General features: G+C 40.1%; 5 protein-coding genes across 5 annotated transcripts in view; 3 read left to right on the top strand and 2 right to left on the bottom strand.

Annotated features, from left to right (window-relative positions):
- Positions 1-5,147, top strand: part of LOC124133950 (cytochrome P450 2U1-like) — an 8,617-nt gene extending 3,470 nt beyond the window's left edge. Inside the window, exons 2-4 of the mRNA XM_046498554.2 lie at positions 1-264; positions 607-1,047; positions 1,418-5,147. The exon at positions 1-264 is cut by the window's left edge and continues 261 nt beyond it. Of these exons, the coding sequence (XP_046354510.2) occupies positions 1-264; positions 607-1,047; positions 1,418-1,596 (884 nt within the window). The 3' untranslated portion in view covers positions 1,597-5,147. The remainder of the gene's footprint in view (positions 265-606; positions 1,048-1,417) is intronic.
- Positions 5,148-12,092: 6,945 nt separating this feature from the next.
- Positions 12,093-16,246, bottom strand: LOC125381135 (cytochrome P450 2D1-like). The gene is made up of 4 exons (XM_048397368.1): positions 16,207-16,246; positions 14,530-14,823; positions 13,778-14,107; positions 12,093-13,291 (listed from the first exon to the last, which is right to left on the bottom strand). The coding sequence occupies exons 1-4, from the start codon at positions 16,244-16,246 to the stop codon at positions 13,113-13,115; spliced, it is 843 nt and encodes a 280-aa protein (XP_048253325.1). The 3' UTR covers positions 12,093-13,112.
- A 344-nt stretch (positions 16,247-16,590) lies between these two features.
- Positions 16,591-17,292, top strand: LOC125381134 (cytochrome P450 2U1-like). Its single transcript, XM_048397367.1, has 2 exons — positions 16,591-16,867; positions 17,180-17,292. The coding sequence occupies exons 1-2, from the start codon at positions 16,591-16,593 to the stop codon at positions 17,290-17,292; spliced, it is 390 nt and encodes a 129-aa protein (XP_048253324.1).
- A 1,944-nt stretch (positions 17,293-19,236) lies between these two features.
- Positions 19,237-38,651, top strand: LOC125381176 (cytochrome P450 2D14-like). The gene is made up of 4 exons (XM_048397692.1): positions 19,237-19,842; positions 35,409-35,933; positions 36,305-36,745; positions 37,109-38,651. Exons 1-4 carry the CDS (start codon positions 19,560-19,562, stop codon positions 37,285-37,287), a joined length of 1,428 nt encoding a protein of 475 aa, XP_048253649.1. The 5' UTR covers positions 19,237-19,559; the 3' UTR covers positions 37,288-38,651.
- A 5,815-nt stretch (positions 38,652-44,466) lies between these two features.
- On the bottom strand, positions 44,467-48,721 carry LOC124133949 (cytochrome P450 2U1-like). The gene is made up of 4 exons (XM_046498553.2): positions 48,142-48,721; positions 46,874-47,398; positions 46,145-46,585; positions 44,467-45,661 (listed from the first exon to the last, which is right to left on the bottom strand). The coding sequence occupies exons 1-4, from the start codon at positions 48,476-48,478 to the stop codon at positions 45,483-45,485; spliced, it is 1,482 nt and encodes a 493-aa protein (XP_046354509.1). The 5' UTR covers positions 48,479-48,721; the 3' UTR covers positions 44,467-45,482.
- Between the last annotated feature and the right edge of the window lie 4,608 nt (positions 48,722-53,329).

The raw sequence follows: 53,329 nt of genomic DNA, 5'->3' as shown, positions 1-53,329 counted from the left end.
TAAAAGCTATAGACAAAAATTTCGCCAACATAGGTGCGGCTGGTGTGTTGAATGTACTGCCTTTTTTGCGCTTTTTGCCAGGAGATCTATTCAAATTTAAGAAGATGATGCGGAATATCGATACTATCAAATCACAGCTTGTGGACCCGATGATAAAGGAGCACTTGCAGAAACACGACGATGATAATGTTGATGACTTTATCCACGCCTACATCAAGGAAATGCGACTTCGTAAAGAAACGCAAGAGAACACGACCTTAGACCGTAAGCATAAACTGAACCAGTGAGTGAGTATGGTTTAACGCCGCTTTTAGCTATATTCCAGCAATATCACGGCGGGGGAAACCAAAATAAACTGCACGAAACTATATCAATTGATCATAATGTTTTCTGGTACATGTATTTGACAACTAACAAGCGATTTTGTAATTCTCTTTTGACTTTGTGGTCCTGGAACCAGTTCAGTAATATAACTACGTGTCAGCTTAGACCATTTCATCAGCCCCAAGAGCATATCAAACTAGACCCCTAACAGCGGACCCTGCCACAACAAAAGCACTAACTAACTAAACAACCCCTATTTAATCGGTTCATGTTCTTTTTCAGTGGAGAACCTGACCATGGTGATTACAGACCTCTTCCTGGCCGGCACAGAAACCACAACCACTACAATTCGATGGACACTGGCCTACTTTCTCCATAACCCGGATGTACAGGAAAAGTGTTTTCAAGAGATCCAGGAAAACATCGGCCAGAGCAGACGACCCTCCATGCAGGACAAGACCAAGCTGCCGTACGTGGAGGCCACCATCATGGAAGTGCTGAGACGTGCTGATATCGGGCCTCTCTCACTCCCCCACACCGTTCCCCACGATGTCCAGTTCAGAGGGTACACGTTCCCAAAGGGTGTCCTGGTCATATTGATGCTTGATTCGGTCCTACAAGACCCGGATGTGTGGGGTGACCCAGACAACTTTCGACCTGACCGTTTCCTTGACGACACTGGCAAGATCGTAAAGAAAGAAGAGTTCATTCCCTTCTCTCTGGGTCAGTTTACTCGCCAGGACATTCCCATTTCTGTATAAATTGATGAAACTTTACCTTTTTTTCTTTACAGATTTTCAATCAGATAGATCTAAACTTTCGAGCCATAGACAATACACCAAAACATAAGAACTTAGATTGTATATGTCATTGTTACAAACGCTACATTTGGAATTATATCTTCTTGTCTTTTTGGTCTGATATATAGCTTCATATAGATTCTGTATAAAACAGCAGGTGTTTCTCAATTCAATAACGCAATATTAACATATAGATATAGACATATGTCCAAGGTATACTGACACGAGGAGGTATGGTGTTTCCTGAACAAGGACATGTTGGAGTAGAAACTCAAGGGTTTGAAATATTTCAGGTCGACGAGTCTGCCTGGGTGAGTCGATGGCCCGGATGGAGTTGTTCCTCTTCCTGACCACCATGATCCAGAGGTTCAAGTTCGTCCCTGTGGATGGCCAGATGCCCTCCTTGGATGGAATCATGGGCTTAAGTCATTCTCCAAGGTCATTCCTCATTAAAGCCATTCCCAGAGTTTAATCATTTTAAATGAATGATGGAGTAGCTGTTTGGACTGCATTTAGCTACAATTCAGAATACTTTGCTTCCGGTGAAGCTCCAAACTATTAGCTTGATGATATAAAAAATGAAAATTATAACATCTGTATTTTAGTTAATCAGATAATAATTTCTTTAGTGACTAATGCAAGACAACGTCAAGTCCTTTGTGTTGGCCTGTTGTGTTCATAACTTGCGATGCATTGCGAGTAATAATCTAATGGCTGTAGAGGCTAGAGTACCTTATGTTTGTCAGAAGAGACAACCAGTCTGGTGATGGGGTGCTCAAGACCTGAGACTTGGCTGATTGTAGCTCATATATCCCGATGCGATTGGTCGTTGCTCATGCTTTCACACACTTGCCTTGATAGCACCTGCAGAAACGATGACAAAGCATTCAGAAACATTGAAATTTCTTGTCGTTGTTTCTTCGTATGATAAATAGCATGTAGTTTTGTCTGCGAATGTGATGTAAATGTCAGCTGTCTGCTCTTTTGGTGTGCAGATGACAAGTAACATGTAGGCTTCTATCATTTTTCGTCAGTAGGTATTCGGTATCGAACAGTATCACAGTTTATCTCGTACAATCATAGGTGAATTGATTCCATTGGCATTATATTAGACCAAATGGGTAGGTAACTGTACTTATAACGCCTGAGTTGTGAACCAGTGCCCACGCGTGGACTGGTGCACACATGTTTGACAAGACATCTTGAAAGTCATCATGAAGTTTTATTTGAGGTTCAAATAATATAAATTACTATCTCGCTAATGTAGCATGGGTACTTCCAAATTATTTGGTTTCCGTTGTTACTGATTTAGTAAAATCCTCAGTCGTGTCTTTACATGATAGAAAGGTCGATGCCCATTTGTCAGATACCCTAGTTATTAGACTAGGGGAGTAGAGATGGCTTGTCAAAATCCGTATAGATGTAATTAATGAGCATTGTTAAAACAACCTAAAGTTGTAAGTTCTCACTTCAGCTTCTTGCAAGAGTTTTCTAAATGCTTTTACTAAATTGTGCATATGTTGTCTGAATTTGTCACAAACATATCCTAATTGCAGAAAGTTAAATAAGTTAGATAAATTCGAAAGCAGTAAAGTGTAGATTATCTAGACATGACCAATCTGCATATACCATGTTAAGATTTTGTAAAAGAAAACCGGCAGTGTTGAATTATGTTTGTACATTTCTGTTGTTGACATTAGTGAACTTATTTAATGTAACCAACGGCAGATAGCAGGGGATATCTTAGTTTTACACTCATGGAGTTTGTTTTAGTTACAACAAAAAAATTCCACTCCATCATCTGTCTTTATTAATTCATGTGTAGGCTTTACACTTTTTTCATCAAACTTCATAGATGGATAGTAAGATTAAAATAGTTTCGGCTAATTGTAGAAGGCTTGCAGAAAAAAAGTAAAAGACTTGAAATTATGAAAATTTGGCGCAAAAAGAAGTATTCTGTAATATGTCTCCAAGATATTCACATTTCTGATGAAGATAAAGACATATTTAGAAACGAATGGGGACTGAATTGCATTATAGCTCCCTTTACAACCAACTCTAGTGGAGTAGCTATTTTATTTAATAACAACACTGAAATTAAAATTCATAAAAGTTATATTGACAATAAGGGGAATTATATTATATCAGATCTAACTATTGATGGGATTAAAATGACATTGACAAACCTTTATGGCCCAAATAAAGATGATCCTTCGTTTTATATAAAAATATTTGAATGAATTGAAGAATTGGGAAACGAATCAATGATTTTATGTGGTGATTGGAACCTGGTATTAAATCCATCTGTAGATCTAGAAAACTATAAACATATCAATAACCCTAGTGCAAGAAAGATTATTACAGAGAACATAGATCAAATTGATTTAGTAGATATCTGGCGAGAACAAAACCCTGACAGCAGAAAATTTACATGGTGGAAAAGAAACCCAAAACAACAGGCTAGATTAGGCTATTTTCTTATTTCACAGGATTTGCATATCCTCTCACGTGATACGGCTATTATGACAGGGTATAGATCTGACCACTCCCCAATAACATTTTCATTTTCGAACGCTTTAAGTAACGAGAGGGGGAGGGGATATTGGAAATTTAACACCTCACTATTGCGAAAAGAAGAGTATAGTAAGATAGTCAAGGAGACTCTAAAAGAAACATTACATGAGTATGCTGATAGCAAATATACTGAAGAGGAAATTGATTCTCATATTGAAAATTCAACATTGCAACTAAAAATTTCTAATGTCTTTTTCTGGAAACTTTCTTAATGAAGCTAAGTGGTAAAACTATCTCTTTCTCTTCCTTTTTAAAGAAAGATAAGAACAAGACACTAAAAGACTTGGAAGAAAATATTAGGGTTCTGGAAGATAAAATAAGAAATGATTTCCAAAATGTAGAATATTTTCCGATTTATCAACAATGAAAAAACACTTAGAAAAATACCATGAAGAGGGGGTAAAAGGATCCATAATTAGCAAAAGAATAACCTGGTATGAAGAAGGAGAGAAACCTACAAGTTATTTCTGCCACCTTGAAAATAGACATTATACCACTAAACTAATCAATAGCATTAAAACAGAAATTGGTGAAATTATTACAGATGGTAAAACAATCTTAGATGAATTAAAGGATTTTTATTCTAAACTATATAAACAGACCTACACAAATAATAATGTTAATAATAACCTGTTAGAAGAAATCAACACACCAAAAATTAATGCAAAAGAATATCATGACCTAGAAAAAGATCTCTCAAAAGAGGAAATTAATTATCTTTGAAAAATAATAAAAGTCCAGGAATAGACTGTTACCCTATTGAGTTCTTCAAATTTTTCTGGAATCATTTAGGAGAATGGATGTTTAGATTCATACAGGAAACCTTTGATGACAACGCATTATCATGTACAATGAACAGGGGAGTTATCACCTGTCTTCCAAAACAAAACAAGGACAGAAAATTTGTAAGAAACTGGCGCCCAATCTCATTACTAAATGCTTTATATAAAATAATCAGCTCATGTATTGCTAATAGAATTAAAAAAAAACTTAAATACAATCATACACCATAACCAAACAGGATTTATTCCAGGTAGAGGTATAACTGAAAACACTAGGAAGCTCTATGATATTATCTTTGAAACTAAAAGACTTAACAAACCTGGCCTACTCCTATAAATAGATTTTGAAAAGGCTTTTGATACAAATTCTAAACCTTTTATAATACAAGTAATGACAAAATGTGGTTTTGGCCCGAATATCATTAAATGGGTAGGTATTTTGACTTCTAATACCACTGCATCTGTTATTCAATATGGACATCTATCATCATTTTTTAGGCTTGAGAGGGGATGTAGACAAGGAGATCCAATTTCATCCTATTTATTTATTATCGCTGTAGAAATTCTAGGTATTATGATAAGAACAAATCCAGATATAAAAGGTATAACACTTAACGATAAGGAAAGTAAACTAGGTCAGTATGCGGACGATGCTCAATTACTTCTAGATGGATCTGAAAAAAGCCTCAATACTTCAATGGATGCCCTCAACAAATTCTATCAAATGTCAGGACTTAAAATATATGTAGAAAAAACAAAAGCAATTTCGATAGGATCATTGTCTGAAAGTAATCTAGTTTTAGTACAAGACTTTAAACTTGATTGGCATAAGGGAGATTTTGAAATTTTAGGGATAACTTTAAATGCATCATTGAACGACCTTTGGGTAATCAATACTAGAATAAGACTAGAACATATTAATAGACTACTAGCTAATTGGCGTAGAAGAACCTTAACTCTTATTGGAAAAATTACGGTTATCAAAACTCTTGCTCTATCAACTCTGGTACAATCTTCTCTGCTCTACCCAATCCACCTAAAGCTTTTATTACCGACCTAAACACATTAATTTTTAGGTTCCTTTGGAATAACAAAAACGACAACATTAAGAGATCAACTATTAGTAGAAATTATGAAGATGGAGGTCTAAGGATGATAGATATTGAATGTTTTATTAATGCTCTCAAACTAACTTCATTACAAAAGTATATAAAAAAGCATGAAGATTCTACAACAATCTTTCCTCTAAAACATCTTTTCAAACTTGGTTCTAATGCTGTAGAATGTTTATCTGAACATGACAACCCTTATTGGAGAGATGTATTGTCTGCTTGGAAGATATTTACTAAAAAATGAGTTTGTATGAATATGATTTAGACCACATTTTGAATCAACCACTCTGGCTGAATCTTTTATTTAAATCATCTTATATTATAACAAACTGGTTTAATCAAGGTGTCCAGAGTGTTAGAGACCTTTGCGACAACAATGGTTTTCTTAGTTTTGAAAATTTCAAACAAAAATATAAGATCCAGGGAACTTTTCTAGACTTTCAAAAATTACTGAACAATATTCCAAAAGAATTGGAGATTTCAAATCAGAGACAAAACCCTAGATGTTAATGTAGTTCAGCTGAACAATATATGTAAACACTTTTTTAATAACGGACTTTTTATGATGAACTAATTAGGAATGATACTGTACCGAAATCATTAGAACAGTGGAATACGGCTTTTCCTCAAGGTTTGGATTGGAAAGATATACTTCTATGTTATAGAAAATGCACTCGCGATGGTAAACTTGTAGACTTTCAATATCGATTTATAAACAGAATAATTTACACTAAGAAAGAATTATTCAAGATGTTTGTACTTTCTGTAAAACTGCTTCTGAAGATATGTCTCATGTATATTTCGATTGCCAATCTGTTCAACAATTTTGGCTTAAAGTTGAAAACTTCCTAAATAACAACCTGCAAACAAATTTTATCCTTTCGAAACTTAATACCTTTTTTGGTATTTCCACTCAAAACCATGTAGCCATTCATATTATTATACTAGCAAAAAGATTCATCTACATTTCAAACATAAAACAACAAGATTTATCTTTCGAGCAATTTCTTTCACTACTAAAAGACACAATTTGTTTGGAAAGATATATCGCTAAAAAAAATAATCAATTTGACCAATATGCTCAGAAATGGCAAAACTTACATCTCATAATCTAAAGAAGCAGTTGAAACATACTACCTGTTAATTAGTAATCATCTATTTCTTGAAAACAAATATTTATAATCTCCCTCTCAGTTTGAGAAGACGACATATCCTACACAATCTGCCCGTCCTCACCTATGAAAACTATAACTTGTGCTAATACTGTCATATATATATATGTTAATACCTACACTTGTAACAATATACATGAGATGGAATAAAAAATAAATGATTTAAAAAAATAATTGCAGAAAGTTGATTATCCTACATCGTAGAGAGGTACACATCAGGTGTTCTTTCAAGATCACTTCCACGAACAAGTTTATAAGCGCATATGTTGACTGGAGATGCGTCACTAAGACACGTACAAGAAGTGCTGAAGTAATTTGCTACTGGATGCACCTTCACTTCGATCGCAATCATTCATGACGATGAGTCACTCGTTCCTAGTCTAATGTGGAACCACAATAAGACATTCGGTCCAAGAACAAAAAAATAGCCTTCAATGATTCAACAGTCGTTTGATTGCTAGTCTGCATACCAACGCCCAAACATCTTCCTGTTTATCGAAATACTGAAGAGAATCAAGAATGAAGACAAGATTAAACTTGTTCAGTTTGACTCTGTGCTACTCCTCCACCCGAGAGATCGACAACGTCCTTGGCAGACTGAAGACAAGTTGCTCATGATATCATTCACTGAATTGTCTGGTCCAGACTTTTTTACAGACCGCCGCCAAATAGCTGGACTATTGCTGAGTGCGGCGTTAAACAACAAACAAACAAAGCTTAACGTGTAATTAGTCTTATCACACCTTTGCCCCTGCCTATAATGTACGGACGATGGCGTCTGTTGTTCATATCAATTGTTGGTTCTCACTTGACGTGTTCTCTACTGTGGGGCAATTATTTAATCAACTATTGGGTTGTTAATGAAGTTTGATCATTGACGTGTAGAATGGCTCACTGCAATTGAACAGATCAGAGGTGCAATTCAATACCCATGGATGTTAAGTAAATATAGCTACAGACAGTGTGTCAGGTTCCTGTATACTTAATTATTTTTCTCTGGAGAGATTTGTGTTTTATACAAGCGCTTTGAAACATTTCAACATCAAAATATAATACATGAAGCCCTGCGTGTCAAGGTAAATGTATCTAGATTTGATTTCAAAACCTTATTACACGTAACATGTATACATTCAAATGACAATAGCATATCACTCGTTCACCACGTGCATCAAGATTTGTACCCACTACATCACGAACTGCACATGAAAACCCCTGTTTCATTTCGACACAGGTGTATTTTGTTTATGTCAAAGAAAGATCCTTCCTTTTTTGTTTCTTTACGACGTAAACGCCGTTACAATCCCATGCATTATGTTACTGCCTATTTGCTACTCCGTGAGTGAGTGAGTCAGTATGGTTTTACGCCGCTTTTAGCACTATTCCAGCAATATCAGGACGGAGGACACCAGAAATGGGATTCACACATTGTACCCATGTCGGGATTTAAACCCGGATCTTCGGCGTGACGAGCGAAAGCTTTAACCACAACGCTACCCGACTGCCCCTACTACTCCATGAAATGAACTCACCAATGTTTATTTTTAATTCAATGCCTGTTGGCATTCATAATGTATTACAGGGTCGGACAACTACCAACACAGGGACAATTCACTGTATCCGTCAATATTTTGGGATGGGATTGAGGGGGAATAGAAATGATTTTCTGACTGCTTCTAATAACCAGTGGAGGATATTGGAAATGGCGGACATGATAGAGAAAGCATCATCATATTCGTGACAAATCTAAAAGGGTAACATTTAACACGTCCATTACCTTGTCATCATGTTAACGTTATTCTTAACTTTTTTGATAGGCATTTAGAAGTTGGAGTACTATGTAAGGATAAGAATTTATGGATGAACAACTTCTTTATTACAATTAAGAGCGACGTTTCGGTGTAGGTTCTAACACCGTTATCAAGCAAGTGATTAACAGAGTTACTTACTTACTTAGAGGGGGCTTTAGGGGTTGCTTATATAGAATTTGGGAATTTTGAGATTTCGAATAGATGCCGATGGGGTTGGGTGAAGTCAGTAATATAAACAACGGGATTATGGCTGATTGGGGTGTTTGATGAGTTGATGGTACACCGGGGGTATGAAATAGACTTGGTCACGGTTGATTGAGGGCTGAAGTCTTTTGATGTTGATGGCTTCTTGTAGTTTCCTGATCTTGAAATCTTTGAGGTTGGTGGCGAGGGTTGTGACTCTCTCCCACTGAATGCGCTCTATCCGACCACATCCGTGACAACCCAAGCCACAGCATTCAGTGGGAGAGAGTTCATAGGATTAAGTATTCACAACCAAAATCCTCTAATAATAAACCGTTACCGTTGATATCCCCAACCACCAATACTGAGTGTGGTCATCTCCGCACTTGGCTAACTTGGTTACGAACAACAAACCACATACTAGCAGTTGAAAGTGGAAGATGGAATTATGTATACAGAATTGACAGACTGTGCTCACTTTGTAACGCTGCAATTGGGGATGGATTTCACTTTGTATTATGTTGTAATGAATTACAGGATCTCTGGAAATCTTAATTACCTAACTATTTTTGTCAATATCCATCTATAGACAAATTTAACTGTCATATGAATTATCAATATCCTCCATTACCTAGAATGTTTGATAAATATATCTAAAGTGGATTGTCCGTACACAAATAAGTGCAAGATTGTTTTATTATAATGAATCTGTGTATGTTTTCTAATGATTTTGATTGTTATCTGAATGTGTTCCAGTAAAAATGTACATATTCGTTTCCACATGTATATAAGTATACCGTGCACCGATGCATGTATTCAGTATTATATTTATATGTTATTTATATAGGATTACTGGGTCATTTTGGAGAAATAGACATTGTTCTGTTCTGTTCTGTCACTGGGCAATCGTATGCCACAGAGCCTGAAGAGACTCTGTCTACATGTTCATGCCCGGTGATGGTTAAGATCACAAATTCTGCAGTCAGTCAACATGGCAGTTAAGATTTATTTCTAATATTTGCTTAAAAGAAATAGTAAATGTTAGAGTCTCCCACAAAACGTCCTCTTATCAATTCTTAAAAAAATGGGCTGTTGCAAAATGTCCCAAAACTTTTGAGGTGTCATGTGGGGAAACGTACATATTGGGAAATGTCCTACTTTTAGGGGGATGTATCTTGTGGGGAAACATATATGTGGGAAATGTCCTTCTTTGAGCGGGGAAGTGCCTTTTGCAAAAACGTATGTGTGGGGAAATGACCTACTTTGAGTGGGGAAGTGTCTTGTAGGGAAACGTATATGTTGGGAAATGTCCTACTTTTATATTGCTTATATTTAGATTGTTACAATATTCAGCAGAGTTTCGACACAAGATTCAGTCAAGTGTTTAGCTTGTGCTAAGGCCTTGTGTAGTTAATATAGTGAAAATACCTCATTATAATCTTTGCTATTGTCAGATTTACAATTTACTTTTTTCCTCTCCTATCATTTTAAATACTACTGAAACTTTGGATTATTATTAGATGAAGAAGACTGTTTAGCTAAAGTTTCACCCAACTTATTTGCTATATCACATTTTTCATACATACCTTTGACAGAGGGGTGAGTGAATTCATTTTGGAAACAGCACTATGTTTCAGTTTGTCAGAGAAGAACTGAATTTGGATCAGAAACATCCATAAAAATGTCTTGTTTCGATTAGTCAGAGCAGTTGGTCTAAAATAATGACTTCGAAACATTCCGTCTTACTGGAGGTGGATCATTGGTAATTTCTGTCTGAAAATGGTCACTTCCACAAAGGTCATCATAGGCTTCAAATTCATTATATATGTTTGACCTAAAGCAGAATATTTTCCAGTTGCAGGATGTAAATATATGCTCGAGCAATGGTTCAAAATGTATAAATTATTATTAGAAATAAAATCTTCACGAATTCTTCCAAACTTGATAGAATCGGTACTTCCCCATAGTAGCATATCTCAATTAAGATGATCTATGATGATACATGGCTTAGAGAGATAGTCAAATAAAACCTGAAGATCGGTCTGCTGAAGAATTGAAGATGGAGGAGCAAAGGGTGATTTATAAAGTAAGGTGGACGGAAACAGCCTGAAGATTGCGTTAAGACGAACAGGGCTGTGGATGTTGCCTCACCAAAAAGGAAGAGTTTCCAGTGGTTTTATCACTTGTGGGAGAATACTAATGATAAGAATTGTAATGGCGCATTTCAAATGTATGATTTTGTTTAAGATAAGTTTCTTATAAACTCGATGATGACGGGATATCTTATGTGTACGTTAGGGGGATGGTCTCCAATTTCTGTGCTCTTAAAATAGAGTCACCTGCATCACCAGAGGCTCAAAAGATTTATGAACCTCAGAAAATGTTTGATGTTTGCCTACGATTAAGACGTTTTCGCTGTTTCTTTGACATTACAACGTGTACGTCAATAGCTGATCAACCTCAGTTGAGACTGCCCATTTCGGTCACCCATCACGACCAGCAGTGGAGTGCTGTAGAACGCCATGCATGAGACTATTGCAATAATGTAATCTTGAAGCGATAGATGGATAGACTAAGCATTTGACAGAGTCTTTGTCCACATATCTTCTGATTTGTCTGATATTCAGTTCCCTGATAGTAGGCATCTTTGCAGATGTTATTCAAATGGTTTCTCAAACTGTATGGTGAATAAATGGTCAAACCTAGACTTCGTGCTTGACAGCTTGATTGAACAATACTTTCCCCAACCTGTATATTAGGAAGAGGAATCTGAGGCTACGTAGTCTTGAACTGGTGATCAAAATATCACTTTGTCTTCATTTAATTTGAGGAGGTTTGTTGTCAACAAACTATATAGAGCTGTATGTCATCAGTATACAAATTAAAACTGAGACTATGAGATCTGGCAATGCTTCCAACTCGTAGGATGTATATAGTGGAACGTATTGGGCGAAGATCAGGTTCCTGTGGCACTCCAAATTTCAGTTTAGTTTCACTTTCTTCTTTCCGATTTATTACTTCTATAGCCCTGGTCCAGTGAACGGACGACGGCCAAACAAGTCATGGCCATAGCTCACTAGACTATCCGTGCCACGACAGATGCTCACTTGGGAATACATGCGGTGAATAGGACCAATTTGCGGAATGATTGCGTGTGTCATGACCAAGATATATCGGTCCCATCCCATTTGTCAGATATCTTAAAATCAGAAATGCCACGGTTGAGTTCTCCCACTATCCAATGCTTCTTTCCCAAGTTGTAAAACGGATTAGTGCTGATCATATCCCATTTTGCAGACTCCTAATGAGGATATAACACTTGTAATAAAGAAATGAAAATACTTTTATTGTCTTTTACAAAATGTTATAGTCACATGAATAATTCAAGAAGGTGTAACATATTACTACATAAAGGTACATTATATGCATGCATCACCTTACGTTGCATGCATACACTATGGAACCGATTACTAGAGTCAACCCATTTCCTCAAGTCTGCTCACAGCATCCAAATACTGCATTGGTGTATTGACACCCTTCGTCAACTGTTCTCCACTTTCCATGACTGAGGATTATACTATATTATACAACGGAAACCTATAATAGATTAGAAGTACCCATGTCACATTATCGAGATAGTAGTTTGAATTATTTGAAACTCATATTATTCTTGAACCTTGAATTTCCAAGATAGTTTAATTAAAATGTGAGCAACAGGACATGTGAGGGCACTGATGCATGATTCAAGCGTTAGAAGTACAGTTAGATTCCCATTTGGTCTTAAATAATTTCAGTGAAATAAATTCACCTACGATTGTACCAGCTCAAATATGATACTGTTCAATACCAAACAAACTACTGACGAAACATGCTGGAAAAGTACATGTTATTTGTCGTCTGTGCAACACCAAAAGAGCGATTCGCTGAAATGTTCATCACGTTCGCATACAAGACTACATGATATTATACGATTAAGCAATTAGAGGAAAAGCAACATAAATATTTTCATTTTGTTCCGAATGCTTTGTCACCATATTTCCGAGTGCTAACCAGGCAGCTAGTGAGTGGACGCATGAGCAACGACCAAACGCTTCAGGATAGACCTCTAATCCAATAATCCTGTAATAGCCAAGTTATAGCCCCTGACCACCCGAACACCAAATAGTATGTGATTTTCTTTTTTAAATCATCAAGATTCTATACTTTTGGTGTATCTAGACTCAGATCAAGTTTCAAACCGCAAAGCTAATAGTTTTCTTTCGTCAACTGAAATGAACTAAAATGAAATACCATGCTGAAGTGTTGTTAAAAGGGGTCTAAACACCTACTCACTCACTCAGTCAGTCACATTCTCTGATTAAACCCTGGGAATAGCTTTCATGAGAAATGGTCTTGGAGAATGAGTTACACCCATGATTCCATCCAAGGAGGGCATCTGGTCATCCACAGGGACGAACTTGAACCTCTGGATCATGGTGGTCAGGAAGAGGAACAACTCCATGCGGGCCATCGACTCACCCAGACAAGCTCTTCGACCTGAAATATTTCAAAGCCTTGAGTTTCAATCCTTATATGTCATTGTTCAGGAAATATCAGATTCCCTCATGTCAGTATCTTTCACAAATAACTAGATCTATTTTGGGATGTTTCTTAATTCGTTAATATTGGTTCATTATCATGACAAACACATGCTGTTTTATATACAAACTATACGAAGCTCCATATCAGACTTGACATAAAATACAAGATGATATAGTTCAAATGTTGTAATCCTGAAACATTTTTTTGCATTAGAATCCAAATTCAAATATTTCACGGATTTACGAATCATCGATATGTCAATTCTATTTGTATTTACATTTTATAGGGTTTCCGGACTTCTCGACTAGTGGGATTGGTTGAAACTATATATTTCAAATATGTCTATTTGTTTGACCTTTTGTAAAGAAATCAAGGTAAAGTTTAACTCGATTATACAGTAATGACATTTCGGGCTGTGTTTTTCCCAGCTATTAAACTTACCAAGAGAGAAGGGAATGAATTCTTCTTTCTTTACAATCTTGCCAGTGTCGTCAAGGAAACGGTCAGGCCTAAAGTTTTCTGGGTCACCCCCCACATCCGGGTCTTGTAGGACCGAATCAAGCATCAATATGACAAGGACACCTTTAGGGAACGTGTACCCTCTGAACTGGACATCGTGGGGAACGGTGTGTGGGAGAGCGGTAGGTGCGATATCCGATCGTCTCAAAACTTCCATAATGGTGGCCTCGACATAGGGCAGATTGGTCTTGTCCTTCATGGAGGGTCGTCTGCTCTGGCCGATGTTTTCTTGGATCTCTTGAAAATATTTTTCTTGAATATCCGGGTTGTGGAGAAAGTAGGCCAGTGTCCATCGAATTGTAGTTGCTGTGGTTTCCCCCGCCGTGATATTGCTGGAATATTGCTAAAAGCGGCGTAAAAACATACTCAGTCAGTCATTCAGTAAACAGTCAAATACCGGAAAACATGTACAACCAATATAGCTACGTTTAGTTTATGCTTACAGTCTAAGGTCGTGGCCTCTTGCTTTTCTTTGCGAAGTCGCATTTCCTTGATGTAGGCGTGGATGAAGTCGTCCGCGTTATCATCGTCGTGGTTCTCCAAGTGTTCCTTTAGCATAGGGTGTATAAGTTGTGATAGGAGGATGTCTACATTCTGCAAGGTCTTCTTAAATTTGAATAGATCCCCTGGCAGAAAGCGTACAATAGGCAGTACATTCAACACACCAGCCGCACCTACGTTGGCAACATTTTTGTCTATAGCTTTTAAATATGTAACAAAAAGCGGGTCTGTATATTCAAATCGCTTGCCGAGCATAGTGGAGCAGACGACATTGGATACTGCGTTCTGCACCAGACGGGTGCAGTCAAACCCTTGTCCCCGTTCTGTCTCGAAGGCCTCGAGAAACTGTGAGATTTCTTCATGTATTTTGTCCTCCATGATGTTCCTGCCAGCTCCAAACTCTCTGAGAGTGTTGAGGGCGAAGCGTCTTTGTTCGCGCCAGAGCTCACCAGAGGTACTTCCCACTCCTATAAGTCATCACACTTATATCAACCAACAACGCAAACCATAAAAATTAGCATTCTCAGGAACGGATTAATAAAATATATTAATCTTTTCTCAACCCTTTACCAATCTATTTGAACACAGTCTATTTCTATGTGTTGAAGACATTCCTTAATATCAGTGTTTAATTGTTCTGATTTTAACGGATTGGGATGTAATATGGGTGGCCACAGATGAGGATGTTATGCGGGAAAAAAAGGTCGGAATATGGTATGCGAAATACTAGGTGGAGATGTGATATAGGGCATCACAGGTTGGTATGTTAAGTAGGGCAACGCACTTTGAGATGGTAGGTGCGGCGACACAGGTGGGGTGTTAAGTAGGGAACAGATGCAGAAATCATGTGGGACAAGCCGGGAGGAGATGTGATGTAGAAAAACATGGGGATATGAGGTGGGGCAACACAAGTGGAGGTTCCAAGTGTCCTGGAGGGAAACACGTGGGGATGATGGGTGTGGAAACTCAGGTGAAGGTGTCACGTGGGGAAACAGGTAAAAGTGTCACGTGGGGCAGCATGTGGAGGTGTCATGTAGGGAAACACATGTGACGACCGTGTGTATGGGAACACAGGTGGAGATGTCATGTTGGGCAACACAGGTGGGAATGTGATATCCGGCAACACAGCTGGAGGTGTCATTTGGGGCAACACAGGTGGATATGTATGCGAGGTGAGGTGGAATGGGTATAACGTCGCGTCCAAGATTATTCAACATATATAGCGATGTGTAAAAGTGCTAGCTCACTGAGATACCATGACGCAGTTTAACATGAATACCCCACTCAGACACAGTATACTGACCCCTTGCTGACCCCGTGTCTAGTCGTTTACAATGTGCACCTAAAAGTAATAGAAACTGGGTCAAGCCGTTTACAATATACACCTGACAGTACGTCTCGTTTTTGTGACTCCCAAACAAAGTTATCAGAGGGTATAGGGACAAACATATGTTAACTGGTGGAGAAGGATAGATATCTGCCAACAAATAGGGAATTTTAAGAACGAGTAAACCAATTATGACAATTGTTTTAAAAATAGGAGATACATGTTCTTTCTATTCAATTGCCCATAAGTCCCATAGCATTTCAGAAAACTATTACAAAATGGACCAAAATGGCCGAGAATGATAACGATGTATCGAGTGATTATCATTTGGCGGAAATGACAGGTTTGCTGTGATGAGTGAACTTGTTTGGGCTGTTATGTTACATGCCGAGCGTGCATCCGCTGTATCTGAATCAAAAGCAAACATTTCAGAGGTCGCGGTACTGTGTTAAACTTTATGGTTGCGTTGTTAGTTGTTAGACATTCGTCTTTGTTAACTTCTTCTTACAGGCGTGGTTGGTACCTCTGGTGACTCTCAGAGAGTTTGGAGCTGGCAGGAACATCATGGAGGACAAAATACATGAAGAAATCTCGCAGTTTCTCTAGGAGTAAAAAATGACGTATTTTATCACCCCTCGAGCATTTCAAACTCTACCCCTATCAGCGGATCCTGCTACAACAGAAGGGAGCAACACTGTCTAACTAACCAACTCCTATTTCAATCGGTTCATGTTCTGTTTCAGTGGAAAGCCAGGCAAGGGTTATTGCAGACCTCTTTGGGGCCGGGACAGAAACCACAGCAACTACAATTCGATTGACACTGGCCTTCTTACTCCACAACCCGGATGTCCAGGAAAAGTGTTTTCAAGAGATACAGGGCAGAGCAGACGACCCTCCATGATCCTCCATGAAAGACAAGACCAACCTGCCCTACGTGGAGGCCACCATTATGGAAGTGTTGAGACGAGCAGATATCGCCCCTATCGCTCTCCCACACACCTATACCCACGATGTCCAGTTCAGAGGGCACACATTTCCAAAAGGTGTCCTGGTCATATTGATGCTTGATTCGGTCCTACAAGACCCGGATATGTGGGGTGACCCAGGCAACTTTCGACCTGACCGTTTCCTTGACGACACTGGCAAAATCGTAAAGAAAGAAGAGTTCATTCCCTTCTCTCTTGGTGAGTTTAATCGCTGGGAAGGGTATACGTTCCCCAAAAGGTGCCCTCGTCATATTGATGCTTTTCTACAAGACACAGATGTGTTGCATGTCCCAGACAAAGGTTCGGCCTGACCGTTTCCTTGACGACACTGGCAATATTATAAAAAAAGAAGAGTTCATTCCCTTCTCTCTGGGTAAGTTTAATTGCTGGGAAAAACACGGCCCGAAATGTCATTACTGTATAATCGAATTAAACCTTACCTTGGTGTCTTTAAAAAAGGTCAAACAAGGACAAAAAAGGGTTAAAACTCAAGGTTTTGACATATTTCAGGTCGAAGAGCTTGTTTGGGTGAATCGATGGCTCGGATGGAGTTGTTTCTCTTCCTGATCACCATGATCCAGAGGTTTAAGTTCATCCCCGTGGATGGCCAGAAGCCCTCCTAGGATGGAATCATCAGCTTAAGTCATTCTCCAAGGCTATTTCTCATGAAAGCCATTACCAGGATTTAATCAGTGTGGTGAGTGAGTGAGTAGGTGATTAGAACGCTTTTAGCAACATTTCAGCACATTATTACCTTAATACATTGTACATATGTGGGGAAATCCATTACATTTTTTACGGATGTTGATTCATATGCATTATTTGACTCTCATCAGCGGAATGGTTTGGGTCAGATTGTTCCGAATGGACAAGCAGTTTTACTTCTGTTTAGTAGTATGGATGAATTGTTTAGTTACATCTTTACAGTATATCAATGATCATCACATGAACTCACACCAGTCATTGTTACCAGTAAACCGCATTCCTCAACAGTTACTGACACTAGACAAAAAGCAGTACATAGAAAAAGACCAAGTAACTCATTTAATCATGATCATAACTACTATTTTTTTGAAAGAAATACGAAAATGGAAACTGACCAAAAAACGTAAATCAAGAGAAGAGGAATCTCCGTTATTGATTAGTTCTGATATTGAAATGTTGAGACAAAAGGACCTCATCTGGTATGACCTTTATGCCATATGGAGCCCTTAGTATTTTCATTTACATTATTATAACCTAATGCCTCATTTTGTCAAGCGTAAAAAGAATGTGATCTAATATTATAGTATGTGCATCTGCCAATATTTTTGGCAGTTTTGATACTATTTCCACATGTTTACATTTGTGCCAGAAATTGCTTCCATTTCCTTCGATCTACTTTTTTTTATAAAGACCAAGGTTAGAATAGGTCTTCAGAAACCCATGCTTGCTTGGCGACGAACAAGATTGGATAGTCAGGCTCGCTGATTTGGTTGATGCATTGCATCATATTCCTATTGCGTAGTTCGATGCTCTTGATGTCAATCACTTGATTGTCTGGTCCAGACTCGAATATTTACAGTCCACCGTCAAATAGCTGGAATAATGCTAAGTGCGAGTTAAACAAGAAAACTGTTTTTAAATAGGCCTACCCTATGCAAATGTATCAGGTGTATTGCACAATACTCAAAATAAATTAAAAAATTCACTCACAACAGCGTGTATTATTTGTGGTAAATATAATTATGCTCCTTCATGCCTTTCGGGGGCACGAGTGGCCTAGTCGTCTAAGGAGCCTCGATTCGCTGTGCAAAGTTGCGTCCCTTGGGCATGCCAGGAACATATGATTCTAGGTTTGTCAGCACCATACCTGTGCTCGTGGGTTTCAACGAAGTGGTAAACGTGTGAGACCTGCATCACTTCGGGCTTTCCTCCCACATTAAGCTGACACGCCGCGATATAACTGGAAAACTGTTAAAAGCACTCACTCACTCATGCCTTTCAGTAACATCATAATTTTGCGTTTGTGAGGCATCACGCAACCAGTTGACAATTCTTTTAGCTATGCCACTTTGCGCTTAAACGGAAACTGGTCGCAAAAATGGCCGCGAGAGCGGCACGAGTCGCTATTCGGCTTGTCCCGGAATAACACGAGTTGGTCACGAATGCTCACTGTTCAATTGATCTATTTGTCAAATTCAACTATAACCCGGTCCCTTGTTACACGCATTGCACACGCGTGTTCAACGGGTGCTCAAACCGTATGCAACCCGCTGAGCCCCCGTGTCATATGCGTCTTGCACGCGTTCTCCTGTGTAAGGGGAATGCACTTCAACATACGTCGTAAACAAATAAATATACAAATATAACTGAACCAACAACGTATCGGGATTTTGGCACTTTAATTTCCAATCAGTTACGCGTAACTCCCATAGACTTTGCAGGAAACTATCACAAAGTGACAAGGGCGGCCAGGCATGACACCGGTTCTTTAGATGATTATCATTTGGCGGAAATAAGAGGTTTGCTCTGATAAGTGAGCTTGTTTAGGCTGTTGCGTGTTCGTCAGATATATCTGAATCACAAGCAACTAGTTCAGGGCCTAACAGACACGTTAAGCAACAAGTTGAACAAACGTATTTGCACGGAAATCTTAAGGAAACGGGGCCAAGTCTAACTGCTGTATCATGTTTGCTCAGGCAGAATTGGGTCACTTCTTTTAGGCTGACGCTGTTAAAGTGTGAGATTGCATAAGGTAATACATATAAAGTGTATCTCAAAAACACATCGTGACATATTCAGTTTGGAATACCTACGATACGAGAACTGGACAGCTGGAAAGAATGGTGGATATATTCGCCTTCAGTCCAACAACTGTGTTATTGTGTGTAGCTGTGCTAGCTGTGTTATGGCTGCTAACGCGGCGTCCCTCCGGCCTCCCTCCGGCCTCCCTCCGGGCCCGCCTCTCCTGCCGTTTGTGGGGAATGTCCTCTCCATGGGATCCGATCCCCGGATCACCTTTAAGGAACTCAGGCAACAATACGGTGACATCTTCAGCGTGTACATGTTTAACAAACCACTCATCGTCCTCAACGGATACAGCGCTCTGAGAGACGCAATTGTCAAGAACGCCGACGACTTTTCTGACAGACCACACTCATTCCTGAATGACTTCATTGTAAAAGGGAAAGGTGGGTGTCATTATTTCTTACAGCACAGGATGCTCCATGATGTGAAAGCCTCGCTACAGAAGTGAAACCTGCGGATAACAAATGTGTTTTTTTTAAATATAACGTTTTATATCCACCTCTGTTGTCCCAGTTAACATTGTCACCTGTCTTGCCCCACATAACATCTTTACTTGTGTTGCCCCACATGTAATACCTACATGGGCAGTCCTGTATGCCATCGCAGCTGTTTCCCCAAGTAACATATCCACCTGTGTTGTCCCAAATGGCACCTTCACCTGTTTTTTCCAACGTGACACAACCACCTGTGTTGCACCACCTGCCTGGCCCAACATCACATCAACACCTGCCTGGCCCAACATCACATCACACCTGCCTGGCCCCGCATCACATTACCACCTGCCTGGTCCCACATCATATTACCACCTGCCTGGCCCCACATCACATTACCACCTGCCTGGCCCTACATCACATCACACCTGCCTGGCCCCGCATCACATCACACCTGCCTGGCCCCGCATCACATCACACCTGCCTGGGCCCACATCACATCACACCTGCCTGGGCCCACATCAAATCACCACCTGCCTGGCCCCGCATCACATCACCACCTGCCTGGCCCTACATCACATCACACCTGCCTGGGCCCACATCACATCACACCTGCCTGGGCCCACATCACATCACCACCTGCCTGGCCCCACATCACATCACCACCTGCCTGGCCCCGCATCACATCACCACCTGCCTGGCCCTACATCACATCACACCTGCCTGGCCCCACATCACATCACACCTGCCTGGCCCTACATCACATCACACCTGCCTGGCCCCACATCACATCACCACCTGCCTGGCCCTACATCACATCACACCTGCCTGGGCCCACATCACATCACACCTGCCTGGGCCCACATCACATCACCACCTGCCTGGCCCCACATCACATCACCACCTGCGTGGCCCCGCATCACATCACCACCTACCTGGTCCCACATCACATCACCACCTGCCTGGCCCCACATCACATCACCACCTGCCTGGCCCAACATCACATCACCACCTGCCTGGCCCCACATCACATCACTACCTGACTGGCCCCACATCACATCACCACCTGCCTGGCCCCACATCACATCACCACCTGCCTGGCCCCACATATCATCCCCAACTGTGTTTCCCGATGAATCCCTTACCGTGTCAAGGCGCACAGGTGGCCTAGTCGTCTAAAGCGCCGCGATTCGCTGTGCAAAGTTGCGTTCCTTGCGCACACCAGGAACCTATGATTGTGGGTTCGAATCCCGGTTGGCCCCGATTATGTTTCTAGGTTTGTTAGCACCATACCCGTGCTCGTGGGTTTCACCGAAGTGGTAAACGTCTGAGACCTGCATAACTTCGGGCTTTCCTCCCACATTAAGCTGACACGCCGTGATATGACTGGAATACTGTTAAAATCGGCGTTAAACCCAACTCACTCACTTACCGTGTTACCTCACATGACATTCCCACCTGTATTGCCCAACGTGGCACCTGTGTTGTGACACAATATTTCCAAATGTGTTGCCCCACAACACAACTCCACCCGGCTTGCCCCACATATCACCTGCACCTGTGTTTCCACCCTTCACATCTTCACCTGTGTTTCTACCAACCTGGATTTCCCTACATCATATTCTGACCTAAATATCCCAACAGAATACCACGAACATATCAGGGTTCCACATATGTCCAAATGTGTTGCCCCACGTGGCACCTCCACCTGTGCTGTCCTACAATATTCCCACCTGTGTTGCCCCACTTGACAGCTTTGCCTGTGTTGTCCTACAATATTCCCACCTGTGTTGCCCCACGTGGCACCTCCACCTGTGCTGTCCTACAATATTCCCACCTGTGTTGCCCCACTTGACAGCTTTGCCTGTGTTGTCCTACAATATTCCCACCTGTGTTGCCCCACGTGGCACCTCCACCTGTGCTGTCCTACAATATTCCCACCTGTGTTGCCCCACTTGACAGCTTTGCCTGTGCTGTCCTACAATATTCCCACCTGTGTTGCCCCACGTGGCACCTCCACCTGTGCTGTCCTACAATATTCCCACCTGTGTTGCCCCACTTGACAGCTTTGCCTGTGCTGTCCTACAATATTCCCACCTGTGTTGCCCCACGTGGCACCTCCACCTGTGCTGTCCTACAATATTCCCACCTGTGTTGCCCCACTTGACAGCTTTGCCTGTGCTGTCCTACATTTCATTGGTCTGGCCCCGCGTGTTAGATTACAGGCCCGCGTTTGACGCTGCACTCGAAGCGCTTAGCGGAAGTACTGAAATCAATCGTTCTGCGCATGCGGATTACTTAATGCCTTGACCAAATTTTCCGTTCTGTGCATGCGCGATTTCGCGTATTGTTTCCTAGATTTAATGTCACCACTATTTGACAATGGTTCATAAACACAGTCACGTGAAGGTTCGGAATCGTAACGAGTAACTCCATTTAATTTGAAGAGTATCCCCAGTGATATGGGAGATTCCAAGATTAAACTATTCTATGGCTATCTAGGCTGCCACCCAAACCGATCTAAACGGGACCCGATAGCTTATTGTATGCTATATAGTCATATGGAAGTGGACAAGAACTATACATTGTATTGCGGCCGATTGTTCTTGCATTTACTTATAAGTCAGGAAAATGGACTTAAAAGGGGAGTTGTTGAATGTAATTATTTTAATTTATTATTAAATGTTGCCTATACACTAATCTGGACGAACTTCTCATTGTTCTGTTTATGTCATCTTATATACTATTAGTATGTTACCGTTCTAAAGTCAACCTCTCACATAACATTATATTGTTCATAATATCAAAGTTTAATCAACAATATCAAGAGCAGCGATTTAAACCACTGAAACACCCAAACACAAGGCTGTTATCAAGCGCTAACGCATAGTACGGCTAACGCTGACTCACCGGTGGAACAAAGACAATATCGCTAATACAGATATAACGCCCTCCCCGCACGCACGCACACACACGCACGCACGCACGCACGCACGCACACACACACACACACACACACACACACACACACACACACAAACAACTGACCTAAATAACCTGGACAGGAAATACTGCTGATAGCCTCTGGTCAACTCAGCCGCGCCACCGCAGAATGTTCGTCCAACTCTGCAGGGGGCATTCTCAGTGGCTTCAAACGCGCTGAAATGTTTTCGCCTTGCATCCAAGATGCCGGACAAGTGAAATCGTATGAAATTTGGCTATTATAGGTCCTATCTCTTTTTTGATTACCCAATAAAGTCAATTCATAGTTACACGGTTGTGAAGAAGCTTACAACTTTATAAGACTTATTCATCTCATTCCAAAAAAGCTACTCGCGCTCACATAAAGTTGTAGTTATTATGTCACTGTTTTATTTCTGTAAAAATATATTACATGTTCAACAATAACAATTAAGATGAACATTCAATTTCCGATATGAGTAAATGAATAAGTGTGTTTTACGCCACAATCAGTCAAAGACCAACGTTGTCCGGTCTGATGACACACAATCTACCAGGTAGCACATTGTGTACACCCTATCCCCATTGAAGTCTCCACTGTGGGTATTCCTGGGGACGAAAAGGCCCCATGTACCTAGGAATTTCATCAATACATTCATGCGCGGCATTCTCTGCCTAAAGAGTGAGTGAGTGAGTGAGTATGGTTTTACGCCGCTTTTAGCAATATTCCAGCAATATCACGGCGGGGGACACCAGAAATGGGCTTCACACATTGTACCCATGTCGGGAATCGAACCCGGGTCTTCGGCGTGACGAGCGAACGCTTTAACCACTAGGCTACCCGACCGCCCCCTCTGCCTAAAGAAGATCATATAGTTAACATGCTAATCCAACTCGAACTACCATCCCGCTCAAGATGAATGTTTTATGTAACATCCAACAGGCCTACATTTACGCACGCACGGACGCACGCACGCACGCACGCGCACATACATATTTGGATTTACCAATCCCTGAATTGAGAAGACGTGCGTTACGAAGCTCCTTCAAGTCATCATCAATATCCGTATATGTCTGTGATATCATTACCCATCCAAAGCTGAATATACATTTATTGTGTTTTCTTGACAACAAATGTTATAATTGGAATAACACTTTCTGAGTAAAGTACAGATTCTCGTACTTTCTTGGGTTGAGTCCCGTCCGGGATTTGAACCCACACTGTGAGTGAGGCACCAAATCGCCAGAACACAAAGTTGGCGATCTAACCCACCATCTCGGTCGTTGTTTATCGTACAATAAACAACTCCCACTCGTCGTTTGTTTCTTAATTACATGACCATATACACTAACATTATATCTTTTCATGTTTATCGGTCAACAAAAGCGACATAAGCATTTCCATTATCATGAGAAACCCTTGCCAAAAGTAGCGCCAACTGCACCATTGCGACAACATCAGGAGCATGTTTCATGATTCATCATAATAAATGATGACATTGGATGCTCGCAAAAACGCGAGCTCATTCCGATCCACTAGTGGCACCCGCCACAAACACATCCAAAGGCAAGCCAATTGTTCACCCGAAAAGGCAGAGAATTGCATCTGTCATCATTTTTGTCATTGATACGTCAAACCTGGAAATGCCGTCTACACGTCCAACACAAAGCCCAAGCCAGGACCCAAATCCTTCAAACGCGGCCAAAGTTCTGTTAATTACATACATTTCCCCCTAACCTTAAATAAGAGATACTAGTTCTGAAGTAAATCGTATTTACCCGTTTGAATCGTCTTATGTTATTTATTGCCGATAAACAGAATATGCACACTTTCTGAAAGTACTGTGTGATAAGTCACGCACCAAACCTATACTCTCGATATACATGCTGCTCTTACTTAAAAAAGAATATTGGGTTAACAAGATACGTATATTAAAGTACCATGCTTTCCTGATGTGCTCTCATTCTAATTTGAAATAATGGCATAAATAGTTACCACTCATCTTTCAATATTTTTCAAGGTTGGGTTAATCACGAAGATATTTGAATATGTACAACATCTATACTTACTTATCTTTATACTTAAAGGCATCAGGTTTGTCTGTCATAAGACCCCGAAACAAATATGTCCAACACAGCCCAATATTTGGCTCTTGGCTCCTTGTTCTTATATTTTATAAGTATTGTTTAAACAACTGTTTTTTTCTGTAAAATATGTTCATTTCAGAATATGTTATTCTAGCATTAGGTCTGTGGTACGTTTACTGCATCAGCATTACATTAAAACGATATTACATTATATAAATCCATACAGAGGAAATGCTTAACATTTATCTTTTAAGGAAGAGTGCAGGACGACTTGCTTTATACATATAAATGTGGACATATATGTATGGACATTTGGATGATACAGATATATACCTCCTTAAAGATAGTGTTCGTAGATGACTGTAGAAAATGGAATAATTATGTGAGTAATCGGGTTAATACCACGTTCAGCAATATTTAGCCATATTGCGATATTGGTTTCCAACATACAAGACGGACCATGAAATTATGACTTGAATTTGGACCTGGCTTTCTGGTGTGATGTAACACCCCAGAATCTCCGGTAGAAAAAGGGCTCAAAGCACGTATGCATCATATGATGTATGCATCTGGACATATATTTGCGTAGTATTACTACCTTAATTCATCAGTATATATGTATTTTGCATAAAAGGATATTATAGGATGGACGCTGACATGCGCATATAACCTATTCACCAGTGCTGTAATATTTCATTTCTTCTGACACATATCGACACGAGAAATTATATTTAAATTTAAAAGGAGCCCAAGTGGGATAGAAATTTGAGTCTGAACCTGTTGAACAAGGCTTGTTTCATTTTGGGCTATAGCATTGCCGCAAGGCCTGGGCGGAAGGGGACACCTGTTTGCACCCATCAGATACCAATCACAACTTCTCTCTCCAAACGAAAACAAAATACGAAAAATGTCGGAAGTGTATCCTTCTAATTTTCTATTTAGATACATGTTTTAACTTTAAAGTAATTATATATATCTCATGTATTATTGGTATCTGTGATGCTGGTACCGTTTTGTTGCCATTGTGTAGCTTTTGTGGAGTTATTATGAATATCAAATACATGCCTTGAAATATGGACTTGTGAAAGAACTCATCATTGAATCATTTGCATTTAAATTAATGCATATACCATTTACTTGGCGTGTATGGACATATTATCCATCTACTTATACACACTTATTATGGACATATACAGAATTTCATTGTACCTTATTATTTAAAAATAATACCCCTGAAGATCCGGGTTAGAATAGGCATTCAACAACCCATGCTTGTACGAAGGCGACTTGGCTCGCTGACTTTGTTGATGCATGTCATCGTATCCCAAATGCGTAGATCGGTGCTCTTGATGATAATGACTAAATTGTTTGGTCCAGACTGGATTATTTACGAACCACCGTCATATAGCTGGTATATTGCTGAGTGCGGCGTTAAACAACAAACAATCAAACAAAATCTATATAATTATTAAACACCTTCCAACAATGAGAAATTAAACTTATATTTTCTAAATATTCTGTTATATTTATAACATAATTTGATTCATAATTTAATTATTGCGTTGCTTTCTTCCCTGTCATTCAATGTGCATGTTCACACCCCTAAACTTTTAATATTTCATTTTTCATAAATGGCTACGTTAGTGCGTTGCCAAGATCTCTCGTTAGCTATTCATAAGAATAGATTAAAATAATTTGTTTTACTATCATATTTCCGTTTATCTAATTCATAATACGAAATTGATAATTCGTTTATAATAGTATAGATCATATTCGTGTATATCACTATCTGATGCTAAGGTTTTATTTCAGAAAATATAATTAATTCAAAATGTAGAAAGATACACAATTTGCCATTATTTGACTTTTAAACTGTACAAAGTATGATATAATGATCAGAATGCCTGTAACGGGTAGTATTTAAGAAAGAAATATTTGTCGAGAAGTCCCATTTTTCAGATATGCCCTTCAGTAGTATTATTGCATATCTCCAGAGAGAGGTTTACATTGTAGTTCTCATTATTTGTGGATAATTCAAAAAGCAACATAGAAAATATATATGCTACCATGACGAAAGAATACAGAGTATACATAACTCGCAATTCTATATATTCAGCAAACAGCCCCAAACCGAAACTCCACAACATATCCGATTACACTGATTAAGGCTGTCCCAGTTCTCCATGCGATACTGACGCCCGTTCGTCTCCCAGACCATACAGAATAAATTTAAAAGGAATCCAGCTCAAGTCTAGAACGATTTGGCAAGCCTAGATTGCCTTAATTCTATCCATGAAAGTAAGCATTAATAAAAAAATATTGTTCTTGTCTGCTTCAGATTATATTTTGTAGATACTTATTTTAACTAGGAAAATTGTACTGACACCGGCGCTGTCCCTATTGAAGCTATCCATAAGAATTTCGAATTGCCGTCCATTGTTCGATGTCAACACATCGATGACAAATGAGGATATCATAGAGTAATCGTTGATGCCGTGCTACACTATAATAAAAATTATAATCAAGTTGACTGGTGTGTACATTACTACAGTGAACATGTACATGATCATGTCCTAATAATCAAATGCCGTTATGTCAAATACTAATTTATTATTGTGTGATGAATTTAACTGGATCAGTGGTAACATGTGATATTAATATTCCATCAATTTCTTTCCTGGTTGGTCCATCCATGTCTACAAAATGAAAATAATACAATTAAAATGGAGCATAGAACAATTCTTAATTTCAGGCTAGAGCTGTGGAAATCTAGACTTTCCCAATCATTATAGACTTGAGTTGGTCTCATGGGTCAACATTATTCTCTTGGGTCAACGTCACAGGTCATACCATACACTAACAAGACCAGCTTGCCCCCCGCCGGAGCTCCCGGATTTTGGTTATATCATCTAACATCGCCAACTCTGCTCTTAAGTAAACAAGAACCTAATCAGCGATGGGTCCTTTATCATCCCTATGTGGCTGCTTATAAAAATCTGATATCTTTTCCCAAAGACCTGGTTAATAATATATTTTCTGCTGAATATTCGAAACAAATAGAGTGAGTTGGTACTACATGTACATATGTATACGGTTCTATTTTAAATGACTGCAGCGCTCCATTATGAAAACAATTTGTTTTAACGCCGCTCTCAGCAGTATTCCAGTGATATATGACGGCGGTCTGTTGTATATGAAATATATGCAAATTGAATCTTGAATCTTGAAAGTTGTAACATTTCCGCAAATAAGTATCACATGCAGTTTACAGTATATCAACTGTACAGTATATCAACTGCGCTGGGCTGGAGCACACATTTCCTACACCTCTCCCTTCGGCAAACACATCACGAGGGTTGCAACGAGGTCACAGGTCAGGCGTGCACTCGTCAGTTGTCTAATACGGTCAAGAGTAAGATCTTCCGGAAGACCACTGCACTGGAGGTATGTGGATTATTGAGGAGGTGCTACGTGTTTGGAACTGGGAGTTGAACACTAAGCACTTTTAGAGAAGAGCTCACAATAAAACGTTATGGACTCGCGGACGGACTTGTGTTTTCATTTCAAGACGTACATTTATCAGGTTGAACTTCCTAACTGTAACAATAACTGAACTTTACGCCTTTTATATACATTTGTGATGGGGCGACAATGCGACAACGAGACATATTTTGACCTTGAAAATGTCGCGTTACGGCATCGGCGCCCTTTTGTAAAATAAAGAAAAGGATTATCAAAGAGCTACAATGCGAACACGCGACAATGCGACAAATGGCCAATTGTCGCGCTTTTGTTAATTTTGACACGTTTTGCTTGTTTTTGTAAAGGCGTCAATGCGACAATGCGACAACGAGACAATGTCCCTTCCATAGTATCCGTGCAAATACAACTGAGTAATGAAATAGAAGTCTGACATGCCAGTTAAAAGATAGAGTGTTGCAGCTTCTGATTTCATAGATCTTCAAGAAGGGTTATCAATAATGGGATGGGTGATGAGTTCAACTGCATACGCTGTGATTAACAATAATGCTCCGAGTCAATACATTTTGTCAAATGTATGACATGTATTACGTGAATGAACATATTGTTTATACTCGTCCATGTTTTTGACGGACAAAATAATTTACATGCTCGGTAAAACTGAGGACGGGCATCATTGTGTGTTTCCGTGCTTTGTTCAGGTGAACAATTGACTTGTCCTTGCATGTGTTTGTGACGCGTGCCACTTGTGTGGCAGGATACGCTCACCTTTTCCCGAACACCCATTGGATGACCTGAACCACTTTGGATTTTTATCCCACATCAGTCTGATACACCATGATATAACTGAAATACTGAAATACTGTACAGTTGAAAATGATGTTTAATGCGATTACCGTAGTGTGTTACTGCAACTGTTCATATTTTGTGCAGTGATGTTATGTAATATGTAAAAGAAAGCATATTCAATTATCCAATTGATTTGAATAGAATATACTTGCGTCAGTGTATTTTATTAACGCCACAAATCGTAATTTAAACACATAAAATAACAGATCACGCATGGTGCCTTGACTTACTACTAGATTTAATGGGCCACCCCGGAATAAAATAGTTCCCCCCAAAGCGAGGAACATATGTTTTAGTATGTTTACAAGAAATATATTCCAAACAATATCCTCATTAGATGAGAAGATCTTTTACAGAATTACCTCAGGAAGTCAATTACAATGACATAGCGTCGTAATACATTTACATCAAGTACAATACGTCAAAATGGCCGACACGACAAACGTGACGGGAGATATTTTCGAAGTTGTTAATTAACCTATGGCTATTTCAAGCCTTTGGCATCACTGATCAATTGGCCGATCATTGAAAGGTGATTGTGAAGATGTGTCAAATAGATACTAAGGTAAATTCATAGATTTCTGTAAATTGTCACTGCGACAGTTTGGATTTATTTTCGTGTTTTTTCTCTCTGGGATGGGTTGAGGCGAGGGTATCCTTAAATGGGCTTGCAACCACGCTTCTGTATGAATTCGTACCAGGGAATTCCAAGGGTTTTCCCCAGGAATGTGGAAGTAGTCAGTGTTTACGCCTTTTCAAGAATACAGTCACGTGAAGAACGTCATGTGACCGACCTCGCGTCCAAGTCGTATATCTTGTAAACTTCACATTAAAAAATTAGTTATTGTTATAACCAAATGAAACACAACCCATTATCCGATAGGGGTAACTGTACATAGCCGTTACCACAATAAACTTAGTAACATTGTTTGGTTTGACTTCTTGGCGCGTGTCTGAATTCCATTAACATGTAACATATCCTAAAACTAGCTTATCAGCAAATCTCGCTGCACTGCGCGCGACAGATACTAGAGCAAGGAATGCAAGAAATACGAAACCTAAAGCTTCCGAAAGGAAGCCTTGGACATCACGTGCGTCGGGGGACCAGCGCCATCTGATTGGCCGTTAACAGTTGTACAAGGCGGAGCAAAAAGCATCGTTTTTCCGTCCATTTTACGCTTGAAAAACTCGACCCTTTTCTGGACACTTTCTAGACGCTGACCAATTAATCAATTTTAATGAATTTTTAGTCGTTTTTCCGTCCAATGACCATATACGGAAAAAAACGACGTATTCGTGTTTGCAGTGAATATTCCCACCTGTGTTGCCCCACGTGGCACCTCCACCTGTGCTGTCCTACAATATTCCCACCTGTGTTGCCCCACTTGACAGCTTTGCCTGTGCTGTCCTACAATATTCCCACCTGTGTTGCCCCACGTGGCACCTCCACCTGTGCTGTCCTACAATATTCCCACCTGTGTTGCCCCACTTGACAGCTTTGCCTGTGCTGTCCTACAATATTCCCACCTGTGTTGCCCCACGTGGCACCTCCACCTGTGCTGTCCTACAATATTCCCACCTGTGTTGCCCCACTTGACAGCTTTGCCTGTGTTGTCCTACAATATTCCCACCTGTGTTGCCCCACGTGGCACCTCCACCTGTGCTGTCCTACAATATTCCCACCTGTGTTGCCCCACTTGACAGCTTTGCCTGTGCTGTCCTACAATATTCCCACCTGTGTTGCCCCACGTGGCACCTCCACCTGTGCTGTCCTACAATATTCCCACCTGTGTTGCCCCACTTGACAGCTTTGCCTGTGCTGTCCTACAATATTCCCACCTGTGTTGCCCCACGTGGCACCTCCACCTGTGCTGTCCTACAATATTCCCACCTGTGTTGCCCCACTTGACAGCTTTGCCTGTGCTGTCCTACAATATTCCCACCTGTGTTGCCCCACGTGGCACCTCCACCTGTGCTGTCCTACAATATTCCCACCTGTGTTGCCCCACTTGACAGCTTTGCCTGTGCTGTCCTACAATATTCCCACCTGTGTTGCCCCACGTGGCACCTCCACCTGTGCTGTCCTACAATATTCCCACCTGTGTTGCCCCACTTGACAGCTTTGCCTGTGCTGTCCTACAATATTCCCACCTGTGTTGCCCCACGTGGCACCTCCACCTGTGCTGTCCTACAATATTCCCACCTGTGTTGCCCCACTTGACAGCTTTGCCTGTGTTGTCCCACATCACATATCCACCTGTATTTCCATACACAACATCCCCAACTGTGTTTCCCAACGTAACATCTGCACTTTTGTTTTCCTCATAAAATCTCTCAACCTGCCATCACATCACATTACCACCGGTGTTGCTCCACCTCAGTTTTTAAACCCACATCTGATCTCCACCAGGATTCCCCCATATAACGTCTCCACCTGGGTGACAATACATAACATCTGCACCTGTGTTACCTACTTAACATATTTAATTAATTAACATATAAAACTGTGTTTCCCCACACACAATCTCCACCTGTATGGCAACATGTAACAGTTGCACCTGTTTTACCTACTTAGCATATCAAAATGTGTTTCCCCACATAACATATCCACCTGTTTGGCAACATATAACATCTGCACCTGTTTTACCTCCATAACATATTAAATTGTGTTTCCCCACATAACATCTCAACCTGTGTGGCAACACGTAGTATCTGCACCCCTTTTTACCTCCTTAACATATCAAAATGTGTTTCCCCACATAACATCTCCACCTGTGTGGCAACATGTAACAGTTGCACCTGTTTTACCTCCTTAACATATCAAACTGTGTTTCCCCACATAACATCTCCACCTGTGTGGCAACATGTAACAGTTGCACCTGTTTTACCTACTTAACATATCAAACTGTGTTTCCCCACATACAATCTCCACCTGTATGGAAACATGTAACAGTTGCACCTGTTTTACCTACTTGGCACATCAAAATGTGTTTCCCCACATAACATATCCACATGTGTGGCAACATGAAACAGTTGCACCTGTTTTACCTACTTAACATATCAAACTGTGTTTCCCCACATAACATCTCCACCTGTGTTGCAACATGTAACAGTTGCACCTTTTTTACCTACTTAACATATCAAACTGTGTTTCCCCACATAATATCTCCACCGGTGTGGCAACATGAAACAGTTGCACCTGTTTTACCTACTTAACATATTAAACTGTGTTTCCCCACATAACATCTCCACCACTGTGGCAACATGTAGTATCTGCACCTCTTTTACCCCCTTATCATATCAAACTGTGTTTCCCCACATAACATCTCCACATGTGTGGCAACATATAACATCTGCACCTGTTTTACCATCTTAATATATCAAAATGTGTTTCCCCACATACCATCTCCACCTGTGTGGCAACATGTAATATCTGCACCTGTTTTACCTACTTAATATATCAGACTGTGTTTCCCCACATAACATATCCACCTGTGTGGCAACATATAACATCTGCACCTGTTTTACCTACTTAACATATCAAACTGTGTTTCCCCACATAACATCTCCACCTGAGTGGCAACATGTAGTATCTGCACCTCTTTTACCACCTTAACATATCAAACTGTGTTTCCCCACATAACATCTCCACCTGTGTGGCAACATGAAACAGTTGCACCTGTTTTACCTCCTTAACATATTAAACTGTGTTTCCACACATAACATCTCCCCCAGTCTGGCAACATGTAACAGTTGCACCTGTTTTACCTCCTTAACATATCAAACTGTGTTTCCCCACATAACATCTCCACCTGTGTGGCAATATGTAGTATCTGCACCTCTTTTACCACCTTGAGATATCAATATGTGTTTCCACACATAACATCTCCACCTTTGTGGCAACATGTAGTATCTGCACCTCTTTTACCACCTTAACATATCAAACTGTGTTTCCCCACATAACATCTCCACCAGTGTGGCAACATGAAACAGTTGCACCTGTTTTACCTACTTAATATATCAAACTGTGTTTCCCCACAGAACATTTCCACCTGAGTGGCAACATGTAGTATCTGCACCTCTTTTACCTCCTCAACATATCAAAATGTGTTTCCCCACATAACATCTCCATCTGTGTGGCAACATGAAACAGTTGCACCTGTTTTACCTCCTTAACATATTAAACTGTGTTTCCACACATAACATCTCCCCCAGTCTGGCAACATGTAACAGTTGCACCTGTTTTACCTCCTTAACATATCAAACTGTGTTTCCCCACAGAACATCTCCACCTGAGTGGCAACATGTAGTATCTGCACCTCTTTTACCTCCTCAACATATCAAAATGTGTTTCCCCACATAACATCTCCACCTGTGTGGCAACATGTAACAGTTGCACCTGTTTTACCTCCTTAACATATTAAACTGTGTTTCCCAACATAACATCTCCACCTGTGTGGCAACATATAACATCTGCACCTGTTTTACCTCCTTAACATATCAAACTGTGTTTCCCCACATAACATCTCCACCTGTGTGGCAATATGTAGTATCTGCACCTCTTTTACCACCTTGAGATATCAATATGTGTTTCCACACATAACAGCTCCACCTTTGTGGCAACATGTAGTATCTGCACCTCTTTTACCACCTTAACATATCAAACTGTGTTTCCCCACATAACATCTCCACCAGTGTGGCAACATGAAACAGTTGCACCTGTTTTACCTACTTAATATATCAAACTGTGTTTCCCCACAGAACATTTCCACCTGAGTGGCAACATGTAGTATCTGCACCTCTTTTACCTCCTCAACATATCAAAATGTGTTTCCCCACATAACATCTCCACCTGTGTGGCAACATGAAACAGTTGCACCTGTTTTACCTCCTTAACATATTAAACTGTGTTTCCACACATAACATCTCCCCCAGTCTGGCAACATGTAACAGTTGCACCTGTTTTACCTCCTTAACATATCAAACTGTGTTTCCCCACAGAACATCTCCACCTGAGTGGCAACATGTAGTATCTGCACCTCTTTTACCTCCTCAACATATCAAAATGTGTTTCCCCACATAACATCTCCACCTGTGTGGCAACATGTAACAGTTGCACCTGTTTTACCTCCTTAACATATTAAACTGTGTTTCCCAACATAACATCTCCACCTGTGTGGCAACATATAACATCTGCACCTGTTTTACCTCCTTAACATATCAAACTGTGTTTCCCCACATAACATCTCCACCTGTGTGGCAATATGTAGTATCTGCACCTCTTTTACCACCTTGAGATATCAATATGTGTTTCCACACATAACATCTCCACCTTTGTGGCAACATGTAGTATCTGCACCTCTTTTACCACCTTAACATATCAAACTGTGTTTCCCCACATAACATCTCCACCAGTGTGGCAACATGAAACAGTTGCACCTGTTTTACCTACTTAATATATCAAACTGTGTTTCCCCACAGAACATCTCCACCTGAGTGGCAACATGTAGTATCTGCACCTCTTTTACCTCCTCAACATATCAAAATGTGTTTCCCCACATAACATCTCCACCTGTGTGGCAACATGTAACAGTTGCACCTGTTTTACCTCCTTAACATATTAAACTGTGTTTCCCAACATAACATCTCCACCTGTGTGGCAACATATAACATCTGCACCTGTTTTAACCTACTTAACATATCAAACTGTGTTTCCCCACACAACATCTCCACCTGTGTGACAACACATGACACATCCACCTGTTTTACCTACTTACCTGTATGACCACATATCACAAATCTGTACCTCTGTTGCAGCATATCACATCCCCACCTGGGTTTCTCCACACCATTTTCCGACTTCATTACGTCTCCATCTGTGTCGCTCACCATCACATCCCCATTTGGGTTTCCCACACCATACTCCGAACTGATTTTCCCAACATAACATCATCTCAACTTGTAATGTATCAAAGCAATTAAACAGGATTAACGACGTTACTACATGTAAAGAAAAATAGACTATGTCCAAATTGATTGGTAAAGGATTTAGAAAAGATATATATTTTGACTATGTTTATGAGTGTGTTTATTAGTTGATGTTGGTGTGCTAACGGGCCTTTGTTATCTTCTTTGTTCAGGTTTGTCTGGATCATCTGGTGAGCTCTGGCGCGAACAAAGACGCTTCGCCCTCAACACTCTCAGAGAGTTTGGAGCTGGCAGGAACATCATGGAGGACAAAATACATGAAGAAATCTCACAGTTTCTCGAGGCCTTCGAGACAGAACGGGGACAAGGGTTTGACTGCACCCGTCTGGTGCATAACGCAGTATCCAATGTCATCTGCTCCACTGTTTTCGGCAAGCGATTCGAATATACAGACCCTCGTTTTATAAAAATTTTGAAAGCTTTGGAAGAATATTTTGCCATCTTAGGTGTGGCTGGTGTTGCGAATGTACTGCCTTTTTTGCGCTTTTTGCCAGGGGATCTATTCAAATTTAAGAAGATGATGCGCAGTATCGATACCATCATTTCACAGCTTGTGGACCCTATGATAAAGGAGCACTTGCAGAAACACGACGATGATAATGTGGACGACTTTATCCACGCCTACATCAAGGAAATGCGACTTCGTAAAGAAACGCAAGAGAACACGACCTTAGACCGTAAGCATAAACTGAACCAGTGAGTGAGTATGGTTTTACGCCGCTTTTAGCAATATTCGAGCAATATCATGCGGGGAACACCAGAATAAACTGCGCGAACCTATATCAATTGAACATGATGTTTTCTGGTACATGTTTTTGACAACTAACAAGCGATTTTGTAATTATCTTTTGACTTTGTAGTCCTGGAACCAGTTTAGTAATATAACTACGTGTCAGCTAAGAATGTTAGGGAAGACCAAAATGACCATTTCATCAGCCCCAAGAGCATATCAAACTAGACCCCTATCAGCGGACCCTGCTACCACAAAAGGGCGCAGCACTAACTAACTAAACGACCCCTATTTAATTCGGTTCATGTTCTTTTTCAGTGGAGAACCTGACCATGGTGATAGCAGACCTCTTTGCGGCCGGGACAGAAACCACATCCACTACAATTCGATGGACACTGGCCTACTTTCTCCACAACCCGGATATTCAAGAAAAGTGTTTTCAAGAGATCCAGGAAAACATCGGCCAGAGCAGACGACCCTCCATGCAGGACAAGACCAAGCTGCCGTACATGGAGGCCACCATCATGGAAGTGCTGAGACGAGCGGATATCGTCCCTGCATCTCTTCCCCACACCGTTCCCCACGATGTCCAGTTCAGAGGGCACACATTTCCAAAAGGTGTCCTGGTCATATTGATGCTTGATTCGGTCCTACAAGACCCGGATGTGTGGGGTGACCCAGACAACTTTCGACCTGACCGTTTCCTTGACGACACTGGCAAGATCGTAAAGAAAGAAGAGTTCATTCCCTTCTCTCTTGGTGAGTTTACTCGCCAGGACATTCCCATTTCTGTGTAAATTGATGAAACCTTACCTTGTTTTCTTTACAATTTATCAATTAAATAGATATAAACTGTCGAGCCATAGACAATACACCAAAACATTAGAACTTAGATTGTATATGTCATGATTACAAACGCTACATCTTCTTGTCTTTTTGGTCAAGTGTGATATATAGCTTCGTATAGATTCTGTATAAAACAGCAGGTGTTTCTCAATGCAATGGCACAATAATAACGAATAGTTATAGACATATGTCCACGGTATACTGACACGAGGTGGTCTGGTGTTTCCTGAACAAGGACATATTGGAGTAGAAACTCAAGGGTTTGAAATATTTCAGGTCGAAGAGTTTGTCTGGGTGAGTCGATGGCCCGGATGGAGATGTTCCTCTTCCTGACCACCATGATCCAGAGGTTCAAGTTCGTCCCTGTGGATGGCCAGATGCCCTCCTTGGATGGAATCATGGGTTTAACTCATTTTCCAAGGCCATTCCTCATGAAAGCCATTCCCAGAGTTTAATCATTTTAAATGAATGATGGAGTAGCTGTTTAGACTGCATTTAGCTACAATTCAGAATAGTTTGCTTTTTAGTTCATTTCTGTTGAAGCTCCAAACTATTAGCTTGATGATATAAAAAATGAAAATTATAACATCTGTATATTAGTTAATCAGATAATACTTTCCTTAGTGACTCATGCAAGACAACGTCAAGTCCTTTGTGTTGTCCTGTTGTGTTCATAACTTGCGGTACACTGCGAGTAAATATCCAATGGCTGTAGAGGCTGGAATACCTTATGTTTGTCAGAAGAGGCAACCAGTCTGGTGATGGGGTGCTCAAGGTCTGAGACTTGGCTGATTGTAGGTCATATATCCCGATGCGATTGGTCGTTGCTCATGCTTTCACACACTTGCCTTGATAGCACCTGCAGAAACGATGACAAAGCATTCAGAAAATTTGAAAATATTCTTGTCGTTGTTTCTCCGTATGATAAGTAGCATGTAGTTTTGTCTGCGAATGTGATGTAAATGTCAGCTGTCTGCTCTTTTGGTGTGCAGATGATAAGTAACATGTAGGCTTCTATCATTTTTCGTCAGTAGGTATTCGGTATCGAACAGTATCACAGTTAATCTCGTACAATCATAGGTGCATTGATTCCATCGGCATTATATTAGACCAAATGGGTAGGTAACTGTACTTATAACGCCTGAATTGTGAACCAATGCCCACGCCTGGACTGGTGCACACATTTTGACAAGACATCTTGAAAGTCATCATGAAGTTTTTTTTCAAGATCAAATAATATAAATAACTATCTTGCTAATGTAGCATGGGTACTTCCAAATTATTTGGTTTCCGTTGTTACTGATCAAGTAAAATCCTCTGTCATGTCTTAACGTGATAGAAAGGTCATATCCCATTTGTCAGATACCCTAGTTATTACACTAGGGGAGTAGAGATGGCTTGTCAAAACTGAGATTTACCTGTTGTGGTGATGGATCAGACCTAATAGACTTAATCCTCTGTATAATCAAGATCAAATAAATAAAGACCTTAACTGAGATACAATAGGATTATGTATTGTTTTATTTTCTATCCGTATATATGTAATTAATGAGCATTGGTATCAAGAAAACAACCTAAAGTTGTAAGTTTTCACTTCAGCTTCTTCTCTAAATGTTTTTACTAAATTGTGCATATATTGTGGGGAAATGGCTTTATCTGTTACAAAACAGTTATAAGAATGCTTGATTGTCATGCATTTTGTAGTTATCATTTCTAATAATATTGTTCAACTGTACTACTGTACAGCTCTGTAATTATACATAATATCATATATGATATGTATCTTCAATATCTGGAGGAAATAAAGAAAATCTATCTATCTATCTATCTATCTATCTATCTATCTATCTATCTATCTATCTATCTATCTATCTATCTATCTATCTATCTAAGACACGTACAAGAAGTGCTGAAGTAATTTGCTACTGGATGCACCTTCACTTCGATCGCAATCATTCATGACGATGAGTCACTCGTCCCTATTCCAATGTGGAACCACAATAAGACATTCGGTCCCAGAACCAAAAAAAATAGCCTTCAATGATTCAACAGTCGTTTGAATGCTAATCTGCATACCAACGCCCAAACATCTTCCTGTTTATCGAAATACTGAAGAGAATCAAGAAAGAAGACAAAATGAAACTTGTTCAGTTTGACTCTGTGCTACTCCTCCACCCGAGAGATCGACAACGTCCTTGGCAGACTGAAGACAAGTTGCTCATGATAGCAATCACTGAATTATCTGGTCCAGACGTTTTTACAGACCGCCGCCATATAGCTGGACTATTGATGAGTGCGGCGTTCAACAACAAACAAACAAAGCTTAACGTGTAATTAGTGGTATCACACCTCTGCCCTTGCCTATAATGTACGGACGATGGCGTCTGTTGTTCACATCAATTATTGGTTCTCATTTGGCGTTTTCTCTACTGTGGGATATATAGAATCTCACCCGAGTGTCTTTTGATATCAAATATATCAACACGAGTTGATAAAAGTGGAAAGATTCCGAGGCTTGCCGGGGATTTTTCCCACTTTTATCAACGAATGTTGATATATTTGATATCAAAAGACACTCGGGTGAGATTTTATCTATCATTCAACATCATTCTTCCAACTTTTACAATTTGTAGACAGTAATAAGCAGTGTCTTCAGTGTAAAAAGTACTGCTAACAGCTTCAGTAGCAGAGCCATTAGGGATGTCATTTGATTGTGATGTCATGGTAACCAGTGACGTCACAATCGTCTGCAAAGCATTGTGGTGTAATTTCATTGCAGCGATATCTACAGTGTAGATATCCCTTGATCTAATCCAAGCGATATCTCCTGTGGGGGCCAGTTTTGGATGATAAAATTATTTAATCAACGATTGGGTTGTTAATGAAGTTTGATCATTGACGTGTAGAATGGCTCACTGCAATTGAACAGATCAGAGGTGCAATTCAATACCCATGGATGTTAAGTAAATATAGCTACAGACAGTGTGTCAGGTTTCTGTATACTTAATTATTTTTCTCTGGAGAGATTTGTGTTTTATACAAGCGCTTTGAAACATTTCAACATCAAAATATAATACATGAAGCCCTGCGTGTCAAGGTAAATGTAACTAGATTTGATATCAAAACCTTATTACACGTAACATGTATATACATTCAAACGATAATAGCATATCACTCGTTCACCACGTGCATCCAGATTTGTGCCCGCTACATCACGAACTGCACATGAAAACCCCTGTTTCATTTCGACACAGGTGTATATTGTTTATGTCAAAGAAAGATCCTTCCTTCTTTCTTTCTTTACGACGTAAACGCCGGTACAATCCCATGCATTATGTTACTGCCTATTTGCTACACCGTGAGTGAGTGAGTGAGTATGGTTTTACGCCGCTTTTAGCACTATTCAAACAATATCACGACGGGGGACACCAGAAACAGCTTTGTATTCAAAGCGAAACTGACGACACTATCTGTTGTCTAATAAATGCTGGGCGGCGCCTTTGATCTTGCATGGAACTATACATGTAGCAGAAGTAAACGATGATCAGTAAGGCGTGGAAATAAACAAGATTAGTTCTATTTGCATTTCTGCGCACCATATCATCTGTTTTTTATGTATATTTGCCCAGTGTGTCCACAAGTTACAAGAACGTTTCGAATGTACAAAAATGTATACAGGGTAGGTTTTTACCAAGTGCAAAGATCGTTTTGCTTATTCATAACACTTATTCACGCTTGATGTGGCAGACTGAATTTAAACATTATGATTGTGTCCGGGTAGATTATAGAGGTCATTGTAGCTAAAACATTGTTCGTGTGACGCAACATTTAAACGTATTCATTGACAATACATTGTGTCAATATTTTGCGAGAGTGTAGGGCATTTTCCCACATGGAGAATTCCCCCATCAGAAACTACCCCACAATGAATATAAAAATATTTTATGTTGCCGTTTCATTTACAATTTGACAAACTATAATAATATGAATATTATAATTCACCATCACTTGTCTAGTTTACTATAATGTAACAAGCTGGAAGTTGTCAGATACTCATGTTCAAAGAAATAAGTAGTCACAACCAAAATCCTCTAACAATAAACCGTTACCGTTGATATCCCCAACCACTAATACTGAGTGTGGCCATCTCCGCGCTTGGCTAACTCGGTTACGAACAACAAACCACGGACTAGCAGTTGAAACTGGAAGATGGAATTATGTATACAGAATTGACAGACTGTGCTCACTTTGTAACGCTGCAATTGGGGATGAATTTCACTTAGTATTATGTTGTAATGAATTACAGCATCTCTGGAAATCTTTATCACCTAACTGTTTTTGTCAACATCCAACTTCACACAAATTTAGCTATCATATGAATTATCAATATCCGCCATTACTTATACAGTTTTGTAAATATATCAAAAGTGGATTGTCCGTACACAAATAAGTGCAAGATTTGTTTATTATAATGAATGTGTATATGTTTTCTAATGACATTGATTGTTATCTGAATGTGTTCCAGTAAAAATGTACATATTCGTTTCCACATGTATATAAGTATACCGTGCACCGATGCATATATTCAGTAATATATTTATATGTTATTTATATAGGATTACTTGTAAAATGTGTGTTCTCTACATCACTGAGTCATTTTGGAGAAATAGACATTGTTCTGTTCTGTTCTGTCACTGGGCAATCGTATGCCACAGAACCTAAAGAGACTCTGTCTACATGTTCACACCTGGTGATGGTTAAGATCACAAATTCTGCAGTCAGTCAACATGGCAGTTAAGATTCATTTCTAATATTTGCTTCAAATATATAGTAAATTTTAGAGTCTCCCACAAAACTTCCTCTTATCAATTCTTAAAAAAAATGGGCTGGGGGAAAAAATGCCCTAAAAGTTTTGAGTCGGGAGGTGTCATGTGGGGAAGCATACATGTTGGGAAATGTCCTACTTTTAGGGGGAAGTGTCTTGTGGGGAAACGTACTTGTGGGGAAATTATCCTACTTTGAGTGGGGAAGTGTCTTGTAGGGAAACGTATATGTGGGAAAATGTCCTACTTTGAGTTGGGAAGTGCCTTTTGGGGAAACGTCCATGTGGGGAAATGTCCTACTTTGAGTGGGGAAGTGCCTTTTTGGGAAACGTATATGTGGGGAAATGTCCTACTTTGAGTGGGGAGGGCATTGTTGGGAAACGCATATATTTTGGGAAATGTCCTACTTTGAGTTGGGAAGTGTCTTGTGGGGAAACATATATGTGGGGAAATGTCCTACTTTGAGTGTGGGGAATTGTCTTGTAAGGAAAAGTACATGATGGGAAATGTCCTATTTTGAGTGGGGAATTGTCTCGTTGGGAAATGTCCTATTTTGATTGGGGAAGTATCTTGTGGGGAAACATATATGTGGGGAAATATCCTACTTTGAGTGGGGAAGTATGTTGTGGGGAAACATATATGTGGGGAAATGTCCTACTTTGAGTGGGGAAGTGCCTTTTTGGGAAACGTATATGTGGGGAAATGTCCTACTTTGAGTGGGGAGGGCATTGTTGGGAAACGCATATATTTTGGGAAATGTCCTACTTTGAGTGGGGAAGTGTCTTGTCAGGAAACGTACATGTTGGGAAATGTCCTACTTTTATATTGCTTATATTTAGATTGATACAATATTCAGCAGAGTTTCGACACAAGATTCAGTCAAGTGTTTAGCTTGTGCTAAGGCCTTGTGTAGCTAATATAGTGAAAATACCTCATTATAATCTTCGCTATTGTCAGATTTACAATTTACTTTTTTCCTCTCCTATTATTTTAAATACTACTGAAACTTTGGATTATTATTAGATGAAGAAGAATGTTTAGCTAAAGTTTCACCCAACCTATTTGCGATATCACATTTTTCATACATACCTTTGACATAGGCGTGAGTGAATTCATTTTGGAAACAGCACTATGTTTCAGTTTGTCAGAGAAGAACTGAATTTGGATCAGAAACATCCATAAAAAGGTCTTGTTTTAATTAGTCAGAGCAGTTGGGCTAAAATAATGACTTCGAAACATTCCGTCTTACTGGAGGTGGATCATTGGTAATTTCTGTCTGAAAATGGTCACTTCCACAAAGGTCATCATAGGCTTCAAATTCATTATATATGTTTGACCTAAAGCAGAATATTTTCCAGTTGCAGGATGTAAATATGTGCTCGAGCAATGGTTCAAAATGTATAAATTATTATTAGAAATAAAATCTTCACGAATTCTCCGAAAATTGATAGAAACAGTACTTCCCCATAGTAGCTTATGTCAATTAAGATGATCTATGATGATACATGGCTTAGAGAGATGGTCAAATAAATCCTGAAGATCGGTCTGCTGAAGAATTGAAGATGGAGGAGCAAAGGGTGATTTGTAAAGTAAGGTGGACGGAAACAGCCTGAAGATTGCGTTAAGAGGAACAGGGCTGTGGATGATGCCTCACCAAAAAGGAAGAGTTTCCAGTGGTTTTATCACTTGTGGGAGAAAATTAATGATAAGAATTGTAATGGCGCATTTCAAATCTATCATTTTGTTTAAGATATGTTTCTTATAAACTCGATGATGACAGGGGATCTCTCACGTGTACGTTAGGGTCTCCAATTTCTGTGCTCTGAAAATAGAGTCACCTGCATCACCAGAGGCTCAAAGGATTTATGAACCTAGGAAAATCTTTGATGTTTGCCTACGATTAAGACGTTTTCGCTGTTTCTTTGACATTACAACGTGTACGTCAATAGCTGATCAATCTCAGTTGAGACTGCCCATTTCGGTCACCCATCACGACCAGCAGTGGAGGGCTGTAGAACGCCATGCATGAGACTATTGCAATAATGTAATCTTGAAGCGATAGATGGATAGATTAAGCATTTGACACATATCTTCTGATTTGTCTGATATTCAGTTCCCTGATAGTAGGTATCATTGCAGATGTTATTCAAATGGTTTCTCAAACTGTATGGTGAATAAATGGTCAAACCTAGACTTCGTGCGTGACAGTTTGATTGAACAATACTTTCCCCAACCTGTATATTAGGAAGAGGAATCTGAGGCTACGTAGTCTTGAACTGGTGATCAAAATGTCACTTTGCCTTCATTTAATTTGTAGAGGTTTGTTGTCAACCAAATATATAGAGCTGCATGTCATCAGTATACAAATTAAAACTGAGACTATGAGATCTGGCAATTCTTCCAACTCGTAGGATGTATATAGTGGAACGTATTGGGCGAAGATCAGGTCCCTGTGGCACTCCAAATTTCAGTTTAGTTTCACTTTCTTCTTTCCGATTTATTACTTCTATGGCCCTGGTCCAGTGAACGGACGACGGCCAAACAAGTCATGGCATTAGCTCACTTGACTATCCGTGCCACGACAGATGCTCACTTGGGAATACATGCGGTGAATAGGACCAATTTGAGGAATGATTGAGTGTGTCATGACCAAGATATATCGGTCCCATCCCATTTGTCAGATATCTTAAAATCAGAAATGCCACGGTTGAGTTCTCCCACTATCCAATGCTTCTTTCCCAAGTTGTAAAACTGATTAGTGCCGATCATATCCCATTTTGCAGACTCCTAATGAGGATATAACACTTGTAATAAAGCAATGAAAATACTTTTATTGTCTTTTACAAAATGTTATAGTCACATGAATAATTCAAGAAGGTGTAACATATTACTACATAAAGGTACATTATATGCATGCATCACCTTACGTTGCATGCATACACTATGGAACCGATTACTAGAGTCAACCCATTTCCTCAAGTCTGCTCACAGCATCCAAATACTGCATTGGTGTATTGACACCCTGCGTCAACTGTTCTCCACTTTCCATGACTGAGGATTATACTATATTATACAACGGAAACCTATAATAGATTAGAAGTACCCATGTCACATTATCGAGATAGTAGTTTGAATTATTTGAAACTCATATTATTCTTGAACCTTGAATTTCCAAGATAGTTTAATTAAAATGTGAGCAACAAGCCATGTGAGGGCACTGATGCATGATTCAAGCGTTAGAAGTACAGTTACATTCCCATTTGGTCTTAAATAATTTCAGTGAAATAAATTCACCTACGATTATACCAGCTCAAACATGATACTGTTCAATACCAAACAAACTACTGACGAAACGTGCTGGAAAAGTACATGTTATTTGTCGTCTGTGCAACACCAAAAGAGAGATTCGCTGAAATGTTCATCACGTTCGCATACAAGACTACATGATATTATACGATTAAGCAATATGAGGAAAAGCAACATAAATATTTTCATTTTGTTCCGAATGCTTTGTCACCATATTTCCGAGTGCTAACCAGGCAGCTAGTGAGTGGACGCATGAGCAACGACCAAACGCATCAGGATAGACCTGTAATCAGCCAAGTTATAGCCCCTGACCACCCGATCACCAAATATTTTGTGATTTTCTTTTTTAAATCATCAAGATTCTATACTTTTGGTGTATCTAGACTTAGATCCAGTTTCAAACCGCAAAGCTAACAGGTTTTTTTCGTCACCTGAAATGAACTAAAATGAAATACCATGCTGAAGTGTTGTTAAAAGGGTTCTAAACACCTACTCACTCACTCACTCAGTCAATTCACTGATTAAATCCTGGGAATAGCTTTCATGAGAAATGGTCTTGGAGAATGAGTTAAACCCATGATTCCATCCAAGGAGGGCATCTGGCCATCAACAGGGACGAACTTGAACCTCTGGATCATGGTGGTCAGGAAGAGGAACAACTCCATTCGGGCCATCGATTCACCCAGACAAGCTCTTCGACCTGAAATATTTCAAAGCCTTGAGTTTCAATCCTTATATGTCATTGTTCAGGAAATATCAGATTCCCTCGTGTCCGTATCTTTTACAAATAACTAGATCTATTTTGGGATGTTTCCCAGTTCGTTAATATTGGTTCATTATCATGACAAACACATGTTGTTATATATACAAACTATACGAAGCTCCATACAAGACTTGACATAAAATACAAGATGATATAGTTCAAAATGTTGCGTGAAACATTTTTTTGCATTAGAATCCAAATGCAAATAATTCACGGATTTACAAATCATCGATATGTCAATTCTATTTGTATTTACATTTTATAGGGTTTCCGGACTTCTCGACTAGTGGGATTGGTTGAAACTATATATTTCAAATGTGTCTATTTGTTTGACCTTTTGTAAAGAAATCAAGGTAAAGTTTAATTCAATTATACAGTAATGACATTTCGGGCTGTGTTTTTCCCAGCGATTAAACTTACCCAGAGAGAAGGGAATGAATTCTTCTTTCTTTACAATCTTGCCAGTGTCGTCAAGGAAACGGTCAGGCCGAAAGTTTTCTGGGTCACCCCACACATCCGGGTCTTGTAGGACCGAATCAAGCATCAATATGACAAGGACACCTTTTGGGAACGTGTACCCTCTGAACTGGACATCGTGGGGAACGGTGTGTGGGAGAGCGGTAGGGGCGATATCCGCTCGTCTCAACACTTCCATAATGGTGGCCTCCACATAGGGCAAGTTGGTCTTGTCCTTCATGGAGGGTCGTCTGCTCTGGCCGATGTTTTCCTGGATCTCTTGAAAACACTTTTCTTGAATATCCGGGTTGTGGAGAAAGTAGGCCAGTGTCCATCGAATTGTAGTGGCTGTGGTTTCTGTCCCGGCAACAAAGAGGTCTGCAATAACCATGACAAGGTTCTCCACTGAAACAGAACATGAACCAATTTAAATAGGGATATGTTTAGTAAGTTAGTGTTGCTCCCTTTTGTTGTGGCAGGGTCCGCTGAATGGGGTGGAGTTTAATTTGCTCGTAGGGGGATAAAAAAGGTCATTTTGGACTTCCCTCACATCCTAATGCTGACACCCAGCAGTGACATTGCTGAACTCGTCCAAGCGCCACAAAGAAAAAAGGAAATTACTTATTTGCTTGTAAACAGGCAAATACCGGAAAACATGTACAGCCAATATAGCTACATTCAGTTTATGCTTACAGTCTAAGGTCGTGTCCTCTTGCTTTTCTTTGCGAAGTCGCATTTCCTTGATGTAGGCGTGGATGAAGTCGTCCGCGTTATCATCGTCGTGGTTCTCCAAGTGCTCCTTTAGCATAGGGTGTATCAGTTGTGAAAGGAGGATATCTACATTCTCCAAAGTCTTCTTAAATTTGAATAGATCCCCTGGCAGAAAGCGCACAATAGGCAGTACATTCAACACACCAGCCGCACCTACGTTGGCAAAATTTTCGTCTATAGCTTTTAAAAATGTAACAAAAAGCGGGTCTGTATATTCAAATCGCTTGCCGAGCATAGTGGAGCAGACGACATTGGATACTGCGTTCTGCACCAGACGGGTGCAGTCAAACCCTTGTCCCCGTTCTGTCTCGAAGGCCTCGAGAAACTGCGAGATTTCTTCATGTATTTTGTCCTCCATGATGTTCCTGCCAGCTCCAAACTCTCTGAGAGTGTTGAGGGCGAAGCGTCTTTGTTCGCGCCAGAGCTCACCAGAGGTACTACCCACTCCTGTAAGAAGAAGTCAGCACACTTATATCAACCAACAACGCAAACCATAAAGTTTAGCATTCTCAGGAACAGATTAATAAAATATATTAATCTTTTCTCAACCCTTTACCAATCTATTTGAACACAGTCTATTTCTATTTGTTGAAGACATTTCTTAATATCCGCGTTTAATTGTTCTAATTTATGACGGGTGGGGATGTAATATGGGTGGCCACAGGTGAGGATGTTATGCGGGAAAAGCAGGTCGGAATATGGTATGCGAAATACTAGGTGGAGATATGATATAGGGCAACGCAGTTTGAGATGTTAGGTGCACACGTGTGTGTGTGTGTGTGTGTGTGTGTGTGTGTGTGTGTGTGTGTGTGTGTGTGTGTGTGTGTGTGTGTGTGTGTGTGTGTGTGTGTGTGTGTGTGTGTGTTGTGTGTGTGTTTGTGTGTGTGTGTCTGCTTGTACCAGGTTGTGCTTGGACTGATGCCGATTTATAGTGCTAACACACTGAGATACCATGCAGCAGTTTAACATGAATACCCCACTCAGACACAGTATATGATGTGTAATAACATATGTTCTGTAAGGCATTGATGTTTGGCAACATAGGTGGAGATATAAACATTCTTAATCAACATGAAATGATATATTTGAACAAAAAAAAACATTTGTAATGAGCAGGCCTCGGTTGACGAGGCTTTCACATCATGGAGCCAACATGTTCACCCTGTGCTGTAACAAATTATGACACCCACCTTTCCCTTTTGATATGAAGTCATTTAGGAGTGTGTGTGGCCTGTCAGAAAATACGTCGGCGTTCTTGACAATGGCGTCTTTCAGAGCACTGTAGCCATTGAGGACGATGAGTGGTGTGTTGAACATGTACAAACTGAAGATGTCGCCATATTGCTGCCTGAGTTTCTTAAACGTGATCCGGGGATCGGAGTCCATGGAGAGGGCATTCCCCACAAACGGGAGGAGAGGGGGTCCGGGAGGGAGGCCGGAGGGACGCCGCGTTATCAGCCATAACACAGCTAGCACAGCCACACACAATAACACAGTTGTTGGACTGAAGGCGAATATATCCACCATTGTATCCTACTGTCCAGTATCGTAGGTATTCCAAACTGAAGATGTCACGATGTGTTTTTGAGTATACACTATACATGTATATGTATTGACTGATGAAACCCCTTTCAGTATGACATGGTAGACTGGCTTTGAAATGACCCAGTTCTGCCTACGCGAACATGATCAGCAGTTTAAATGGAATTCAATGTACAGCCGTAGCTCTGGTCGCTGGCATATATGATGTGTCCCAGGGTTCAAATCTATTTGCGTCTGTATGTACCATGTTCCACTGACCTCGATAATCTGTTGCATGAAGGCACAACTCTCTGCGGTCACATAGTTAACACCGAAGGCTATGAGGGGTATTTAGGTAATAATCAGCTCCCAGCAGCCACTGCCTCAAGCCATATTGTCCGCATAACAGATCAGTTTTATGGCTCCGTCACAGGTGCTCCAAATATTGAAGCAGGGGGAAACAAATTTCCTAGAATCATTTGAACAAGTAATATTGATATCCCAGTCACTTTTGGTAACTTTTAATGATGTCGCCATTGCAATTTTTACGGATGTTGATTCGTATGCAATATTTGACTCTCAACAGCGGAATGGTTTGGGTCAGATTTATCCGACAGAATAAGCAGTTTTACTTCTGTTTAGTAGTATGGATGAATTGTTATGTTACATCTTAACAGTATATCAATGATCATCATATGAACTCACACCAGGCATTGTTACAAGTAAACCACATCCCACGACAGTTACTGACACTGGTAAAAAAACAGTACATAGAAAAAGACCAAGTAACTCAACTCATCATGATCATAATTTCTATTCTTTGAAGGAAAGAATTGCAAAAACAGTAACTGACCAAAAAACGTAAATCAAGAGAAGAGGAATCTCCGTTATTGATTAGTTCTGATATTGAAATGTTGTGACAAAAAGATCTCGTCTAGTATGCCTTTTTTACCATATGGAGCCCTCAGTATTTTCATTTACATAATTATAACCAAATGCCACATGTTACCAAGTGTAAAAAGAATGTGCTCTATTAGTTGAGTATGTGCATCTGCCAATATTGTTGACAGTTTTGATACTATATCCACATGATTCCATTTGTGCCAGAAAATGCTTACATTATATTCGATCTCCTTTTTAATAAAGACCCAGGTTAGAATAGGTCTTCAGCAACCCATGCTTGCTGTAAGAGGCGACGAACAGGATTGGATAGTCAGGCTCGCTGATTTGGTTGATGCATGACATCATATTCCAATTGCGTAGTTCGATGCTCTTGATGTCAATTACTGGATCGTCTGGTCCAGACCCGATTATTTACAGTCCACCGTCAAATAGCTGGAATAATGCTGAGTGCGAGTTAAACAAGAAAAACTGTTTTTAAATAGACATACCCTTTGCACATGTATCTATCAACTGTATTGCCCAATACTCAAAATAAATAATATTCTTTTCCACAACAGCGTTGTCTTATTTGTGGTTAATATAAGTATGTTCCTTCAAGCCTTTCAGTAACATCATAATTATGCGTTTGTGAGGCATCACATATGGCGGGGAATCAATGTTTTCTTGTTGTTCGGGGATCTAGGTTACCAGGTCAGCCTTGCTTTGTTCGTAACACAGCGAGCTCAGTAACTGTCCGCCTAGACTTGCACAAGTCTCTAAGGCAAACAGTATAAGTGTAGACAACAATTTCTAGATTATGTAAATAATACGAACAAGTTGTCCCTGTAAAATACTGACGCCCTTAGTTGTACTGTCCGCGTATCAAGATTTGCCTGTTATAAGGATAGAATTACTATACACCCGTGAACATATCATTCAGGACAGCCTTGGAGCAAGGCTAGTGTCCTCCCAGAGGCTTTGGGGAGTCCGTATCAGAATATGCCCAGAGCACAGCATGTTTTTCACAAGGGCTGCCCTCTTTGGGAATCTCGTGGTCAGGTTATGTGCCGTGGCTGATTGCATGACATCTTAACCCGACCGCGAGGACCGTTGCTCATGATTTCAGTCACTGGTTTGTCTCGGCGCAGAGATGTAGAGAGAGTATTCTGGCTGTGGCGTTAATCAACATTACTCACTCGCATAAAGAATATTTGTATTTTGGGAAGAATGACTTTGACTATGTTTGATACAAGAATAAAGTAGTTTTGGTTTAATCTGTGCATCAAATATCTTGAATAAAATATATGGTGAAATATTCTCATCTAACTGAACATGTAATCCCCATTTACTTTCATAGATATTTGTTGTCTGATATACAGCTCTTAAAATAAGACAGATCGACTTCTAATAGAAACTAGAACATGATCCAACCATGCAGGCTGAAGTTAGTCGTATATAAATAGTACTTCCTTCAAGTCCTGTACGTCGTACAACTAATTTCCAGTTATAAGCAAGTGATATTGTATTTACTGTGACTCGTTGCAGATGCTGTTTCACACGATAATTTCTGTTAACGATATTACAGACGGATCTGCTATCTCCTAACGGAAGACAAATTGATTATCAACTTTAGACCAGACTGAGGCGAACATGGGTGCGAGAGTAGCAGGTACTCTCGATGCCAGATGGAATCGACCGTTCATTGGCGTTGGGTAACCTGGTCGGTTATCTTCTTCCATTTGATTTACTGCCGCTGTGTAATGGTGTTAACCCCCCAACACATCGATAAAACAAGACCGTGTTCTCCATGTGAAGCCAGGCTTAACACAACGCGTGTATTCCTCACCGGGTGGCCTTGTGCAGACCGAGCGACGGAGTCCATCAATGCATAACGCGATCTCGCGCCAGTTCCGCGTGGCATCAAGAGATGATTGATAAGCTTTGTCCCATGTGGCGTGTGTGGAGACTTCATTCATGTATAAACAGTTGTCCTCCTTATAGCGGAAATCATCAAACTAGTCTTTGAGTGACCAGCTTTGATGCTCATGATATGGTCGGAATCGTACAATCGACTCTGCTTTGGGCAGAGATTTCTTATGAATATGGAAAGGTTTTCATTGGCATTCTAGAAGTTGGTGAGTAAGTAAGAACTTCATGGATAATATTTGTAGCTCATTTGGTGATTAGTATTTTAGAAAATGCCACATGCAATATACCAGTAGTTGTTATCCATAAAGTTGTGCGTTTTCTTAACATGGAAAATGTTTTATTGCGTTTATTGGTCACCATGGACGATGAAATATGACCATCAATAAAATTTCAGATAACCACTTTCAATGGTCGTTCTGAATGAAAACTTTAAAATAGCGGGTTACGGTCACAAAGCGACATGGCCGAAACGACTGTCAACATTCCAGGGGTCCCCGCCCTCAACAACCCCTTTCTGTTTTGAAGAGCCACACATGTCGTTATTTGACAGGTGATAGGGCATACTACGTGTCAAGATAATACAACACTGTTACCACCTAGCTCATTTGGTGATTAGTATTTTTAAAAATGCAATTGCAAAAACGGTAATTGCTTCGAGGATATGCATACATCTCGCACGTGTATTTTGTTCCAGCCTCTTAAGATTCTGTATCCTCGCTCGGAGCACACAGTGTTAACTTAGTCCACAGATAAACGTAGCTGTACACACACATCCACATATATTCACACATCCACACACACATCCACTCTCTCACGCACACGCATACACACACACATACACACACACATCCACTCTCTCACCCACACGCATACACACACACATCCACTCTCTCACCAACACGCATACACACACACATACACACACACATCCACTCTCTCACCCACACGCATACACACACATATACACACACACATCCACACACACACATCCACTCTCTCACCCACACGCACACACACACACACACACCATGTATTGACTATGTACCCTACGAGCCTTCAAGATCTCTCGCGGGGGCACGGGTGGCCCAGTCGTCTAAGGCGCCGCGATTCGCTGTGCAGAGTTGCGTCCCTTGAACACGCCAGAAACCTATGATTGTGAGTTCGAATCCCGGTTCGCCCCGATTATGTTTCTAGGTTTGTCGGCACCATACCCGTGCTCGTGGGTTTCACCGAAGTGGTTAACGTCTGAGACCTGCATCACTTCGGGCTTCCCTCCCACATTAAGCTGACACGTCGTGATATAACTGGAATATTGTTAAAAGCGGCGTTAACCCCAACTCACTCACTCACTCAAGCTCTCGCGCAGCAATTCAAGGGGAGGCTATCAATAGTGACTACGATCGTGAAGACCAGATTTCCCACGCATCGAACAAGAAATAACCCATTCATATTACATCGACAGAAATATATCATATTCACAATGTAAATACACGCAGTTCATGACATTTTGGTCTCTCTGTCACCACCTATTCCTTCAAACTCACGAACTTGCACAATCAAACAATATGACACTGGAATAGTTTGTTTTTTCTTATCATCTATAGATATACTTTGTAACTTGTATGTATTTAAATTGTATGTGGACTATATTCTGTAAACTTATTGTTTGAGTACTCCAAAAAGAAATGAAATCATAAAAAAATATTTTTTTAAATCCGATCCAGTTGATGTGCAGAGATGCATTCCTTTGCCACTTGGATTTGCTTTTTATGGGGACGAATCCCAGATTCAACCAATTAAGGTTCTTCGTTTTTCAGACCCATACCCGTGTCCTGGGCACTCACCAATATGGTCATTTTAAACGACCTGCAACTTATCAATTCTCTGATATGGTATCATTTCTTCCGAAAAACACATTAGAACAATGTAATTGGTGTGGCAGATAATTTCTCTCTTTTTTGTGCAACAATGCATAAGCATACTTTTTTTTGGAAGATTATTCGGGGACAAGTTATTTTTTGTCGATAAAATCCAAATGTGAGCATA

Source organism: Haliotis rufescens, unplaced genomic scaffold (genome assembly GCF_023055435.1).
Source record: "Haliotis rufescens isolate VD_foot unplaced genomic scaffold, xgHalRufe1.0.p SCAF_17, whole genome shotgun sequence".
Lineage (NCBI taxonomy): Eukaryota > Metazoa > Mollusca > Gastropoda > Lepetellida > Haliotidae > Haliotis > Haliotis rufescens.
This window is presented reverse-complemented; position numbering and strand designations above follow the sequence as displayed.

Coding starts and splice junctions, on each gene's coding strand:
- LOC125381135 (XM_048397368.1), bottom strand. CDS start 16,246: ATGTTCCTGCCAGCTCCAAACTCTCTGAGAGTCACCAGAG. Junction 14,824..16,206: donor CTCTCTGAGAGTCACCAGAG/GTACCAACCACG, acceptor GATGACTTATAG/GAGTGGGAAGTACCTCTGGT. Junction 14,108..14,529: donor CAAAAATGTTGCCAACGTAG/GTGCGGCTGGTG, acceptor CGGATATTCAAG/AAAAATATTTTCAAGAGATC.
- LOC125381134 (XM_048397367.1), top strand. CDS start 16,591: ATGAAAGACAAGACCAACCTGCCCTACGTGGAGGCCACCATTATGGAA. Junction 16,868..17,179: donor GTTCATTCCCTTCTCTCTTG/GTGAGTTTAATC, acceptor GACATATTTCAG/GTCGAAGAGCTTGTTTGGGT.
- LOC125381176 (XM_048397692.1), top strand. CDS start 19,560: ATGGCTGCTAACGCGGCGTCCCTCCGGCCTCCCTCCGGCCTCCCTCCG. Junction 35,934..36,304: donor AGAGAACACGACCTTAGACC/GTAAGCATAAAC, acceptor GTTCTTTTTCAG/TGGAGAACCTGACCATGGTG. Junction 36,746..37,108: donor GTTCATTCCCTTCTCTCTTG/GTGAGTTTACTC, acceptor GAAATATTTCAG/GTCGAAGAGTTTGTCTGGGT.
- LOC124133949 (XM_046498553.2), bottom strand. CDS start 48,478: ATGGTGGATATATTCGCCTTCAGTCCAACAACTGTGTTATTGTGTGTG. Junction 47,399..48,141: donor CTTCATATCAAAAGGGAAAG/GTGGGTGTCATA, acceptor TTCTTCTTACAG/GAGTGGGTAGTACCTCTGGT. Junction 46,586..46,873: donor AGAGGACACGACCTTAGACT/GTAAGCATAAAC, acceptor GTTCTGTTTCAG/TGGAGAACCTTGTCATGGTT.